The sequence below is a fragment of the Diospyros lotus genome, chromosome 10 (genome assembly GCF_014633365.1).
Source record: "Diospyros lotus cultivar Yz01 chromosome 10, ASM1463336v1, whole genome shotgun sequence".
In the NCBI taxonomy this organism is placed as follows: domain Eukaryota; kingdom Viridiplantae; phylum Streptophyta; class Magnoliopsida; order Ericales; family Ebenaceae; genus Diospyros; species Diospyros lotus.
The window spans coordinates 22,373,995-22,446,083 of record NC_068347.1 but is presented as its reverse complement, the minus strand read 5'-3'; the positions used below and the strand labels follow the sequence as shown (position 1 = coordinate 22,446,083).

The following is a 72,089-nucleotide window of genomic DNA, read 5'->3' as shown; positions in this document are numbered from 1 at the left end:
GCAAAACAAATACCTTGATATAATGTCGACCGAACGATCATTTTCCCTATATGTTGGTGCAATTTCCTAAGAGGAGATGATTACTAGCTTCAATGCTTGAGAGAAAACAATAATCAATGATCAATTCGAGTATGGATTGCCTTGGGGGAGAGTCGAGTAGGGTTAGGGTATTGAAAGAAGAATAGAAGAGAGAAAGGAGAAAAATAATAAAGAGGAGGAGGAATGGTTTTCACGGGTCTAATCCTACTAGGCCAAACGACATTGTTTTTCTTTAAAATAGAATAGTTGCAGTCACCAGTGGTTCTTTGTAAGCACCATTGGTAACACCATGGTTCTTAGTCAACTTTGTTCCCCCACACTTAAAGAGAGAAATTTCTTTAAGCCTAAAGCACAACTCTTGGTGCAACCAACAGTTTTATGCCAATCATAAAGTTGCAAGTGACAGCAGGGGCTTTGCCTTGGATCCTTGGCGATGCCACACAAGACCCTTCTACATAGCTAACTATATATGTGTTAAGAGAGAGTGCTAGGAGGGTAAAGTTTGTAGGTAAATGCTATTTGGAAACAAATGCTATTCAAGTAAAAAAATTCAAAAAATAGATGGTAAATATTAACTTTTGGTAGAAAAGTCAAGTGTACTAACCTAAAAATGTTGGAAAATGATTTAAGTTAATGAGTTGGAACTTCAATAGGCATAGCCACTGATGCAAATAGGGACAACAAAAATAGCACAAACACAAGAAGGATGTAGTGTTGAAACCATGAACATCAAATAACATACTTAAATAACTAAGATCACACCTCTTCAATTCTAGAATAGCCGAGTAGCAGCAACTTCTTGCTAATCTCTTGCATCTATGACAATGGCGAAGGGATTGGTAGGCGCTATAGGATCGACTCCTCAAAACCCAAGGCTCAAAATCTTCAAAACCCTAGTTGGTTTGGAGTTAAAACTCCCTGTAGAGGCATCTGTCTTCAAAATGCTGAAAAATCCCCAAAGTGGATATGAGACCCTTTTATTTATACTAGACCTCAAACTTCCAAGGGAAGCCAATTTCTATCTCTTCAAGTTTTCAAGAGAAGCCAACTCCCATTTTGCAAATAACTCTCCCTAAAAGTCATTAATATTTGGGAACTCCAACAAAACACTTGATCTTACAAAAAGACATTGCAAAATTAACTTACACCAAAATATGCCCCCCAAAAGTTGAAAATTACCAAAATACCCCTACCCAATTAGAGAAAACGTATGAAAATAAAAACTATGTACATGTTTGCATTAGCCACCCAAGAGACATACATTAAGACTTGCATTAACTAGAGAAGTTATACATTAATTAAGACATTTAGAAATTAAGAAGGCATTTCAAAGCTCATGAGTTAAGAAGCCCAAAGGATTTCCCTTCAATATTAAAACATTCATGGAAATTCATATACACAGTATTACATGTTGGGCATCTAGAGATGAGGTTGAGAAGTTTCCCATCGATTAGTGCAAAACCGTGCAGGAATGGGATCGAGTCCAAGCTAAGTTGAATCTCGGAGATAGAGTTATTAGATCACTTGCACAATGGATGGCTTTGACTATCTTCAAGAAACGTCATTGCTCCTCTTAGTAAGAGATTTGACACTCACTATAATTCTGGTATTTTCTCTACAATACTAGTTATTGTTTTGGTTTTCTAACACAATTAGTGAGCAAATGGACTCGCCCAAAAATTTGAGACTCTAGAAAGGCAATTTGATTTCACTTGAGAATCTCAGGGGCATTTGCCATGGGAATATTATAGTTGAATATAAATAGTAAGATAATATAAAACCTGACAAACAGAATAGCAATTATATGGTGAGGAGATAACATTTCAAAATCATACCTACTAGATAATAATGATGAGAAAACACACTAATAAACATAATTGGTATGACCATGTGTTCTACACTACATATCGAAACAACCAATAAAATGGAAATGCACGCTCAGTTAAAATTGTTAGTGCAGCTAAAACTAATGTGTATGTGTGTATGTTTATGTGTTAAGACAAAAATAAGTCAGATCATAAAATTTAGTCAGTCATTCATGGTAGTGATTCCTTGAGAGAGGAAATAAATAATGAAAGAACCAAAAAAAAAGACGAATTAAGCATGAAGAAAGAACACACAGTCATCTCTTCTCCACTAAAACAGCCAAAATATTTCCATTTCATTGAAAACCGACAAATCAGTGGAATACAAAAATTTTAAGTTTTCTTGCAAGAGATATGCCAAAGCTTTACGAAACAATAACTCGTTTCATTTCCCTAAGAATTTTCTATTAAGCTATATCTATTTGGCTTTTACCATTAAAGGAGTTGATTGAGAACAAAACCTAATCTTAAATTACAAGAAATATGAGAGGTGGAACCTTTGTTAATCTGACCCAAAAAGAGAATAAAAAATAACCTTCTTATTCAAAAGAATTCATACTCCTTATATATCCTTTGACCTAGTTCGTCTATTATCAATGTTGTATTATAGAACTTTTACATTTTTCTAAGCCTTAACATCATTTAGTTGGAAGCTCTTGACCAACTGATTTGGTTAAACTAAACAGAATGGTTTTTATGATCACATGGAAATTTGAAGTCAAATTATACACATTACCCTATTATGCAAAGAGATCTATACACATAGAAAGTGTTAGCTATTTAATTTCTATGGATAAATTATACCTGACACGTCTAAGGTGTGGCAAAAACACACTAACACCCTCAATATATGAGAAATGACAGAGACCTCCTTGACTTTATAGGTCTCAGTTCACTTCCCTTACTTTTACTTCACTGCCACTAAAGTTTTAAAATGACAAAAAATACTCTCTCTATTTTCTCCCTCTCTCTCTATTTATATATGTATGTATATATTTGTCCTCCAGCAAACCACTCCGTCTGTGTCCGGATTTTCTGCCAGTGGTCTCTCCCTTCCTCTCTCCCCCCTAGACTCTCTCAAGAAGGTTCAACGATGGCTGAAGGTTTAGCCATCACCAAACCATGATCAGAGAAACCCCATTGTGCAATCAGGAAGAAACCCAGAAATGGTTGGGTTCAATCGATGAACGCCAGCATTGCTTGAATAATATAAAGATATGGCAACAATAGAACAAGGATTATGCACGTGATTTAGTACTGTGCTGTATACTTTATTAAACTAAATATATCAAGTAACTGTGTCAAATACTTGTTATTCAGAGACGATATAACGTATGTGTTTGCCACGTTTAGTTGATTGTATGCTTATGCTCAACTAGTATGTATAACAGTTCTCTATAAAACCATCCTTAAGGCTCTGATTTGGGAAATACTACCTTAAAATATATTAAAGAAGTGTCTAATAAAAGTTAGAAACGGCCCCATATGCTTAGGCATGACAATTATATCAGTCCAATACTTAGTCCACAGCTTTGCTTGCCTTATTACCAGCACTCCATGTATCACTGATCCCCCTTGTCACTACTTGTAACTTAGTCTTCAATGTGTTTCAATGTTCATGGTAACGAATCTCATGTATTCATCGTGAGTTTGTAGTAGAATTTATTGATAGTGACTTTGCCAAGCTCTATGGGCCAAACTTATCTATTTTCAAAGTTGTTGCTTTCCCTCATTCATTCCAACCCACCCCCTCTCATTAACCTCGAATAATTGATATGCCTGAGAAAGAATCCACTCTTTCATTAAAGAAATGAGGAAAATGGCAACTGCTTGACAGAAGCCAAAAAAAAAAAAAAGATGAAGATTATTATTGAAGAATCCACAGAGAAAGCCATAGTTCTGGTAAGCAAATCACAACTACACATACAGGGGAATGTGCCAACAGAATGAATTGAATAAGAATAGTTAACGGTATATGAAGTAGATCTTGGGTTGTAAATTGACCATGAACAATTTTTTTTTATGTTACATCCAAAAGAGCACAATCAACTCTTGACACAATTCCTAAACTAATAATTGATAAAATTAGGTAGATTGAATGAATTCTACCACACTGATTTCCGATTATTCCTTAAGAATAAATACACAAGTCTCCTAGTTCATTACTAATTCAACTTCAACTCTAACTCCTAAAATATCTCCTAATATACAACTCTAGATTACAACATAAGCAAATTAAATAATCAAACTTAAACAGATAACTAACTATAAATTGAACCAAATTAAGAGGTAAGAGGATATGGATGAGATATCCTATATCTCTCGGATTTATTCTTTAGCGCCAGCCATAGCTTTATCTTCCTCCACCAACAATAATCATGAGGGATAATTGATCAAACAAGGGAAAAAAAAAACAATTATTTTTTTTTTGTTTTATAAAAGGTAAAAATTATTAGAAGAAAGCAAACACTCCAAAACAGGGAAGAACCTAGAGCAAATACTACAAAACAAAAACCAAGAAGACAGGCCCCTAACAGCACATTCCAAACAGAAAGACCAAAACGACAGCCCCTATAATCAGTACATTCCAAAACAGAACAGCAGCCTGAAAAGACCAGAAAAAACTAGCAAGCAATGCCTAACAGAGGAGCAACCCTCAAACAGATCAACATAAACCAATTATAAATGACCCCTTAAGGGAGACCAAACAACCTAGAATTAATATAACAGCAATGCCTAAAAGTATTTTTTGTTTTCTTAGAAGGTGAAGCATTATTTTTGATAAATAAATAAATAAATAATAGCTCAACAGATGGCTACTACACTAATGAATGGCAATCTAAAGCCATGCCCAAATATCATGATTTTTGGTAGGGAAAGACAAATCCTGAAATAACATCCAGGTCTGCATATGACACCTCCATAACATAAATCTGACTAATGCAATCCAGAACAGCCCAAAAGACAGGAAAAACATACAATCCTAAAGCAACAGCAACAGCAATAGCAAAGAGATTTCTGTAAATTACAGCATTAAATTTGGGTTTTATGTACACTGGAGACAGCAGCTCCTATTGAACCTTTCACAGTTTCACCATTAAAACCCTCAAAACGGCCAATTGAGATGCCCACAAAAATAGGGAAAAATGTATTGATTCTTTCACCATCATCCTTTACATACATGTTTCTTTTTTTGTTAAAAAAATTCTGACAATATTTACCTGCAGTAACTGCAGTTGATGTGATACGGTTGAATTACATTCTAATTTCAATTGTGTCATTATGGCGAGCGATTTTCCCTATTATTAAAAATCTACCTTGCCTTTGCTGAATGAAACTGAAAGTTGAAATCAGAAATGACAGATACACACATATAGAGAGATTAACAAATCGAGACTTGAGTGGTTTCCCATTGAAGTCGAAGTGTCCCAGATGGAGAAACCCAAATGATGTACTCCCTATCTCACTCTTAAAGTCAAAACGTATTTCTGTTTTTTCCTTGGAATCGCTCAAATCACAACGAAATCTGTCAAAAACAAATGAGGAATAAAGCAATATTTCCACTGTAAACATACTGGAAAGAAAGTGACCCTCAAAGTCAAATGTTGAGAACTCTGTTCATGCGGAAACCCTAAACACACCCGAATCAAACAGGGATTTGGGATGAGGTTTTCATTTCTTTCTTTCATTTTTTTGCTTAAGTCATTGCAAACACCCCATTAGATTTGTTCTGCTGGGGCATCTTTTAAGTAATGCCCCAGAGTAGTAATTTAAAGGGTTAAGCCATGAATTTTTTTTCTAGAAAACGCCTTAATAAGTATTGTTTGTTGTAGAGAGATGCTGAAAAGTAGGATATGAGTCTTTCCTTTTGAGATTCCCATATCATTGATCTATTACTGCTCCCAAGTGGATAGGAGGAGCTCTATATCAGCTAATTATTTAAGTTACACATTACCATCAGCAAGCTGACCCCAAATACGTTTGGTAAGAATGGAAGCACCACATATGACATTTTTGCACTCTCATACAAGTGATAAAAGCTTAGCATTTGGTTAATCATGGCCTTCAAAGGACATATAAAATAAGCCTCGACTCCTAGGCTCAAGAAACATGTCTAGAATTATTAGTTGGTCCCTAGAACCCAGTACAGAAAGAGTCGGAATAGTGGCCCTCCTACGAATAGCAAGTTTATTCCATGTCCTCTTTCCACCTCTAACAGAGAGTAAGAATAAAAGACATATTACTGAAATAAGGATTTTGGTCACTTGTCTGCTAGTGGACCAAACTAAACCAACCCTAATTATAGAGAGCAATAAATGAGTAAATAAAGAAAGGCACCTAAAAGAACAAAACATGAACATAAAATTGATGAGTTGGGTGATCTGAATGGTGATTATGTTCACAAGCTAGGGAATCAAAGAAAGAAAAAGAACTGCAGCTCATTAATCCAAAAGATTTGAGCATAATGTAGATGGGAGTCTATTGTAGCAGTTAAAGGAAGTTCCTATGGATACTCAAATGTCAAATGGTAGTGTGCTAGAACAAGTCTGTCAGGTACTTGAGTCTTGTATGATCTTCAGCATGCTATATACACTTTTGTCCCTTGAATGAACCTCCCTAATTTGCCTCATTATAGAATAAATCCCACTGTACCTGCTAAGCTAAATAAATCACTTGAAGCAGGTAACAAAATATATAAACTACAAGCTGATCCACATAACATCATGCTAATCTTCATAATGAGGATTATATCATGATTCAACTTAGACCATAGTGGGTTCCTCTAGGCATTGTTGCTACATTATAAGCTTGTTGGGCTCGTCATTTTTAAATTTAAAGCAAGTTGAACCAATTGTATAACAACAACATATCCAGCCTTTATTCCACTATGTGGGGTCGGTTACATGAATTCTAAATTTTCATGTATTTTTGTCTTTTGTCATATTTTTATTTAAGCCCATATATTTCATATCAAACTTTAATGTCTCTCTTAAAATCTTCTTGGGCTTGCTTCTACCTCTTTTTTTGACTAATTGTTCCATTTCATCAACTCTCCTCACAGGAGCATCTCTTGGTCTCTTTCTCGCATGACCAAACCATCTTAGTTTAGTCTCTCTCATCTTTTCCTCGATTGGCACTACTTCTACCTTATTATGAATAACCTCATTTCTAATTTTATCTTTTCTTGTATAGTCACACATCCATCTTAGCATCCTCATTTCCTCTACGCTCGTCTTTTGCTCATGCTAGTATTTAACTGCCCAACATTCTGAGCCATACAACAGAGCTGGTCTTATAGCTGTTCTATAGAATTTTTCTTTCAGTTTTAATGGGATTTTACTATCACATAACACCCCCGATGCATTTCTCCATTTTAGCCAACCTGCCTTAATTCTATGCGTGACATCCTCGTGAATTTCTCCATCTTTTTGAATCACTGATCCCAAATATTGAAAATGATCTTTTCTTTGTAAGATTTAGTCTTCCAATTTTATTATAACATCCTCCACTCTTGCATTCTTACTAAATTTACATTTCATATATTCTGTTTTCCTTCTACTTAATTTAAATCCCTTATATTCTAAATTGTTTCTCCATAACTCAAACTTAGTGTTCACTCCCTTCTTTGTTTCATCCACCAACACTATGTCATCTACAAATAGCATACACCATAGCACCTCTGTCTGAATGTGTTTAGTTAGTCCATCCATTACTAAAGCAAATAAGTATGGACTTAGTGCAGAACCTTAATGCAGTCCCATTGTAATTTGAAATGGTTCAATATCCCCTCCGCATGTTCTGACTTTTGTCTCTGCACTGTGATACATGTCCTTAAGGGCTTGTATATAGGTTATTCTGACTCTTTTCTTCTCTAAAACCCTCCATAATACTTCTCTAAGGACCCTATCATAGGCCTTTTATAGATCTATAAACAACATATGCAGGTCTTTCTGCTGATCCTGATACCTTTCCATTAGACGTCTCAGTAGGTATATAGCTTCCATTGTTGACTTACCAGGCATGAAACCAAACTGATTTTCAGAAATATTTGTTTATTTTTTGAGCCTTTGTTCTATTACTCTCTCCCAGAGTTTCATGGTATGGCTTATTAACTTAATTTCTCTATAATTTTCACAATTTTGAACATCTCCTTTGTTCTTGTATATAGGAACCAAAGTACTTTTCCTCCACTCATCTGACATCTTTTTTGATTTAAGGATCGTGTTAAATAATTTCGTTAGCCAGAAAATGCCCTCTTCTCCCATGCATTTCCATGCTTCTATTGGTATATTATCTGGTCCCACCGCCTTATGATTTTTCATCTTTTTTAATACTTGTCTTATTTCATTTGAACTTATGTGTCGATAAAATGTATAGCTCACGTCTTCGGAGTTACTAAGATGTCCCAACCTAACTCTTGCGTCCCTACCATCATTGAATAATTTTGTGAAATACTCCTTCCATCTCTCCTTAATCGCTCCCTCATTCACTAATACATTTTGATTTTCATCTTTTATGCATTTCACTTGATTTAGATCCCTTGTTTTTCTTTCTCTTGCTTTAGCTAATTTATATATATCCCTTTCTTCATCTTTTGTATCAAGTCGTTTATATAGATTCTCATATGCTTTTGACCTTGGTTCACTAACAACTCTTTTTGCTGCCTTTTTTGTTTCTTTATAAATTTTTAGGTTTTCTTCATTGTTGCACTGATATACAGCCTTATAGCAAGTTTTCTTATTTTTAATTTTCAATTGTACCTCTTCATTCCACCACCAAGACTCCTTAAGGTTTGGGGCTCTACCATTTGTTTCTCCAAGAACTACATTTGCTGTGCTTTTCAGGGCAGTAGTCATTTCCCTCCACATTTGGTTTGCCTATCCTTCTCCATTCCATTCTCTTCTACCCCTTAATTTTTCTTTGAAGATTAGTTGTTTCTCCCATTTTAAATTCCAAACCCGGATAAAGAATGAGAGTTGTGTTAGGTAGCCGACAGCCAACGTAAAACCTAGTCGGATCCAAAACATGAACTCTAGACAAGTTGAACCAATTGTATGCCATTGATAAATAGTAATGTTATTTGTACCCTCAAGAAATTAGTAATACATTTATAAGAAATTAGTGATATTTCTTTTAAGCTCTTTGCACTAAGATTCCTGTGGTTTAAGAAGGCTTTGAGAGTCCCTGTGACTTAAATTTTTTGCTCAAACACCCCCTCTATTACAAACGATTTTAATTAAACCCTAGTGAAATTAAATTATGTTACTTAAATCTTAAGTAAGTTAAATTAAATTGAATTTAAGTCTTCTTCTTCTATACCCATCGCCAACAGTCATGGGCACGCCTTTCAGTTCAGTGTCCACACAATTCTGCAAGTAAACGAGCTCTCTTTTGTACCCAAAAGCTTCAAATCTGCACCAGCCATGGTTTCTCCTTCATGATCAATGGAGAAGATGTCAATCATTAATGTAGATTTTATAGATAAGTTGTCCAGAAAAATGTCAAAAATCTGTGCAGGAAGTTGACTGAATGAGAGTAGATCAGGCGACCATAATATGTTTTAGGGATGATTAGCCACGCATATTGTGGGCTGATGCTTCCAAATCATATGGCCAGTGCAATTATTTAAGTTGTCTTCCAGGATCTTATAAAAAAATTCTACTAGTATAAGGGGATCAATTTTCTTTTTTACTAACTGATTTACATTAAACTTCAAATAATTTATAAATATTATTAATTTTCAATTTTTAATTTTATTTTGGTTAAATTTTATTTAACTTAACGTAATTAGGATTTAATTAACTTATTTTATTTAATTTAATGACTGTTTAATTAAAGTCATTTGTAATGGAGAGTGAGCCAAAAAAAAAATAAAATGGCATGGACTTTAGAGACATTTTAAAACCATAGAGAAGGCCTTTGTACAAATGGCCCAAACTATAGGGGTCTGGATATAACTTACCCTGTATGAAATTGACAAAAAATATAAGTTCATGTATGAAACTGATCAAAGCGTACAAGTTTATATACCAAAAGTATCCTTTTGCCTTCAGTGTCATGTTTAATGTTGAGAACCTTATTGCTTAAAAAGACTAATCTACTCCAAAGATCCTTTTGTTTAACTCTTCTATTGGCCTTGATTAAGCCCAATGTCTCATTATAGTTTTCCTTTTATAAGGCACACTAAGATAAAATCAACTATTTTAGATGAGTGGATTTTTTTATTAGGGATGTACAAGTTCTACTTTCCCTTGTTCAATGGGCACCCCCAAATTTAGACTGCACTTGGGTTACTAAACAGGAATTACAATAGTTTGAACCTGACCTATTTGAGCTGTAGAGGAGCCAACAAGATCTTCACACAACAGTAGTGAGGATTTCCAATTTTTGACATTACAGTCTTATATTTTGATTTGGTAATCTAGTTTTTCACCGATCAAGGGAGACTGATGAAAAATTTTGAGTAGTTAAATATCAATTTATGATATTAGAGTTAGATTTTGTTTGAATTTTATAATTTGGATATAACTGAATTTTGGTAGATTTTGTTTGAATATTGTAATTTGAATAAGGGTGAACTTCGGTAGCAATGGTAAAGTTGCTCCTTCGTGATTACCAAAGTTTATGATTCAAGTTGGGGAAACAACCTCTTTTACTAAAAAAAATTGAGAAAAAGTTGCTTTACTCCATGAAATAAGCTAAATTCTTGAAAGCTTACTTGAATTTTATTAAATTCGAGTAGAGGTATTTATACAAATAAAAAAATATCTATGCTATCTCCTAGAAAACAGGAATAAATTCAAATTTAGACTTTAAAAGATAAATAACAACAGATATTTGAAATGGTAGAATTATATTCTTCTTTCAAGCTGCATCATTCCTTTAAATTTAGTAGCTTATCTTATCTTCTAGGCTGCCTCATCTTTTTGAATCTTGAAGTCTTACCTTATCTCCAACAATCTTATCTCCCCTTTTTAAAACTTGAGCAACCAATCTCATTGTCCAACACTCTTTCTCCAACTGGTGAATAGATATTTGTCATTCCTAACTTGCCAATAAGTGATTCAAAACCTAGTCTTGCCATGAAACTTTTAGAAACTTTGATCTATTCTCACATGCTTCATTCGATCATGCTGAATTGAATTATTAACAATACTAATTGCTGATTTGCTATCACTATACACATTTGTTTGCTGTGACAAAAGAATATGCAAGTCTTCCATTAGCCTTTCTAACCAAATCACTTCACAAATTTCTTGAGCTATAACTCGGAATTCTACCCCAGCATTACTATGGGTAACAGATTGCTTTTTATTTTTCCGTGTAACCACATTTTCCCATAATTTAGTACAATAACTTGAAGTTAACCAGCAATCTTCAATAGATCATGCTCAATCTGCATCAACAAAGCCCCCAATTCCTCTTCCTGCTATTTTCTGAAATAACAATCCCTTTGTGGGTATCCCTTTTTGGTACCTTAGGACATGAATATAGCATTCATGTCTTTGGGTAGGGCAATGCATACATTCACTTATCACTCTCATTGCATAGGCTATATTCAGCTATGTAAGGGATAAGTAGATTAATTTTTTAACCAACCACTGATATCTTTCCTTTTCTACCGGTGCATCATAATTGATTTTTCCATATTTCCAGTTTTTTTCGGAAGTGTTCTAGTAGGTCAACACCCTAGCATACCTGTTTCTTTCAACAAATCTAGTTTATTTTCTTTGTGAGATGAAAATGCCTTCTTTACTCTAAGCCACCTCCATTCCTAGAAATATCTCCTAGGTCTTTGGCTTCAAATTTGACTCTCAACTGCTTCTTCAAGCTCTCCATCTCTTGCATGTCATCCCATGTTATTATAATATTATCCACATATATGATCAATATAGCCCTTTTTCCATTTGCTACGTGTTTTATAAACAACGTATGGTTAGTTTGCACTTGTTGATACCCTAACCAATTAAGAGTCATGCTTAACTTCTTGAACCAAGTTCTTGATGATTGTTTCAACCCGTATAGAGTCTTCTTAAGCTTACAAACTCTTACAGCTTCCACTTCTCGCTCAAAACCAGGGAGAACCCTCATATATCTTTCCTCATCCATATCTCATTGAGAAAAGCATTTTTAATATCTAATTGATGTAAAAGCCACTCTAAATTGACAGCAAGAGATAGTACTTTGATAGAATTTAATTTAGCCACATGAGCAAATGTCTCTTCATAGTCAATCTCATAGGTTTGGGTGAAACCTTTGGCCACTAATCTAACCTTATATCTATTAATACTTCCATCTACATGATATTTTATTGTGAATACTCATTTACATCTAACTACCCTCTTATTTGAGGGTAACTCTACTATATCACAGGTATTGTTACCAACTAGGGCTTTCATTTCTTCCAAAACAACAGGCTTCCACTTAGGATCCTTCATAGCACATTGGATGGTCTTGGGAATTTCAATCTTGTCTATACTTGCAACAAAACCCTAACCTATAGAGATAACTTTATATAAGTCAAATGATTAGAAATAGAGTACTTAAACACAGGACCTTACCCCTTTCGCAATGCTATAGGAATAGCCCAATCAATAAGAATAGCTTCCCCCCAATAGTGAACATCATGGTTCATGCCACCTCGAGAAGATATCTGTTTTTTCTTTCAGCCACCCCATTTTCTTGAGGGGTGTATGGACATAAACTCTAATGGAATATGCCATGTTCCGAGAGATATTGAGTGAAATCATGAGAGAAATATTCTTGATCATTATCAGTTTGAAGAACATGAATAGGAGATTGAAACACATTCAAAATAAGTTTGTGAATCCTTTGAAAATGCTACTAGCCTCTAACTTTTCTCTCATAAGATAAACCTAGCAAACTCTAATATGATCATCAATAAAGGTTATAAACCAATGAGTACCAAAGATATTGAGATGTTTAGCAAGGCCCCAAATATCACTATGAATCAAGTAAAAAGGTTTAGATGGTTTATAAGGCTGTATAGAATAATGAGAGCGATGTTGTTTAGCAAGAGTACACCATGCACACTTAAAAGATTGCTCTTTAAAGGATTTCAAATATAGGAAACTAGGGTGTCCTAGGCATTTATGCCACAACAAAACATTGGCATTAACTGTTAGAATAAGGATTGCTTTATTAGTTGGAGAACTTTGGAATTATGAAACTTCTTTTGAAATATAGTAAAGACCATCTCTTTCTTTAACACTGCCAATCATCATCCCCAAAGACTAGTCTTGAAATATACAATGAGATGGAAAGAAAGTTACACTACAATTCATGTCTCTTGTCAGTTTACTAACTAAGAGTAAATTACACTTCAACACAGGTACATGTAGAACAGATTTCAGATTTAGTTTTAATAAACAAACTATTCCAAACCCCAAGGCAAGAGAAGTTTTGCCATCAGCCATAAAAATATTAATAGTTGTGCTACAAGGTGTATAATCCATCATAGAATTAGTCAAACTTGGCATATGATCTGATGCACTAGTATCCACTATCCACACATGTTTAGGAAGTTTTTGTGATATCAGTGAGTACTGAGGAATACCTTGTTGAGCCATTGAAGCTGTTGGCTGAGGAGTAGGACAATGTTTTGTACCTATAGGTTGATTTAGAAACTTGTACAAGGCTTGAATCTGCTCTGCTGATAGATTGAGATTTGTGTTGTTTCCAAGTTCAGTAGAGACTTCTATAGCATAGGCTGTTTGAGTTGTGTCTCTTTTATTCTGGGGCTTCTAGTTTGCTGGTTTGCCATGAATATTCTAGCATGTTTCGCTTGTGTGGTAAGGTTTATTATAGTGGCCACACTGCTGCTTATCCTTCCCTTGATTCCTTGACAGAGTATCTTCCTTCTTGACAATTGCAAGAGCAGAATTTTAAGTGCCTAAGATTGAGTTTGTACGTTGTGTGAGCATTACCTTCCACCTATTTTCCTCTCTCCTTATCTCAGCAAACACTTCTTTGAGTGTAGGTAAGGGTTTAGTACCTAATAATCTTTCACGAACTTCATCCAAATCCAAGTTAAGACCATGAAGAAAATCAAAAACACGATCATTTTCTAACATTTTAGTATATTTTGTATTATCGGTTGGACATTCCCAACTAATATTGTAGAATAAATCCATCTCATGCCATAACTCAATCAAAATATTATAGTATTCTGTAACATTAAGATTACCTTGTCTAGTTGTACAAATAATTGACCTGATTTCAAAGCATTAAAAGGTATTCTCTAAATCTGAATACATTTCTTGGACTGCATCCCAAATTTCTTTTGTCATCTTGTAGAAAAGATAGGTTCTACCAATTCTCGGCTCCGTTGAGTTGATAATTCATGCCATAATAATTGAATTTTCTGCTTCTCAAATGCCATAATTTTCTTCTGTGTTGTGTTTGGTGGGGTAGGAATAGCTCATGTCAAGTATCCAACTTTTCCCTTCCCTTTGATCACGAGTAATACAAATTGAAACCTTTCTTTGAAATTACTCTCATTCAATTTATGTTGAATAATCTTATAGAAAATGATTGTCAATAGGGTTTGTAGAAAAATTGGACTGAGAATTGAGGGTTAGGAGAACTAGTGACTGAGGCTTCTGTTATCATTGGGTTTGATAGATTTACGGCCATGCTTCACAAACAGCCTAGACCTTAATATCTAGGTTATCAGGACTTGGCTCTAATACCATGAAATAAGCTAAATTCTTGAAAGCTTACTTGAATTTTATTAAATTCGAGTAGAGATATTTATACAAGTAAAAAATATCTACGCTATCTCCTAGAAAACATGAATAATTCTAGCATTTCAAATAACAGCAACTGATATTTGAAATGCTAGAATTATCTTCTTCTTTCAAGCTGCATCATTCCTTTAAATTTAGTAGCTTATCTTATCTTCTAGGCTGCCTCACCTCTTTCAATCTTGGAAGTCTTATCTTATCTCCAACAATCCTGTCTCCCCTGTTTAAAACTTGAGCAACCAGTCTCATCATCCAACACTCCACCCTTGCAAAATAGGGAATCTCATCATTGAGGAGGGCCTCTATAAAATTGGAAAATTGCTTCTACTGGGGCTCAATGTGAAACTGCAAAAGTAGGATAAAGCTCAAGCAATCTAGAGAGGAGAAAGCAGCAGCAGCGACAGCCCTCAGCTGAAGTAGTAGAGAAGATCTTATTCCTAGCAATGAAGTCCTCATACAGGACTCTTTCCCTAATATTAAATTAGACTGTGATAAATTCGGGGTTGCTAAGGCTCATTTTTGGATAGGGCAGTCTTTCCGTAAAACTCTAGTGCAGATACTAACATGAACAGAATCGCATCAAACTTGGCTGGTCCAGTTCCATAACTTTATCTTAGCTAAAAAAACAAAATCAGAACAAAAAACCTTGGCTCGTCCAATTCCATAAATTTACCTTTACATAGAGAACATGTGAGATACAAAGATACGAACAAATAACAAAATCACATTAAATCTTAACTGGTCCAACATGTAACCGAACTTCAGAGCAGCCTTCCTTTTAGTAAGATCAATATATGTGAACCCGTTGTGCCAGAGAAAATAATCAGACTCACTCTTCAGATAATGAGGCTCCACCTAAACAAACATCTTCGCCAGTACAGGTGGACAGTCTCAGCAGCAAAAGCAGGGTCAAGTAGAAATGGAACAAAACGCAATTTATCACTAACAAGCAACACAATAAATAAGGAGGGCAATAATTTGGCAATGGAAAGATTACAAGGATTAGATAGCAAAGTTAGTTTATTGTCTCAATAAAGGTAAATACCAGATCCATTGGCAATATGCTTCCTAGGATGCTAGAATTCAATTGGCCTTTCCACCTCTTTGTCCTTCCAACCCATCTTTATCCCTTAAAAGAATAGGGCCAAGTGAAGTGACCTTTCTCCATAACTCAAGCTCCAATTTGCATTCCCAGTAGTGCCCTATAAAAAATGGAAAACAAATATTTTGGTCAGTGGATAATGGATTTCAGGTCTAATAGAACGCTGGCCTGCCCTTAACTTTTTCAGAAATGAAATCAGAAGAACTTTCTTCATATTTTTTCATATAGTTATCAATAATCATTCGGAAGTTGGGTTAATCCTGGCCCCGTAACATCCTAATTGAACAATTCAAAAGCCAAAATTTTCAGAGACAAGTGAATACCCTGAATCAGAACCAAGAACTGGTACACTCCATCCCCTGAATCAGAACAACGTGACTGAAAATATACCCAAATGGAAGTTACAATCACTGCAGCAGGCAGGAAGATTTTCCTGTTATACGGCCCCAATAATAATAATGCAACCGAGCTACATTGAAAATTTTGAAAACAATAACTTTATCAATGAATTATTTAATTTTCAATATATTATTTGTTTATAAAAAACCAATAAAAGACAATAAGAAACACAGACGACAGTAAATCAAACACGAGTGTCAAAATGAGGCCTAAAATTATTGCGAAGTACCATTTTTATTGAAAGGGGATGCAGACACAGCACGATCTTAGAGCCATTGGCATCTAAAGATCGTAAACAGCTGACGCGGACAGACACAAACCACTGTTTCCCAAGGAGCCATATAAAAATGGCTCAGGAACACAAACACAAATCACGGAAACGACCAGGACCACAGCAACAAAACGCGACACGACCAACAAACGACCCACGCATTCAGAAACCACCACGGAGGCGAAGGACAAGATGAAGAGTGGACTCCTTCTGAATGTTATAGTCAGCAAGGGTCCTTCCGTCCTCCAGCTGCTTCCCAGCGAAAATGAGCCTCTGCTGATCAGGGGGAATACCCTCCTTGTCCTGAATTTTAGCTTTAACATTGTCAATTGTATCAGAACTCTCCACCTCCAAGGTGATGGTCTTCCCAGTCAAGGTCTTAACAAAAATCTGCATTCCTCCACGAAGACGGAGCACCAAGTGAAGGGTCGACTCTTTCTGAATGTTGTAATCCGCAAGGGTACGCCCATCTTCAAGCTGCTTTCCAGCAAAAATCAACCTTTGCTGGTCCGGTGGAATGCCCTCCTTGTCCTGGATCTTGGCCTTCACATTGTCAATGGTGTCCGAGCTCTCGACCTCAAGGGTGATGGTCTTGCCAGTCAAGGTCTTCACGAAGATCTGCATTCCTCCACGAAGACGGAGCACCAAGTGAAGGGTCGACTCTTTCTGAATGTTATAATCAGCAAGAGTTCGACCATCCTCAAGCTGCTTGCCGGCAAAGATCAGCCTCTGTTGATCGGGGGGAATGCCCTCCTTGTCTTGGATCTTGGCCTTGACGTTGTCGATGGTGTCGGAGCTCTCGACCTCAAGAGTAATAGTCTTTCCAGTGAGAGTCTTTACAAAGATCTGCATACCGCCCCTCAGACGAAGCACCAAGTGGAGCGTGGACTCCTTCTGTATGTTGTAATCTGCAAGGGTACGGCCGTCTTCAAGCTGCTTACCAGCGAAGATCAGCCTCTGTTGATCGGGAGGAATGCCCTCCTTGTCCTGGATCTTGGCCTTCACGTTGTCGATGGTGTCGGAGCTTTCGACCTCAAGAGTTATGGTCTTTCCGGTGAGAGTCTTCACAAAGATTTGCATGCCGCCTCTAAGACGGAGCACCAAATGGAGGGTCGACTCCTTCTGGATGTTGTAATCGGCAAGGGTACGGCCATCTTCGAGCTGCTTGCCAGCGAAGATCAGCCTCTGCTGGTCTGGGGGGATGCCCTCCTTGTCCTGGATCTTGGCCTTCACGTTGTCGATGGTGTCGGAGCTTTCGACCTCAAGAGTTATGGTCTTTCCGGTGAGAGTCTTCACAAAGATTTGCATGCCGCCTCTAAGACGGAGCACCAAATGGAGGGTCGACTCCTTCTGGATGTTGTAATCGGCAAGGGTACGGCCATCTTCGAGCTGCTTGCCAGCAAAGATCAGCCTCTGCTGGTCTGGGGGGATGCCCTCCTTGTCCTGGATCTTGGCCTTCACGTTGTCGATGGTGTCGGAGCTTTCGACCTCAAGAGTTATGGTCTTTCCGGTGAGAGTCTTCACAAAGATTTGCATGCCGCCTCTAAGACGGAGCACCAAATGGAGGGTCGACTCCTTCTGGATGTTGTAATCGGCAAGGGTACGGCCATCTTCGAGCTGCTTGCCAGCGAAGATCAGCCTCTGCTGGTCTGGGGGGATGCCCTCCTTGTCCTGGATCTTGGCCTTCACGTTGTCGATGGTGTCAGAGCTTTCCACCTCGAGGGTGATGGTCTTGCCGGTGAGAGTCTTAACGAAGATCTGCATCTGCAGAAGCCCACCAAAATTAGTGCCAAAAACTAAAAATAATGCAGAGATCTCACAAGAACTTGCATGTAGAAAACAATAAAATCCATCTCAGCAAAAATTCCTCATATGCCTCCGTCGGAATGAAAACAAGAAGACGGGCCTCGAAATGAGAGGCATATCAATATATCAATCAAAAATCAAACAAAGATATCCTGCTGCTTATTAAATTACCTTTGAACTAACTTCATAAAAACGTCAAAATCAACTAAAAATCAAAGCGATCTACAATAAGTTACCAGGCAATTTCGAACACAGACGAGAAATCAGGATCAATCAAGGAGCCTACGACACGAGGAAACTCGAAAATGAACCTGCTAAGGAACAATCGGTAACAAAGTAACAATCGGTCGGTAACAGGCCGCGAACGCAACCCAGAGTTCATCAACCAATTTCAAACGGCGAAACAATATATATATATATATATATATATCCAAACCTTTAATCGCCATAACATATCAAAAGAACGCGCATGAAACCCGAGAGGGATCAAACAAAACAGATCTACAATCTACAAAACAAAAGAACCAATGAAAGACAAAAGAAACTCTACCCTTACCTTGAGAGGATTCGAAGAAATGAATACACAGAGAAGAGGAGAACGATTGAATGAAGAGAAGGGGCTGAGAGGGGTTGAATTTAAAGACCGAGAAGGGGCTGCATATGGACGAAACTACCCTATCGATTATTCCAAATTTCCAATCGTTGCAGTGGAAGACCCTTCCACGCAAAGCAAAACCGAGTCTTCCTGCCTAAACCGAGTCTTCCTGCCTAAATTTCCAAATATTAAATGGTTGAGATAGATATTTATTAGGAGGAGAAAATCTACTACAACGCGCCTTACACGGTGTAGAAAGCACGCGACGATGATAATAATAAAAATTATTTTTGAAATTTAATAAAAATATATTAATTATTTTTTATATTTTTAAAAAGCATACTAATTTTTTATTGTTAAAATTAAATAAAATAATTTTTTTTAATTTTTTTTCTCTATCATTTCTTAGGACAAACACAATAATTATGTAACATAAAATAAAATACATCACACTCAAACACCAAATGGCATGAATGTTATGCCATTATATTCTTCTGTGCACATGGAAAGGATTAAGGAAGACTTGACATGGTCTCCATCCATTAAGATCTTCTTTTTCCATCATCTCTTGCCTTTGAAGAAGGGCCATCCCCAACCTCCCAAAACCTTTTCGTACTCTTCTTTTCTTCCTCACAATTTTCTATTAACATGCATATTATAAAAATTTTATGAAAAAATATATATTTTAACTATTGTACTTGCATGTTTTTTTTTATTTAAAGATTTAAACTTTTTATTCTTTTTAATTATACTGTTAAACTATATAATTTCAAGTCATTTAAACATATCAACAAATTTATTAAAAATAATAAATTTAATAATATAATTAAAATAATAAAAAATTTAAAAATATAATTAATTCAAAATTATATAATTTAATAGTATAATTGAAATAATAAAAAAATTAAATATATAAATGAAAAAAACAAGATGGATTTTGCCAAAATCATATTCTTCGAGCCTTATAGCCATTTACCCAAAACCCATACTTGATGCCTTATTTGTCCCTTTCGTAGGGGTATTTTAGTCCACAAAAATTTGGAGAGACAATCCATTGATTTCTTTCTTACTTTTCTAGTTTTCTCCCCTTCTTTTCCCAACCTTTTTCTAGTTTCATTAGTTCGTCAATTATGGCAAACATTAGCTATAATCTTAATAGGATATGTGAACTGAGTTAATATATGTTATTATTATAATATATTATCACATATATACGCATACAGTTTTGCTCAGCCACCCCCATTTCACAATTTGTCTCCCACTTCCCTGCTTTTATTATTATTATTATTATTATTTTTAATATATCACAAACTAATACTACACCTTAACTATTATATTAATATTTCCCTTTATCAACTAGAAAATCTAGTTTTCATTCAAAAATTCAATAAATTTAACATTCCTCCCTAAATTCTTCATATCCACAAAATTTTCATAAATCATAAATCACTTCAAATTATTAATAATAATAATTTTTTTATTTCTAAAATACCGAGATGTTACAGGGTTATTGTTGGTCATTGCACCTGTGAGAGAGTGCGCGTGTGAAGACATCATTGTTGGTGAAATATAGATAAAAAAAAAAGAAAAAATAAGGTAAAAATGAGAGAAAATGATAGATAGCGTGTGAAGACATCAATATTGTTGGTGAAATATAGATAAAAAAAAAAAGAAAAAATAAGATAAAAATGAGAGAAAATGATAGATAAGGAGATATAAACATTAGGATACTCTGGAATATTTACAAAAATATTAACGATAACTTCTGAACGTATGAAAAAATTGATGCAAGGTCATGAAAGCGATGAGAGGTCGGTGATGTTTCTATAAATATAGGGCCAATTAGAATATTTTGGGATAATCGTCTTTACGTAGCTCTTGGTACTTGTGCTCTTGATTACATCAAGGGAGGTAAATTACAGGTTGGACCTTTGGCTCTTACGCAAGGTGATGATCAAACTCGTAACCCACCGAATTAATACCGACATATTACTCATCCGATCACTCAACTTATGTCTTAAGATCCAATTAAACCATCTTTATCAATACTCAAAGTAGTGTTTGAAATTTATCCTATATAAAATCATAACGTTTTACCATTAAAAATGTTATAACGTAAATAACATGTTAAAAAAATGCTAAAAATACAATTTCAACAAATATTGTTTTCACAACTTCTAACTAATATAAAATAAAAAATAATAATATCACAAAAATAGAGAAAGACAAGGAAAATGAGAAGATAAGAAAACTTTGTAAATATTATAAATAAAATGAAAAGACTATTTGTAAAAAAATAAAATAAATAATTGGGGCCCATTAATAATTTTGATCAAAATTCTAATGTTAAAGTTTAAAGGTAAATGAAATTTCAATTCATTTATTTTGTTTATTCCAAATATGAGAATTTATTAAAACTCTTAAATTGGAGACTTCCAACCTGGAATAAAATCATATTATGTCAACAGCCTTTGAAATTAAAAATCACAAAACACAAAAAATGTAACAAATTATAAAATAAGCCAAGAGAGAATTAATTGGGTTTTTTGAAAACTCTTTGTTTTTCTAAAAAATAATTGGATTATGTGATTCAAGTTTTAATGTGCTTGCATATATAATGAAATTTAAACAGGAAACAAACATAGTCAACACACAATATTTACAGACGAATGCTTAAAGAGCTTATATCCTCTTTCCTCACGAGTGTGGTTGAGGGTTCATCATTGAGTGAATAAAAATTTTAGATGGTGTTATTTTCGTACTTTAGTTTTTAATTTTGAGTTTTAAATTTATTTTTATTTTTATATTTTAAGTGTCTATTTTGAGATATTTGAAAACGCATTTTCTTTTTATCATTTTTAAAAACTGTTTCACAAAACAAAAAAACTAGAAAATAAATTTACTTTAGAATTTTGAAAAAAAAAATATTTTATAATATTTTATTCAATAAACAATCTAAACCAGCCACAACTTCCTTCACTAGCAGTTGCTAGCATTCTTTGCCAACTAGGGATTTTCATGATCAGAGCCTACTATTAAAAATATCAAGCCTGGGGTTAACATACATAAAAATGGACTAGATTTAATATCTGAATTTTTATAAATCTAAATTTTAATTTTCAACTAAAATTGAAAAACACATTGTCAGTCGCCACCACCCATGATGGCCGATGGTTTCCGATGATCAAAGACAACCACCCGACACACTTATCCCCATATACCAATATACCAAAAAATCAGCAACATCCAACGGTCGAATCTTCATAAATCTAAACTTAAATTTTCGGTCAAACCTAACACCTGAATAAATGAATTGGCAGTCACCATCGGCCACGATGGCTGGTGGTTTCTGGCAATCAAAGGAAACTACCCAACACCCTTATTCCCATCGACCAACATACCTAAAAAGTGACAAGATCCAACGATCGAATTTCTATAAATTTAAGATTAAACTTCCGACTAGACACAAAATTAATGATTTACAGAAGTTGCTGGTCGTAATGCAAGGGGAGTGAACAACGTCTATGATGGATGGCATGGGCGGTCAAATGATTAGGGGCAGTCGACGGCAGCTTGTGACGATGATAGTAGTGGTAGGCGCGATTGACGATCGAGCCTTGAAAAGAAAAAGAAAGACGAAAGGTTGTTGATGTGCGAGATTGGGACTCTTGATCTGTCAAAATGATGTTTTCTACGTTTTTAGATTTTATATTTATTTTGACTGAAAATACTCAAAATAACTTTTTGTTGTAACGATCCATTAACAAGGTTTGGGTCACTTTATTAATATTTTCGCATGTGCTACACATTTTTATTGATCAATAAATTTGAGCCATTATATTTAATGTTTGAAGATAGAATATGCATGATTATGATCAACTAGGATTATGTGTAAAATTTTTTGAAAATTGATTTTCGAGCACATTTTATAATTTTGTGAAAGTTTAGACTAGAGTGTTAATAATGAAAAATTTAAAAATTTATGTTCTTGAACCCTAATGACATATTTTCAATACATAATTAGAATTGTCGATCTTTTATAATGTTTTGATTACTATTTTATTATTTTTAGACAAAATGACTGTATTTCTTTCATTAAGAATTAGCAAAAGTAAAAGTGGTGATAATATATATATATATTATTAAAAAGTTAAATATTAGTTATGAGAATTATTTTGTGATTAATTTTTATATAATATTATATGTGTAATAGTTATATATATATTAAAAAAATTAATAACGTAAAGAATTATTTAATTTAAAAAAAAAAATGAAAACAATGGAAGGCGCATACAATTATAAGTGTCAGCGCATGGGAGAATGATTGGGGGAGAGGGGGAAGGTTCACGTGAGCAATTTTATGTGTGTATATATATATAATATATTTTATTATATAATAATAGTTTAATATATAAAATTAAAATAATGAAAGATTGGGGAATAGCAACTTGTTGCCCAATCTATATATATATAAATATATATATAATATTATAATAAATTATTAAAAAAAAAAAAAAGAGAAGTTGAGATGGGAAGACGGCTGGGAAGCAAATTGATTGAGGGGGAGGGGCCCAATATATATATATGATTATATCATATATAATATATTATATTATATATTATTAAAAAAAAGAGACAAGAGGAGTCACGGGTGTTGTGTGCGTGTGTCGTGTGTGTATATATATATATATTATATATAATAGTATATTATATAATATATATTAAAAAAAAGAAAGAAAGAGAAGTTGGCAATCCTTCTCTCCTACACCTATATAAGGCGTGGCTCTCTCTTTCTTTTTTTTTTTTTTTTATAATTCAAATTCACTTCTAATACTTTATCAATTCCATTCAAGCAATAATAAAAAAAAATATTTAAGATAAATTCTCTTTTCTCCTTATTTTCCTTTCAAAACAAGTTTTATATTTATCTTTTCTTTCAAATGTAAGTTCTTATATCATTGTTCTTTCATATCTAAGTTTCTAAACTTCTTTTTATTTTAAAAAATTAATTTTTATTTCTAAATTTTTGTTATTCCTTAAATATTTGATGATCTCATCTAAAAACTTAAATAAGGTTTAATTCACCCTATATTTTCAAAGAAATGATATATTTCTCATATTGTCCTCACATTTAAAGTAGGTGTGGTTACATATTGTATGGGCACCAGTCAATCATACATGTATTTACTGATTTAATACTATAGTTGACCATCATTGAGATTACATGTGTATTGTTAATGTACAATTATAGGCACGGTGGTGTATATATCATTTGGTCATATAAGGTCATGTGCGTTAAATATTTGGAAACATGTGATCATGCACGAATTTATACATATTTACGAGTTGATACATGTGCATGATCATTATTTTGTCCATCTATTATTTTACGCGATGGACTATGTTTGCGGGGTACCCTTAAGCTCGGTAGGTGAAACCGTGATGCGATGGAGCTTGGGCTCACAATTAATGGTTTTTATGCCATAAGCTCGGTAGGTGTAAGCTTGATCCGAGAAAGGACTTCGGTCCACAGTATAATGATTTGTTTACAGATATGTATTTTTACTTATATTTTAGGGCATTGGGTGCTGGAATGTCTTATCCAGGCCTCAATAACCGTATGTGTGCATTTGTATGCATAAGGTTATATGATTGGGAAAAATATGGCATGAGTGCACATAATGTGTAAAAGTTATTCTGTAATGCTTTGATTTTTACTGTTTCACGTTTTTTTTTAAATTATATTTGCTGAGTTTTGTGGCTCGTACTTGCTTTAACATCATTCTAGAAAAGGGGAAAGCAAAGGTTGAGGGTGAACTCAGTGGAGTTTGATTCTTGTGAGGTAGTCTTGTGTATAGAGCAATCCTGACTGAAAAGGTCTTTGGAAGTATTTCAAGTATAGGGCTAAGATTGTCACAATTTGTTATGTTGTAATTGAACATTTTAAGAGTTATAAATAAATAAACCCTTAATGTTTGTATTAAATAAACTTATGGTTTTAATACTTATTTCGCTTTTGTTGTAAAAAAAAAAGTAATTTATTTACTCGAGTGTTTATTTGTACCAATCTTTTTGGCATTTTCTCTCAAAATCCTTTGATAGAGGGATCTCTAAGAGAGGGTCTTGACATAGCGGTGGCAGGCACGGTTGACAAATGAGCCTTGAAAAGGAAGAGAAAGACGAAAGGTTGTTGCTGTGCGAGATTAGGATGCTCGATCGGTCAAAAGGCTATTTTCTGCTTTTTCAGATTTTGCACTTGTTTTGACTGAAAACACTCAAAATAACTTTTTGTTGTTTTGAGTTTTCTTTACAAATTTTTTTCTTGTTTTCAAAAATATGTTTTTAAAAACATAAAAGTAAACATATTTTCAATGTTTTGAGAAACTAAAAATTGAAAACGAACTGAAAACAACAAAGAGAGCATATTTTTTTTTTAGAAGAGTTAGAACCTTTATAACTTTTTGTGCACGTAAGAATATTAGCATAAGTTAGTAAAATAAACTCTCATACAAGGAGATAAATGAGCATGAGCATGCAACTAGCTCCATTAACTTGAAAGCACTACTTCCTAGCTATTGAACGCTTGAAAGCTCCAATAACTCGAAGGTTGTATTTGCACAACTTGGAGAACAATAAATGCAAAGGAGATGATAAGTGTGAGCATACAACTAGCTTCAATAACTTGAAAGCACTTTTTCCTTGCTATTGAACACTTCAAGGCTATAAGTAAGTCTTTAACGAAACCAATTACCCTCTTTATAAATATATCAGATATGACTGTTGGAGTTTTTTTATCTGATATTTGAATTTAGTAAATGAATCAATCTTTTCTAAGAAGTGATGTTCAGCTTTGTAGATAGGATCAACTTTTATAGGGTCTTTTAGATGCAAGATCAGCTCACTCATTTAATGAAAATAAAAAAATGATAAAGAAAAAAAATATTATGCAAAAGTAGTGCCCAAAATATGACAAAATCTAAACATTTATTTATGAGAAAACTAAGTTTTTAAAAATAGAGAAAGTGTGGCATGTGATCTCATTTCAATTCTATGTATAAAATCACCAAAAAATTAAACTTTCAAGGATATGAAAATAATATGATCATCTGTTGGGGAGACAATGGATGCAAAGATAATTAAGACAACTAGGAAAATGGACAATTTCTCTACATCTTCAAAGACAATAACCTCAAAATTAGAGTTAAGTTACTTTATTAGTGTTGTACCATGAGAATCGGGAGGGAGAAAAATGAGAATTTTTAAAGTAAAATAATGTTAAAGTGGTAGTGTGCTCAAAGCCTCACTAAAAGAAAGGCTTGTGGCATGTAGAATCGAGGTCGAAGTCTTGTAGCAAGGAGGCTTGCGGCAAGAGGAGTTGTGACCATTGACCTTGCGACAAAGGGAGCTCGCGTCAAGCGTCCTTGCGTCAAGAGGCCTCACAACAAGGGGTCTCGCGGCAAGGGCTTGCGGCCATGGGAGTCTCACGGCAAGGGCTTGTGGCCAAGGAAGCCTCGCAGCAAGGGCTTGCGGCCAAGGAAGCCTCGTAGTAAGGGCCTTGCGGCAAGGTCCTTGCAAAAAAAGATAGGGTTCAAGGCATATGGCCTCATGGCAGGGAGGTTTGCGACAGTAAGGCATATGCCCCTGTGACAAGGAGGCTTGTGGCAAGAGTTTCTTCATGTCCAGACCAAGACTCCCACTCAACAAGCGACACGTTTCAACACCCAGCACCCTAGAGAATCGTGAGGCGAAGATCCTTAAGGCAAAATCCTTAAGGCGAAGTCCTTGCGCTGAGATCCTTAAGGAGAATAGCCTTAAGACGAAGGTCCTTGCAGCAAAATCCTTGAGGCGAGATTCTTGAGGCAAGATGCTTGCGGCGAGATCCCGAGGCGAAGATCCTTAAGGTGAAGATCCTTAAGGCGAAGATCCTTGCGGTAAAATCCTTGAGGTGAGATCCTTGCAGTGAGATCTTTATGGAAAACCTCATTGTGGCGAGCTCCCTCGCGAAAACCTTATTTCACTAGATACCGAGCTCAAGTAGGTCTCACATCATAAAATTTAATTGTTGTATTTTTGGTAACAACAATTTAACGTCTTTTGTGAGAAACCAACTAAAAGCCAATCTTAACACAAGCTGCCGAGAGGAAAAAAGTCAGTCAATTTAGTGAACCCGCTTAATTCCACTCGAAGAAGTGCTCGTACCAGGACATGAGCCACAAGAGACCACAACCAGGTGCACCCTACAGTACCTGGAGTTTTAGAAAATCACTAAGACAATGAGGTGTGCTCAGGGAACATTTCTATGCTTGAAGGCAACTAGACTACCAGACTAGGGGGTATGGAATATTTAGAACAGGGAGAGGTACACGTAGTTGGATTAAGGAGACATGCGACAGGGCAAGGAAGGAAAGTCTCGCTTGCAGCACCCACAAGTCAGGAACAACACTTTTTTGAACAATCTTCAATTCCCAAGAGAAACCTCATGGTGACTTCAGTACCTCTGGGACCCTTTGGGATAGCTCCACCCACAATCCCATTCTCGGATTATAACCAGTTGCAGAAGAATTTTGAGGAGCTGAAATGCCAGAATGATGAGCTTAAGATGAATAATGAGGAAAGTATAAGAAGATTACATGAAATCACTGCTTTGCTACACAAACTAATGCCTGACATTCACATTCTCCACATGGGACAAACAGACATAAGAGGAGAACATTGGAGATCACAAGATAACTCTCCAAGGACCACATGGCAGGGGATAAGGATCGGGACTCCAAGGCTAAATAATTAAGTCCCATAAATGGTAGACCTAAAAAGGGAATATAACAGGAGGGCAGGGAAAGCTCCCGTGTATAAATAGATAATATAAAGCACCCACTTAACAGCTCCTTACGTCCCACCTCTTTGCAAAAACAAAGCAAAAAAGGAAACACTCAAGGCGTCTGACATTAAACACCTTATAAAAGAGGTGTTAAAGCATAAGCAAGTGATGATGGTGCCAAAGGAAACACCCACAAAAGGGTTCCCCCTGTCTGAAGAACTCCAAAAGCAGCCAGTGTAACTAGGGTTCAAGCTACCATAATTATTAGTGTATTCTGGAAAAGATGACCCAGTGAAGCATTTACAAAATTTCATCGTCGTGATCGTGTTACATGGGTGGAAAGAGGTTACTAAGTGCAGAGCTTTTCCTTTCTCCCTGGTAAGGTTGGCTTAATAATGGTTCACATAATTTCCAATAGGGCATATACAGTCATTTGAGTAATTAAAGAAGGAATACTTGGAGGCGTTCTCCACCTACATCCCGAAGAATAAGAGTGTTATCTATTTAATGAGCCAGCAACATAAGCCTAATGAATCCCTGAAGCAATATGTTGATCGATTTAGAGTCACGAGGCAAGAAGTAAGGGATCTCCCGGTTGGATTGGCGGCGTTAGCCCTGCTTAACGGAACTACTTACGCCTCGCTCAGAAGATCCCTAACCTCCTTTGAGTTAGATTCTATGACCGAATTATTTGCCCGGGCAGAATAATTTATCGTCCAAATGGAAATTTAGGATGCATGGGAAGGTAAAAGAACAGAAAGGGAAACTCAGGCCGAATTGGGAAGGACCCTATAGAGTCCAGAAGATGTTGGGGCCAAATACTTGCATACTACAGACACTACAAGGCAAGATAATGGGCAAAACTTGGAACACCATGCACCTCAAGAGGTATTTCCCGATCTTACCAATCATGGATTCCAGTGGAAGGGACAAAGCACGAGATGCAAGGTCGAACCTGTCACCAGAAGTATCACCTTATCGGGCCAGGGGCCGAGATTTTTTTAATTTTCCCTCGTAATAATATCTCATGATGAATAAAAGAATGCATCCATTGTATTCCCGTGGAATAGGCAAAACTATAAGTCGAACCATGTAAAACATTCATGTGCCCCAACTATTTGTATGTGTTGTAGAATGTGATATAGGTACGATGGCTTGAGTACAACCCGCTCCTAAAAGTCAAGTTGCTTAGTGGAAATCTGGTGCCGATGACCACGAGATGGCCCGGGATCATGAGAATATCCAACACCTATGCCTGTAGGCTTACCCGAATTCCCCATTTGAGTCCGGTACTATGCCTTTTGGCTAGACTCGACTCCTTGGTTGATCTGTGGTCTAGGCCTCCCGGCAAACTCAGATGTTTGACATGAATCTCATGTCAAACCACTGGTCAAACCTAGATTCCCTGAGGTAGACCGACCCTAGAAAGGAGTGGAAAGAGGTGGAGCGACCATATGATAGTTCTGACATGATTTCCCTAAATGGAGTTAAGTCGCTTAGTCGTGATCTAGCGTCGATGACCACAAGCTGACCCGAGATCACCAGAAGATTTGATACCTATGGTCGCAGGCTCACCCGGATACCTCGTTTGAGTTTGGTGATATACCTTTTGGCTAAACCCGACTCCTTGGTTGATTTGGTGCCTAGGCCTCTTGGCAAACTCGAATGTCTGGTAGGAATCTCGCGCTAGACCACTGGCCAAACCCAGATTCCCTGAGGTAGACTAACCCCGAAAGACCAACATGATGAACGCAATAGCCAATACGCCACGACCCGTCCTGGGATTACCAGATGCTCCTATGCCTATGCCCACAGGCTCACATAGATCCCTTGATTGAGTCTAGTGTTATGCCCCCAAACTAGACTCGAATCCTTGACTAATCTGGCGCCTAGGCATCCCAACAAACTCGGACACCCTACAAGAATCCCACGCCAGACCCTTAGCCCCCCCCCCCCCCAAAAAAAAAAGGCAATTAAACGATGAATGGTGGTAACTCTATCCTTGAGGGTCCGGTTACCTAGAGATAATCTAGTGCCTATGACCCCTAACTGACGTAGGATCTTCGGGTATTCTGAAGGCCTATGCCCACAGGCTTAACTTGATATCTCGATTGAGTCTGGTGCTATGCCCCCAAGTTAGAACCGACTGCTCAGTTGATCCAGCGCCTAGGCCTCCTAGTAAACTCATATGTCTGACAAGAATCTCGTGTTAGACTTCGGGCCAAACCTAGATTACCTATGGTAGATGAGCCCGTAAGAGGAAGGCGGGCACCTAAAACAAGTATCTCACTCAGAAATTACATGTTTACCCTCGAGACGCCTCATGAAGGTTTGACGATGAGGCGCCTCCTCCAAATCGGAGCAACTAGAGAACCCAATGTCGTAGTATGGGTTTCATGGTCAGATCAAGGACACAACGCTCATCCTAAATTCCTCGTGACCAGTGGCTCTTGAATATGGATCGTGAGAGAAAGAAGAAGATGTCTGATAATAGAAATGGTTAAAGAAAAACCTAAATTTAAAGCAGCCTAACCCCACAACGTGTAGTTCGAATGATCATGAGAGAAGGATAACAAGAACATTTAACTCAGACGAACAAAAAAGTATGTGAGATATTGAAAATGAGGGGGTCAATCACAACATATACGTAAGCATAATGCATAAGAAAATCTTAACTTTCATACATAGAGATAATGGCTCAAAAGTCCAACATCCATACTAACATTAAGAAGGTTGTCATCTACTAAGATGGAAAAATCCACATAAGCAAAAACACATGACTATAGTTCAAAAGAATTAAAAGTTTGAAAAAAAGAAATGTAATACACTTCCTAATCATCCCTACGAGAAGGAAGGTGTTCCAACTCTGGGGAAAGTAAACTCAAGAGGGCACCTTCAGGCTCGTCCAACCCTCGTCTAATCTCCTGAAGAGCCTCGATCGTCCCTGAGGAATCCTCCAAATTAGGCACATAAGGACTCCATGGTCTAGACAAATTGGCTAGGTCATATGCTAAAGCATCCTTTATATATATTCATCTGGGTCACATGAATCAGGATCGTACTTCCGCCAGTCAAGAGGATCAACAAGTGAGGATATCTTAGAGAACACCATCTCAGGAAACGACTCTCCAGGACGCTGGGATTCTAGAAGACTATAGTTGAGGTAAAAACCAAACTTGGAGAAGCAATTAACGTAGGCCTCTTTTCGTCGAAAGCAATCATTGGAGAGTTGATACCTTATAGCTTCTCTCACAGCCTCATCAATTTCTTGACACCTACTTTCACTGAGCCTGCACCTCTTAACGAGCCTGTGCCACCTGATCCTCAGAGTCAGCAAGGGACCTCCAGAATTAAACATTCTCCTCACGAGCAACGGAGAAGGAAGATGCCATCTCTTCGTATGCTTTGCTTTGCCCCTCGAACTTTTCTTTCTATTTTTGGACATCAAATTTTGCTGATTGGCATCTAGTGGTAAGGCCCTGGAGCTGGGTTTGGAGGCCCTCGACCTGCGTATGAAGATTTGAACTCTCAGATTCCAAGTGCCGGAAGGTCAATGGGCAATGAAGAAATTACCCTGGGGGTAATAACTAACCTAGCGATACTGTGCCTATACGTCACCCCTATTCGACTAAAATTTTCCTACTCTTCCATTTTGCCTAAAGAAAAAAAAGAAGAGTGAAGGGGGGGGGGAATTGTTGTACCATGAGAATCAAGAGGGAGAAAAATAAGGATTTTTAAAGTAAAATAATGTTAAAGCTCGCGGTAGTGTGCTCGAAGCCTCACTAAAAGAAAGGTTCGTGGCATGTAGAATTGAGGCTAAAGTCTTGCGGCAAGAGAAGTTACGGCCATTAGCCTTGCGATAAGAGTGCTTGTAGCAAAGGGAGCTCGTGGCACGGGCTTGTGGCTAAGGGAGCCTCACGGTAAGGGCTTGCGGCCATGGAAGCCTCACGGCAAGGGCTTGTGGCTAAGGGAGCCTTGCGGTAAGTGTCTTGTGGCAAGAGAGGGTTCAAGGCATATGGCCTCGTGGCAGGAGGCTTATGATAAGAGTTTCTTCCTGTCCAGACCAAGACTCCCACTCAACAAGCGACACGTGTCAACACCCAACACCTTAGAGAATTGTGCCTTATAAATACCCAACTACAAGACAATGAAATGGACTTCCGAATTTGATAAAAGTTTAACACATTGACTATGTTTTTACTATTTTTGTGAACAATTATCTGGATTCGGTACTAATTTCGGCATTGGAGGGTCATCGCGGGTGAGGATTCCCATGAGCCTTTTAACCTATTTCAGTATTAATAGGGCAATATCCTTGCAGCGACTTCTCTTACAGCGAATGTCCTTGCGACAAGATCCTTAAGGCGAAGGTCCTTACGGAAAAATCCTTGAGGCGGGATTCTTAAGGTGAAGACCCTTAAGGAGAAGGTCCTTGCAGTAAGATCCTTAAGGCGGAGACCCATAAGGCGAAATCCTTGAGGCGAAGATTCTCCAGGTGAAATCTTTAAGGCAAAATCTTTGAGGCGAGATCCTTAAGATGAAGACCCTTAAGGCTAAATCCATAAGGAAAAGGTCTTTGCTGTAAAATCCTTTAGGCAAGGTCATTGAGGAGAGATCCTTGTGGCTAGATCCTTTTGGTGAGATTCTTGAAGCGAGATCCTTGCGGTGAGATCTTGAGGTGAAGATCCTTATGGCAAAGACCCTTAAGGCGAAGATCCTCGAGGTGAGATCCCTAAGGCGAATACCTTTAAGGCTTCCTTAAGGCGAAGGTCCTTGCGGCGAGATTCTTACGGCGAGATCCTGAGGCTAAGATCCTTAAGGCAAAATCCTTAAGGCGAAGATCTTTGCAGCAAAATCCTTGAGACGAGATCCTTGTGGTGAGATCCTTAAGGCAAACCTCCTTACGTCAAGCATCCTTGTGGTGAGCTCCCTAGCTCACGACAACTTTTCTTACAACAATCTCATTTCGCTAGGCACCGAGATTAAGTAGGTCCTACATCATAAAATTTAATTGTTGTATTTTTGGCAACAACAATTAGATAATATCTCATTTTGCACATCACTAAAAAGAGAAAAGATACCTTTGACTTATTTTGATCAAGATCGAGTGTATATAAGGAATGTTCCATAAGTATTTGAAACAAGAATCACAAGATAAAAATCTAAATGGGATGAGACAAAGTGGTTCGACATACTTTAGTCAACTCAACTTTTGACTTAGCTCAATTAAAGTTAGTCTTCTATTGAGTTTTGTGTTATGAATGTTTTGATGATGATTGTTTCATGCCAAAACTTTAATGTTCTCATATGTTATGTTTTCATAGGTTTGTTAATATGTTTTATATATGTGGAAATTATTTTTTCCTTTAGAATATATTAAATTCTTATATTTCTTAAGGAGATGTTAAGGTTGTGTTGATAACCTCAATATATTAATATGTTTTAAGATTGTTTTTATGCCTTATCTGTTAATGTGCTTTGTATTGATATGTTTATATATTTATACGTCTACATATGCTCTCATATCTATTATTCTAGAATTTCAAGAGATATTATAAATATGCATAATGCATAAGTGTCATGCATGAATGTCATGTGGACCTTATGATACTTAGAGTAAACTTAAGGTTGAAAAATATCTTAAGTACTTAAAATATGAGGAATCATTACTCAAATCTAAGAGCAATGCTTTATTTGATGATTAAGTATCAAACATCAAAACTCTTTGAGTAAATGTGTATATACTTAAGCAGTGATCCTAAGTTCTAATTCATAGAGCCTAAATTGTCTATTTGATATTTAATATCGAATTTGTAAGGATCTCAAGTCTTGAAATTTAAGAAGGAACTCTTGAAGAACTGATAAAGTTGAATGTTTGTTTCCTAATAAGCAAAATCATTCAAGTATTTTAAGGAATGAGCTAAGTAGATTTTTTTTTATATATATTTTGAATCTAAAAAATGAAATCTTCTAATTGAGTAACATATATTGTGCTCAACGTATTTGCAACCTTCTATATGTTTTGTCTCAGTCAAGTAGCTAGTAAGTTACTTGATTTATATATGTTTCATATGTGTACTTGATAATGTATATGTGAATGAATAGTTATTTGGATAATTGTATTTCTATAAAATATGTCATGTTGTGTTCTTAGTAGAATAATTTTTCTTTGATCAAGGAATATTTTTCAATTGAGTAGCAATTAGTATACTAAATTTATTATTCTTTGAAAATTTAGTAAAATTCCATTAAAACTTTCTATGTAACCAAATGAATGTGATTGGAAAGTTAGTTTTAACCAATTTTCACAAACAACACTTGTGCATTAAATATCTTAAATTTTTGGGCTTGATTTGTTATGTTAAGTCATATATTAGGTTTTGATGTTATGATGATGATATTTAAAACAATTTATTAAAGATGAAAGAATTTTAATCGAGTAAGGCACATAATAAATCAAGTATACCAAAATAATAATTGAGTAAAAATTCTATGATACTTGAGTAAAATGTTGATTTAGGCTGTTGAGTTTGTGTGCTCATTGTTTTAATTGAATATAAGATCAATTGTAATGAAGTACATCTGATGATCAAATTTCGCATCAACATCTCTGTGTTTTTCCATATAATCGAGTAAAATATTTCTTTACTCTAATATCACTCTCATTTGAAGTAAGCATGTGAGCTAAATTGATTTTAGTTAATTATGTTTATCTTTCAATCGAGTAAATTTTTTTTGAACATGATGATGTCTACCAAAGCCTATTTGTCCAGAGTATTTTTCATGAAGGATTTGGGAGATGCTACCTATATTTTGGGGATTCGACTTTTTAGAGAAAGAGTCAGAAAATTGATAAATCTTTCCCAAAACTTGTATATAGAGAAAATGTTAAAGTAGTTTAGCATGTTGAATTCCAAGAAAGGTTTTTTGCTAGTTAGATTTGGGATTATCTCTCTAAAGGTATATCCCTAAATACTCCTGAAGAAAGAGACCGTATGAGTAAAGTGTCTTATGCATTGGTAGTTGGGAGCTTTATGTATACAATAATATATATGTACGAGACTTGATATTACTTTTGCATTTAGCGTCGTTAACCGATATTAGTCAGATCTCGATGAAAGTCACTGGATCACAGTGAAACATATACTGAAGTACTTGAGAAGAACTAAAGATATGCTTTTAGTTTATGCAGATGATGATATCCATATTGATGGATACACAAATTTGAATTTTTAGTCAGATGATGGTGATCGTAAATCAATGTTTGGTTTTATTTTTCTCTTAAATGGTGGTGTTGTAAAATGTAAAAGTTCCAAGTAGAAAATCACAGCGGATTCAACCATTAAAACCAAATATGTGGCGGCATGCAATGCTGCTAAGGAAGTTGTTTGGATTTGGAAATTTGTTTATGAAATTGGTGTGGTTCCATCCATTCTATCACCAGTACTTCTGTATTGTGACAATAATGGGGCTATTGCATTGGCAAAGGAACCTAGGTCTCATAAGAAGTCTAAACACATTGAACATCAGTTTCATCAAATTCGAGAGGCTATTGCACGTGGGGACGTGCAATTGCAGAAAGTAGATACAATGAATAATGTAACTGACTTATTGACCAAGGCTATAACTCAATCACAATTGAATCGGCACCTTGAGAAGATGTGTATTCGATACATATTGATTGTTATGAACTAGTTATATAGTTTTATGTAAATTAGCATTAGTGCAAGTAGAAGATTGTTAGTGATGTGAGCTAATGTTAGATTTAGATGATGTCTAGCATATGTAATTAATACATGTGATGTATCTTTGTATACGAATTAATGAAATGCAAGTTTTTTGATGAGTGTATAATTTCATATATTCATTTCCCTTATATATGGTCTTTTGGGTGAGCTTTATTCCTTATTGTGCTGATTTATGCTTATTTTTATGGTTAAGGCAATTTCGGATAGGTTAGAATAAATTGGACTTTTACTTAGAAAATTTCAGCTTTTTATTATTTTGACCTTTTGGGTTTCTTACAGATTTTTTACCATGTTAGAGTTTAAGAACATGAATGAGGTATTTAGAGCTTTTGTAGAGGACTTCTTGGGCTTTATAGAATGGTATTATTTGTCCAAATTTGAGTTCGTTTGGGCCTCCAAACATTGTTTCAACATTAGGGCCGAAAAGTTGGGTCAAATCCTAATCGGATTAGAATTCTACACGAACACTAAATCTTTAAAAGAACATAACTTGAGCTTCTCATGTCCAAATTGAGTGATTCAAAAGCCTAAATTCATCTAAACATTCTGAAATACAATTATTAAGAGGGGCCAAAGCCCAAAAAGCTTTTTATCTGACCCAAAATGGGCTCATAAATTATGGGAGTCTAGGAAGCCCTAATTCTTTGGCTGATTTGGATTCTTTGTTGGGGGCTATTTAAGGTCTTGATCCAAGCTCGAGAAAGAGAGAATGTCTAGGAAGAAAAAGAGGTAGAGAAGCACATACAAGGGGAGGAAGAAGCATCATTTTATATTTTCTCTTCCTTTTGTGTTATTTCTTTCATTATGTGTGGCTAAACTTTGGTTTTTTGGTAGAAGGATATTTTGAAGCCATGGTGAAGAACACTGTGAGATCTTTTTGAGTTTATTTGCAATCTGATTTTCTCTTGAATATTAATGTATCTTCTGATTTCAATGATTATAATTGTGTGTTTTGATTGCGTAGATGACCACTATTCAATTCTTGGCGCATGATCAATTGCTAGCTTGAATACCAAATCCGTAATTGTTTGATCTTTCTTGCATAAGTAGCAACTAGGGTTGATGATTATAGATAAGTTTTCGTTCAATTCCTAGGGAGTACATGTGTTGAATTAAATAAACCGAGCTTGTGTGTTTATTGTTCAGATTTGGTCTTGTTTCCACAAAGTTTAATGCTATATTTGAATTAAATTCTAGAGAGCTTGTTCTAGGGTTGTTTGAAGGTATGGGTTAATTGAAGAGCTTGTTTTAATTAACTAAAAAGTAAGGGAAATATTGAATGAATAGAGCTTGTTGTTCTTTCTAAGGCCAAGTATTCAAGGAAAATTGGTGACTTTGGAATTACTGATAAGTGTCATAACTATTGGTGGATAAATCCCTTCTACCGGAAGCATTTCTATTGATTACTTTAATCTTTTTACATTCTAATTTTCCTTATTAATTTAGAATAATATTATATTTTTAATTATTTAAATTTTTAATTCAAAACCTCCCAATCGTTTCTTCTATTTATTCTAATTTTTCAAAGGAATAGATTTATCCAATCCATGTGGATACGATCTTGCTCATTATTATCACAATTTATATTTTTAAAAGCAAGACTTATTATTTGTTGGATTCGACACCCATCATTTATCATCATTCATTAAACTCTTCAATTTGTTATATGAATGAGTCCCTAGATTTTTTGTTTGAGAGTCTTATTCTTAAGGTGTTAAGAATATGTTATGAGATTCTCTAGTAACGAGATCTCTTAAATATTGTTGGTCATTAGATTAGTCGGATGTGACTTTGATTAGTCGATTATGGATTGTCAAGATATTTACTACCTTGATTACTATGAAATATTAATGGTTAGGGGTGGTAAGTCACATACCATATGACATGGGGATTTCTTTAGTAAAATCATGAGTGATTGTTGAAGAACAACATACTAAATGTGACATTGATGACTGATCACATGGCATTGTGGATAATGATATTGTCATTAAGTTGCGATTATATATTGGTTCTTAAACTTGAACTGACACGATTGTCTTGTGTATTGGTATGCGGGATTTGCTAATGCATCGAATCATCCAATTGCGAGGGGAGGACGTTTATCTATGTGGTTCTGTATTACCAGTATATGGAGACATGTGTTTAAGGATAAGATCTGTCACCCTCATCGTTTCTGATGAGATGAACGTCCTATATGGTCTACTGTTAGTGTGACGAGAAAATTCTTGGCCAAAGTAATATGATTAATTAGGAAAGTGTTTCCTGAGGTGTCATCTAGTCACGCCTGTTAGAATAGAAGTGCTATGGCACACACCAAGAGGAGGGGTGAATTAGATAATTTAAAAGCTTAATTGAACTTGAAAAACTTTTTGATACAAATTAAGGTTTTAGTGATTTAAAACCGTAAAGCATATAAAATGACAAATATAAGTTTGCAAAAATAAATAAGTGAACTAAGTGAGGAATAATAAAATGCTTGGAAAGATAAATAAAAAAATAGCGCAAACAAGAGATGGACATAAGAATTTATAGTGGTTCGGCTTAACCCAAACCTAATCCACTACCTTAGCTCATCACTAAGGATTTTGCAAACAATCCACTAAAACCTCCATCACTACGAATAGGCCCTCTAGCACAAAGCTATAAAATACAACCTCTTGCTTTCAAGCAAGCCCTCTAGCAATACAAGCTAGGAAAAACAAGAAAGATACAAAAGAGAGTTTCTAAGAGTATATCCTCTTAGTTACAATGACTCTCAATAAATATACAAGGCTTGAATCAAATGAAACAAATTTAAAACAAAGCCTTTTGAGAGAAAAGTTGAAGCACAAATGTAAATCGAGAAGTATGAAATAATCCTTAAGCTCACTTCACTTCATTTCCATCCATTAGCCTCTTCTTGGACATCAATGAGTTGTATATATAGGCATCCAAAAAGATTGAAGAGGAAACTAGTCGTTTGTGACCGTTGGGATTTGAAAAACTAGCCGTTGTGCTTTCTGCGAAAGAAACTTAGTTGACAGATGAAAATGGTTAGTCGACAGAATCAAGCAAAATAACAAACTTAGTCGACAGACAAAAATAGGTTGGTCGACTAAGTCATAAAAACAACAAGGCACTTAGTCGACCAAGACAAAAATACGCATGGCAGTTAGTCGACCAAGGGTACCCATATGTCGACAAACTCAAGGAGTTAATCGACCAAGTCATAAAATATATACTATTAGTTGACCAATGCTTATAGTTAGTCGACCAAGGTACAAACAAACACACTGTTAGTCAACAGATCCCATGGCTTTAGTCGATCAAGCTAGAGCAAATTCAATCCAATACATTACAACATATTTACAACATATCCCATGTCCTCATTTTCCTTAATTTATATTTTACCTTCCATTTACTTTAATATATAAATGTAAATAGCAAAGCACCCCCCATTTGGATTCAATAAAAATATCTAAAAAATCAAAATCCATAAGAATAAGAAAGTAGAATTTGGGTTTTAGTACAAACTTAGGATTTTGCTATTTTACCACCTCCAAGATATATACTTTCTATTTCTTGAAAAATTTGTTAAAAATCATTTTATCACTAATGGATGTTAACTATTGAAATACCGGGAGTTAGTTTTCTAAAAAGAAAACATTTTCATATAGGTCTCCTTATAAGGTGCTAACTTTTCAGACTTAGAAAAAATATGACATTGAAATCTCGATACTTGAAATTCATTTGGTTTTCATTCTCACAAAGTAATACTTGATATTGAAATTGATTTATGTTGAAAACCACAACCTTGACTCATGACTTAGGGATTAAAAAAAATATATTTTTCATCATCAAAACTAATATACAAAAAGTACAACGCCGATAAAATCTGACACATAGTTACTGAGTTTGTGATTTTATCACACCATGACTCTCGCTTAATCGGGACATTGAGTGACAAAAAGATTATAGTACATGATAATCATCAACTGTAATAGGCATACTTAAAGTTAGACTTCATTGCCTTCTATATTATCCTAGATCGTTGTTAGGTGCTTCCCAGGGTCTTTCAGATCGTCATTGGAACATGGACAGAATCTTGTGATAGGTCGAGGTGTTTCTGTTGGTGCAAAACGGGTTTTGGTGCTATCTATTTGCTAGCGGACAGTGAACATAGAAAGTCACACACAATATAGTATAGCATCTAGTATCGGCATTGTACACTTGTTGCATCTCAGACATCATTAATTGTTAATGGTGATTTTGGATGTGTCATTAAATGTAAATGACGGTGGTTCGTCAAATGTTAATGGGTTGGTTCTGATATGCTAATTGTTAGTAAATCGGGCTACAATTTCTTTTAAAAATAGCAGCAAAGTCAACTGCCCTATTTGGAGAATCGACTACCATAACAGTTGACTCCCTGAGGCTGCCAGTCAACTTTCTCATTGTCCCAACAAAAAATTAGTGGATTACACGTGGCATGAAATTGAAGGGGTGGTAGGGGAGGCCATGTAGGGGAAATTGGATGGGAGGGTGGGAGGGATAATGTGTTTGGCTTCTGCTTCTTCTTTACTCTCTGTTCAGTTTTGCTTTTGTTTCTGTTAATTTCAGACGCATGAGTGTAATACACAGAAAATCCAAAGACACAAGGGTGTTGATGAATTAAGGTCATTAAACTAGCATGGGACGGGGATTGCGACATGGTACTGAGTAGATGGTTAAGTGTGGACAAACTAGACACACCACAGGTTGAGGTGGATTTGGTCTCAGTACAAAAACAATTTATGTACTCATTTTGATATCAGATTATAGGTATGTCATTTATTATATTTCATATGATGAAATATCGTGTTGCTTAAATATTCGATCTGTGTATGGTATGTGTATTTATGTAAAAAATTTAAATTTACCTACACTGCCATATGTGTATTCCAACAATTTGTTGAGTGATGATGAAAATGAGGTCAATGGGCATATGATTAATTAAGCACCAAAAGTTCACATTATCAAAATGTGAAGCATGATCAATTGAATCACTCTTGGAGATAATACAATGAGCAATAATTAGATTATTAGACTAAGAATGGTTTTCTCCTATTTCAAGTTCATTTTGGTGATAGATGGGTTGAATTCCAAAGATTTTGATTAAACTCATATGGACCAAAAATCAATGTTCACACCATTTGCATGAGAATATAATTGAAATGAATTGTCTGAGATAGTAACATTTTCATAGAAAATTCGAAGAAGACAAGGGTAAATTAGTTCATCAAGAGTAAAGATGGTTCGCACACTTATTATTGAGATATTTGAGTAGAGAAAAATATCATCCTTATGTTTATTAAAAGCCAAACATTGCTAGTTGAGCATATATAGCTTAGCATTCTAGATTTTAGTATTTGTTCTCAACAAACCATGAGGCATCATAATCTCTTTGCATTTTGGTTCTCCATTCTTGAAATTTTAGAGATTTTCAGCTCCTCACAATATTGTTATGGAGGAGCATGTCAGGGTGCCATTGAGTTTAGAGGATTAGATGAATGTATGTAAAGAGTGTTCATGCGGTTTGAATTGAATCAGATTAAGACCACGATTCTAACGAAACCTAGATCGATTTTATTTTCAATTTTTTGAATATAAAAATAAAAAAATAAATACAAATTTATATATATCATCCAAACAAAAATGTTTTTAAATGAAGAACATCTAAACAATAATCAACTATCAATAATTTAACATAGTGAAACATTTTAAATTAACATAATAACATCTAACCCCCTAAAATAAATTAAACAATTACCATTTAATTTAATATCAAATTTCACAAAACAAAACAAAATAATATTAAAATATAACATCTAACTAAATTTTTGACAAAATATAACATTTAATTTTTTAGGGACCAGCTGGTTTTCGATCTTGAACACTTCTAAATACATGAAGATTTAGAAATTTTTAGAATATTTGGAAAGCTAGAGAATTGAAATTGTGAAGTTTGAGTTATTATGACTTGAAATTTTATTTTTCATTTTCATATGTATGGTTGACCTTACACAATTACCTAGTCCACCAAAGTTTCCTTCCAACTTTTACTTTTCTTCAAATTTTCATTTTTTAATTCTATTATTTCTTAAATGTTATATTTTTTACGTAAAGCAACATAATGTTTGCCCTACACAAACAAAATGAGAAGGGGGCGTGCCCTTCTTTTACATGCTTACATGAAGGGGCAAACTCGATGCGAGCAAACGAATAAATATGTTTAATATTTTCTATTTTTATCATTATCAATCTTTGTTGACACACTCATACTGCTTACTTTGTCAATGTCAAGTTCAAATTTATTAGTGAGATCCTTAATATAGTTAGTGATGTGGCATCAACTGAAATTACTAGAATACCCCTACGCGCTGATAGTTTCACCTGCCACGCGGATCACCTGAGAGACCGACACGTGGCAAGTCAACACTCCGGAGCGGAGCCCGGGAAATCCGGGCCGAACCGCAAGACTCGTTCCAACTTGACCGGGATTCTCGGGGGTCGTGCCCGCTCATCTCGGGTACCCCAAAACGGTTTCGCCTATAAAAGACAAGGACTCTCGCCAGGTATATACAAGCTCCACAGCTCTCTCATTTACTACTACTTGCTTTACTCTACTGATTTGAGCGTCGGAGTCCACCCCGGGGGATCCAAGCCCCGGCCCTCCATTGTCTCGCAGGTCCTACACCCGAGGTCCGACATCCCCAAGTCCGAGGTTCCGTTCCCGAGGTCCAGTCGCAGAGGTGGCACGTGGTGGTCGATCCCAAAAACCATCATCATTTGGCGCCCACCGTGGGGCCGACGTCCATTCTCGCTAGCCTCTTCATTCCCTACCTCGCGCTTCGGACTTCAACTCCTCACCTCGGACCTCGGTCTTTTCGCGAGTGTCAAACGACTTTCACTCCTCGCCACAACTAACCACATGGCTCCCCGAAAAGACGTGACTCGCAGCCAGGTCAGAGCCAATCTAGAAGCCCCGCAACAAGGAGAGAATCCACCACCTCCAGCCAATCCCATGCCGGAGGACCGACTCACCAGGTTGGAAAACCAGGTCTAACAGCTAACTGAGTTGTTGACTGGTTATCTACACCAGACCGAACAGCATCGTTCGCATGTGCCTTCTCAGCGGGCGGAGCATCAGTCACCTCCTCCTGCTCGGGAGCCTCGTCAATCCCGCCAGACGGGTCAGGAAATCCACTCCTCTGAGGCGGTAGGATCCACTTTTGCCCTCTCGCGAGAAAGAGGGACTTCGCAGGAGAGACGATTGCGTTTCTTAGAGAAGCAAGTCCAGGAACTCAAGAAGGGAAAGGAAGAGTTGCTCCACCTCGGCTCTAACCAACCCTTGAGTAAGGGCATCATGGCGGAGGTTCCACCGGAAAGGTTTCGTATCCCCTCCATCAAGCTCTATGATGGAAGCACAGATCCCTATGATCACGTCGAGCTTTTCTCCTCTCACATGCTGGTGCAATCAGGGTCGGACGCGATGTGGTGCCGGGCATTTTCGGCCACTTTGGGAGGACATGCCCGGACCTGGTACTCCTGCCTTCCCCATCGTTCCATCAACCGCTAGGAAGAGTTGAAGACCTGTTTCTTAGCCCACTACACTCCCTTGAAGCACCACCGGAAGTCTTCCATGGCTCTGGTGAACATCAAGCAGAACCAGGGTGAATCCCTAAGAGATTTCGTAGCTAGGTTCAACGAAGAGGCATTAAGTATCGATGAGTTTGACCAGCGAATCGCAATGGTGGCTCTTCAGAATGGCTTGAGAGCCGGGCCATTTGCTCAGTCCTTAGCCAAGACTCCACCTCGTACTTTCACAGAGGCCTTAGCCCGGGCTAATAAGTACATCAACGCCGAAGAGGTGATGAAGGTGAAGCGGGCGGAACAACCTGACAGGAAAGAAAGAGAAAAAGAGAAGAAAAAACCGACCCCAGAGCAGAAGACGGACTATCGTCCCTCCCGAGCTCTCGATCGCCCGAGTTTTGGGGGTGCACGTGGAAGCCCGGTGAATTACACTCCCCTCAATACAAGTCGAGCAGAGATTCTCCTAGCATTGGAGGATAAGAATTATTTACGACGTCCTCCCCCGCTGAAATCTCCACCCAACACTCGAAGCAAAAAGAAGTATTGTCGTTTTCACCGCGACCACGGCCATGATACTGAGGATTGCATCCAACTGAAAGAAGAAATACAAGAGCTTATCAACCGAGGATACCTTTGGGATTTCGTGGGTCGAGGAGGTACGAGCTCGGGCAAGGTAGAACCCAAGTCGGAGCATCGAGGGAGGTCTCCTACTCGAGATCGCTTTCGAGAGCGAAGTCGAACACCCCCCCGGAGAGAAGGAAAGCAGCCCGCCGAGGAGGGAGGACAGAAGTTTATCTTGTACACGCTGGCGGCAGGGACAGTTCCAGGGTCCCACTCAACTGCTCCCAAGAGCACGGTAAAGGAAGGGGTGGTCATCACATTCTCTGAGGAGGATCTTCCAAGTTATCCCAGCTATTCGGATCCTCTGGTGATCACTGCTCAAGTGGGAGAGTGGGAGATGAGGCGAATCCTCGTGGACCCAGGTAGCTCTTCAGAGATTCTCTACAAGAGGGCATTCCTAGGGATGGGGTTCACGCTCGATCAGTTGAGGCCAGTCCGTGTCCCATTGGTGGGTTTTGATGGAATGGTGATCCATTCTGAAGGTTTGATCCGGTTGCCCCTGACGGTCGGTAGTGGTCCTCATAAATCCCGAGTGACGTTGGATTTTTTGGTGGCAGATGTGCCCTTGGCGTACAATATGATCCTTGGTAGGTCTGGGCTTAGTGCTCTGAGGGCAGTATCGAGTACGTATCACATGGTGTTGAAATTCCCTACTTCGGGAGGGATTGGCAAGGTAAGAGGAGACCAGCGGCAGGCTAGGGAATGCTACGTGGCCTCTTTGAGTGCCACTATGGCCAAGGGGTCAGAGTTAGACTCAGGACCGAATCAGGAGGCGGTCCCTCAAGCTGGTCAGGGTCAGATGGAGACGAAACAGGTGAGAGACCCAAGTATAGGAGCAGGTCAGAGGTCAGTAAGGGAGGAGGGACAGAATTCTGCTGCCCCTCCCACTGTTGTTACTAGTTTCATCTTGGAAGGTCCGGAAGAGCCTAAGACTTCAGAGCCAGTGGATGAGCTCGAGGAAGTCCCACTGGGGGAAAAGCTCGATCGGACGGTGCGAATCAGTGCCAAGTTACAGGAGCCCTTGAGGTCCGAGATCCTTTCACTCCTACGCCGATATCAAGATGTGTTTGCATGGTCTACCCTAGATATGCCGGGGATAGACCCAGCGATCATGACACATCGCTTGGGGCTCTACCCGGATTGTGTGCCGGTAAGACAAAGGAAGAGGAAGTTTGCCTCGGAGCGGGTTAAAGCTATAGAGGCGGAGGTGGAAAAGCTTATGGAGGCTAATCATATTCGGGAAGTCAACTACCCAGAGTGGTTAGCCAACGTGGTTCTTGTCTCCAAGGGATTGGGAAAATGGAGGCTTTGTATTGATTTTAAAGATCTTAACAAGGCTTGCCCGAAAGACAGTTACCCCCTGCCCAGGATTGATGCGTTGATTGACGGAACAGCGGGGTGTCAGCTAATGAGCTTCCTGGATGCATTCCAGGGGTACCACCAAATCCCGTTACACCCTAAAGATCAGGAAAAGACCGCCTTCATCACGGATAAGGCTACCTATTGTTACCGAGTTATGCCCTTTGGGCTGAAGAACGCTGGAGCTACATATCAGAGGTTAGTCAACAAACTGTTCAAAGCTCAACTCGGTCGAAACATGGAGGCTTACGTGGATGACATGTTAGTCAAGAGTCTATTGGCTGAACAACATCCGGACGACTTGGAGGAGTGCCTCAGAACCTTACGCCAGTATCAGATGAAGCTCAACCCGGCCAAGTGTGCCTTCGGGGTTACAGCTGGTAAATTCTTGGGATTCATGGTGCATTACCAGGGAATTGAGGCTAACCCTTCGAAGATAAAGGCCATACTCGAGATGCCTCCCCCTCGAAGTATCAAGGAAGTGCAGAGGCTAACCGGGAGGATAGCAGCTTTAGGGAGGTTCTTGTCAAGATCTGCGGAAAGACAGTTGCCATTCTTTAAGGCCTTGACTCGAGTCCAGAATTTTACATGGACAGAGGAATGCCAGGAGGCATTCGAGCAGCTGAAACAATGTCTAGTCTCCCCCCCAGTCCTGGCAAAACCACAGCCAGGAAAGTCACTATATATTTATCTAGCTGCCTCGGATGAAGCTGTCAGTTCGGTTTTGGTACGGGAGGAGGACAAAATCCAAAAGCCGGTCTATTATGTGAGCAAAAGGTTGGCTGGCGCTGAGATTCGTTACACTCCAACAGAAAAGTTGGCCTATGCTCTAGTCATCTCCGCTCGAAAGTTGAGGCCCTACTTTGAGGCACACCACATTATCGTCCTATCAAGTCAGCCGCTGAGGCATGTGCTGGGAAAGCCGGACTTGTCGGGGAGGATGCTCAAATGGGCAGTAGAGTTGAGTGCTTTCGACATCGACTATCGACCTCGGCCGGCCATCAAGGCGCAGGCTCTTGCCGACTTCATCGTGGAAGGCACCCTACCAGAGGAAGCAGACGAAGGGATTTTCCAGACTTGGACTCTCTTTGTAGATGGCAGCTCCAGTGTCGGAGGCAGTGGCGCTAGATTACTACTGTAGGGCCCCGATGGTCAGGCTTGGCCGTATGCCCTCCACTTCGAGTTCAATGCCTCTAACAATAAGGCCGAGTATGAGGCGCTCATTGCCGGGCTCAGACTAGCGGAACAGATGGGAGTCAGGGATCTGGAGGTATATTCTGACTCGAATTTGATTGTGCAGCAGGTCACAGGAGAGTTCGAGGCCCGAGAGGACGTCATGGCCCAATACTTGGCGATAGCCAAGGATCTTATGGCGCGATTTCGGATAGTGAAAATCAATCATGTCCCACGAGCGCAGAATGCAGTGGCGGATGCTCTCTCAAGGATAGCTGCTTCTTCCTTCCCTAGGAATTCCCGAGCTGTTTACATGGAGTCATTGCCCCAGAAGAGCATAGAGACTGAGGCAGAGCAGCTTTGCGTAGAAGGGGTTGAAAGTTGGATGGATCCCATCGTAGCACATCTGACCAAGGGATGGCTACCCGAGGAGGAACTGGAAAGTCGAAAAGTCAAGCGCCAGGCTGCCAAGTTTCTACTGGTGGGATCAGACCTTTATAAGAAATCCTTCACTCAGTCGCTACTGAAGTGTGTGGGGCCGATCGAGGCCGACTACATCCTAAGGGAAATCCACGAAGGGATTTGCGACAGTCACATCGGAGCTCGGTCTCTCTCCCAGAAGGCACTTCGGCAGGGGTATTACTGGCCGACAATGATGAGCGACGCTGGGCATTTGGTCCAGACTTGTGAGAGATGCCAAAAAACCTCCAACCTGGTTCACACCTCGGCAGCCGAACTCACCCACCTGGCTTCACCTTGTCCGTTTGCCAGGTGGGGAGTCGATATCCTCGGGCCTTTTCCACTAGCGGCTGGACAGAACAAATACTTGATAGCAGCCATCGACTACTTCACTAAGTGGGTGGAGGCCGAGCCTGTGGCGACTATTACAGGTCGGAGGGTAAAACAATTCCTTTGGAAATCCATCGTCTGCCGGTTTGGTATTCCAAGGGTGCTAATAACTGACAACGGCACCCAATTCGAAGACCGATCAGTGCAAGAATGGTGCCGAGAGTTGGGGATTAAGCAACATTTTACCTCGATCGCCCATCCTCAAGCTAATGGGCAAGTAGAGCTTACGAACAGGACCATTCTACAAGGACTCCGAGCTCGGGTTGAGAAGGCAGACGGTCAATGGGTAGATGAGCTCCCCAGTATACTATGGTCTTATCAAACCACACCGCGAACGGCTACAGGAGAATGCCCTTTCACATTGTGTTATGGCTCGGAGGCTCTCATCCCTGTCGAGATTGGGGTGAGGAGCTACCGAGTGGAGCATTTCGATCCCGAGATTAACGAGCAAGGGCTAAGGTGCAACTTGGATTTGATGGATGAGCTCCGAGACCTGGCACGAATTCGACAAGCCGCATATAACCGGCGCATTGCTAGGTACTACAATCGACGAGTCCACGCTAGGAGCTTCATGCCAGGAGATCTTGTTCTACGACGGTTCGACGTGAGCCATTCTCGGGACATGAATAAACTAACTCCGAATTGGGAAGGGCCGTACCGGGTGGTGGAATCCCTAAGTCCGGGGGCATATCGACTAGAAGACATGGAAGGCAAGCCCCTGAAGCATACTTGGAATGTGCAGAACTTAAGGAAGTTTTATCAATGAGTAGGGGAATTCCCTGAATCTCTTTGTACTCTTTTGCTTTACGACTAATGGCAAGGCTTCTCTTCATCTAATAGCAATTGTCCAAAGGATCATACTTCGTCGAAGAAAAATCTAAGGGTCACGAGCCCTAGGCCGTTCTCAAAAGAGGACTAAGGGCCATGGAAAAAACTCTAGCTAACACCCTCTTTCGCGTGGGAGTGGCTAAAAACCAAGGGTCACGAGCCCTAGGCTGTTCTCAAAAGAGGACTAAGGGCCATGAAAAAAAACTCTAGCTAACACCCTCCTTCGCGTGGGAGTGGCTAAAAACCAAGGGTCACGAGCCCTAGGCCGTTCTCAAAAGAGGACTAAGGGCCATGGAAAAAACTCTAGCTAACACCCTCCTTCGCGTGGGAGTGGCTAAAAACCAAGGGTCACGAGCCCTAGGCCGTTCTCAAAAGAGGACTAAGGGCCATGGAAAAAACTCTAGCTAACACTCTCCTTCGCGTGGGAGTGGCTAAAACCCAAGGGTCACGAGCCCTAGGCCGTCCTCAAAAGTGGACTAAGGGCCATGGAAAAACTCTGGCTAACACCCTCCTTCGCGTGGGAGTCGCTAGAATCCAAGGGTCACGAGCCCTAGGCTGTCCCCAACGGTGGACTAATGGCCAAGGAAAAATTACAACACAGCACCCCCCTAATTGTTGACCTAGGGAGAACCAAGAGTCAAATTCACCCTCGTCAACTATGGAAGGGATCGAGGCTCAACTAGTCTCAAGTCCATATGTTCGCAAGCAAAAGATGAACAGTCAAAGTGAAGCACTGTATAAAAACGGGAGGATCCAACACATGATAATAGGGGAAGTACAAAAAGGCCCTAGCTAGAAAAAAAAAAAAAAAAAAAGAAGAAGAAGAGCTCAAGCATCAGGAGGCGCATCACCATCGTCAGCCATCTCCGAGTCCTCCATCCCGGCCACAATCTCCGCAACAGACCGAACAGTGGACATGTCCAAGTCTGGATGAGCTCGTAATACCTCTGTCTCATGAGCTTGGAATCCCTTTGTCCAAGCGTCCTGCAGGTTCTTCTGGAGGAACTCCTCTACCTCAGGAAGCTTGATGGGCTCAGCATACTTACGCTCGTATTGGCGAATGACTGAGTTCGCCCGAGATAGCTTGGAGCTCGTCCGAGATAGCTCTGCCTCTAGCCCCTGAATACGTAGGTCTGAAGCCTGCCGCTGGGAGGACAACTCATCCAAGTTCTTCCTGTGGCTCTCCAGTAACTCGTCTCTCTCCTGCAGCTGGGTGTCTAGTTCCAAGGTCTTCTTGGAAGCTTGAGAGAAACGTCCGGAAAAGTCCAAAACGAGTGTGACCACCTGCAATAGGCAAGGCAAGTAAGGACAACATAGATGAGACTGGAGGATGTTGATAAAGTATAGATGATTACCTGAGCCAGATACTTGCACAATGTGGCTTCTATGGCCTCCGAGGACTGCTCGGCCAACACCTGACGATCGGCGGGAGTGGCAAAGTGGTGAATCATACGTCTGGCCACCTGAGTGTTCCGGCTGAGATCGCTTGCCTTCACTCCCCAATCGGGAACATGGTCTGGACTATGGGGAGGAGACTCCGGGGCTGGCATGAGCTCTCTCGGAGGATGGGAAGTCCTCTTCCTTTTAGCACGACTAGGCTCTCTTTCCTCAGCAGGAGGAGCATTCAAGGTAGCCTTTCCCCCCGTAAGAGCTGGGGCGCCCTCGTCCTCCACGGGTCTCCGTTTGTTCTTCCCCCAGATGAAAGCTGTGCTCACCATTTCAGCTGCAAATGTGCAAACAAGATATTAAGGGCAAGAAAAGTGAGTTAGAAAAGTATGAAAATAGTGGGAAAATGACTACCCAAAGTGACATCAGGCTCGAAGCAAGTGTGAGTGGATAAACCCCCCAGGTACAAGGTGCGATCACATATCAGGATCCGAGCGCTGATAGGGTTCAGCTCTCTCAAAATCTGAATATTGTGAAGCTCGTCCTGCGTGATCTTGCAACTACGGACCTTTGAGGGCTGGAAAGCCCACTCAACTGGAACCCCGAAGCTGACCCCCCGGTCTTTCAAGCCAGCAAAGAAAAATCTACTCTTCCATCGTTTTACCGATGTGGGGTTATCGACTACGAACTGACGCTGGTTGAGGGGGGAAAAGGCAAATCGAGGTTCAGTTTTGCTAATGGAAATTACTTTGAACATCCTAAAGAAAAGTTGAGCAGTGGGCTCAATGTCCCGAGCTCGACAGCAGAGAATGAAGGTAGATAGGCACCTCCAGCCATTGGGAGTCAACTGAGAGGGGCATAACCCCACGATAGCGAACACCTCAACTACAGGAGTCGCGAGAGGAAATCTAAGGCCGGCAGCCAAGGCCTGCTCGTAGACGGTGATACAGCCATAGGGGGCCTGGTGAGCTTTCAGACCTCGGGGTTCACTATACCAATACTCATCATGAATGAGACGGTATTTTCGGAGGAGGGGAAACAACTCCCTCTCAGTTATGGTAGAATGGTCCGTGGTTAGATCCTCGGGTAAGCTTCCTAAGTTGGGATCACTACTAACATGAGACTCTAAAGTGGGATGGTGTGAAACTCTTTCAGGCCTCCTAAGTTTCCCAGGCCTACGAAGGGGGCCGTGAGGGGGGCTGGATAACTCGGTGTGTGATTCCTCACTACTTGAGCTGGTACTAGAGTTCTCAGAATCGGAGGAAGAAGAAGAAGAAGACATGCTAAAAGACGAGCAGAAGTAGTTAAGAGAAGGTCACTGACCAGGAGAGTAAAGGCCGAGGTCAAGAAAAAACAACCACGACTGGGCTAGAGCCTCGGAGAGCTCAGTAGGCGCGATTTAGCTTGGGAAAACCTCGAGTCACGCCTGCAAAAAAAAGAAGAGCCAAGGAAACAGGTTAGTAAAGTTACCTTGTTTTAAAGATCGTTTTGTTATTATTAACAAAGGAAAAGATCCAAGGACACCCCTAACATATATATATTATATATGTATATATATATTAAAAAAAAAAAAAAAAGGGGAAAAGTCTCAAGGGTCGGCCATGGCCGACCCAAGGACACCCCTAACATATATATATATTATATATGTATATATATATATATATTAAAAAAAAGAAGGAAATTTGCAGAAGAAGAGCAGGAGGGGGGCGGCCATGGCCGACCTCGGCCATGGCCGATTCGGCCAGGGCCGAACCCCCCGGCCCTGGCCGACCTCGGCCAGGCCGAGCCAAGCACTCGGCAGTGGCCGAGGGGCTCGGCCTCGCCGAGATTTGGCGAGGCCGAGCGCGGCCGACCTCGGCCTCGGCCGAGGTCGGGCCAGGCCAGGCCGACCTCGGCCATGGCCGAGGCGGCCTAGCCAGGTCGACCTCGGCCAGGCAGAGGCGCCTGGCCGAGGGAAAATCCAATCCCTAAAAAAAAAAAAAAAAAAAAAAAAAAAGCAAAAAAATCAAAGGGAAGAAATAACAAATAAATAAATAACAAATAAGAAAAAATAAAAGCAAAGGAGGATGGGAAAGACTAACCTCAAGGAGATGAATGCTTGTCTTGAAATAATAAGTGTGGGGTAGGGCCTTAGGGCTTATATAGAGGGGACCCAAAGGAAGAAAAATTCAAAATGACAATGTTTCCCTCCAAGCGAATTCTTCCCTCCAACCAAAACTTATTCCTATAATTTCAGGGTAGTAAATGAGGTTTTTAAGCACTAATCTCAACTTTAAAAACACTCTCTTGCGCCTTGGTAAAAATCAACAGTCAGGCAACCTACTCCTCGACCCAGCATGGTTTTCAGCTCGGCCCAAGGAGTGGGGGGCAAGTGATGTGGCATCAACTGAAATTACTAGAATACCCCTACGCGCTGATAGTCTCACCTGCCACGCAGATCACCTAAGAGACCGACACGTGGCAAGTCAACACTCCGGAGCGGAGCCTAGAAAATCCGGGCCGAACCGCAAGACCCGTTCCAACTTGACCGGGATTCTCGGGGGTCGTGCCCGCTCATCTCGGGTACCCCAAAACAGTTTCGCCTATAAAAGACAAGGACTCTCGCCAGGTATATACAAGCTCCACAGCTCTATCATTTACTACTACTTACTTTACTCTACTGATTTGAGCGTCGGAGTCCACCCCGGGGGATCCAAGCCCCGGCCCTCCATTGTCTCGTAGGTCCTACACCCGAGGTCCGACATCCTCAAGTCCGAGGTTCCGTTCCCGAGGTCCAGTCGCAGAGGTGGCACGTGGTGGTCGATCTCAAAAACCATCATCAATTAGGTTAATTAATAAAAACTTCATTGTTTAGTTGTTTTATTTATAATCCCATAAAAGTTTAAGTCACCCATCACATGCACAATTCAAGTCCATTTTTCACGCACCAAGCACAATTCAAGTCCATTTGTTCATTCATTGCACCGAAAGTGATGTGGCCAACATATTTTGACAATGGTCATGTTTGCTTGGTTATATTTAATATATAGGAGAGAAAAGCCTATTTGGACAAATATTGGCATCGAAGTCTTATGTCACCTTTAAGTGTTTACATTTAAAAATTTTGTAATTTAGCAGTACCCCATCAATAATCCACTATTAGCCGTTGGTCAGATCAATGATTGACAATGACAAGTAGGGAATGAATCCTCTTAATGCTAAATAATTCAATTCTTACGTAAGACTCTCAGCCATTCAAGACGCAAAATTTGACCCTTAGAATGTCTTTTGGAATAAGATGGGTTTTTGTTTGTGCAATTCTTTGTTATTGGTTGCTTTGGTTGTTGCGCCCTTTGAAAGAAAGGAAATCGAACCTACGTGGTTTTTGATAAATTTTATTGCATGTTTATCTGTGGAGAATATTTTTTGTTTTTTATTTTTAAATTTTATTTATATTTTATGTTTTTAATTTTATAAAAAATAAAAAAAAATAAAAAACGTGTTTATCTCTATTTAATATAAAATTAATTTTACATTTCAAAAAATAAAAAAATATATTTAAAATCATTCAAAAGAATAAATATAAAATCAAAGATAAAGGGAGAGATAAATGATTAGAAAAGACTGATGAATAGAGGAGATGTCGGCAATAGCAAAAGGAGACTTGATGGTGCTGGTCTAGGGATGAGGACGATAAGAAAAAATGAAGAGTCGACAATGGAGAAAATGACACTAATGGTGCTTGCCATTGTAGTGACAAGAATAAGAACAAGAAGAGAAGATGTCAATTGTGCTCGTTGTAGTGGCAGAAGGTGATGAAGAAGAGGAGAGGAAGATGCGGTAAGTGAGTGGGTGGATAGGAGTGAAACACTAGGAAAAAGGAAAATAAAAGAGAAAAAAATTATTGTTGATAGGATTTAAAGTGAACTCACATTAGAAAAATCGTATTTTTCCTTCAGAATATTTTAAAGATATTTTTTAAAGTTTAATATAATTTTAAAAAACAGAAAATTTGTTTTATATCCTCCAATTTAGAGAAAAAAACGTTTTAAATAAAAGTTCTAATTTTCTATTTTTATAAAAATAATTTCTAAAAAACTAATCCTATTTTCCTGAAGTAAACATGCGCTTAATCTTTGTTCCTTTCTTCTTCTCAATTTGTGACCGCTCTTCCTAAGAAAGGAATTCATAGCTATTTGGGTCTCTAGAAACCTAATTTTTGTTCCTTCCTTCATTTCAATTTGTGACCCATACTTTATTGGTACTTTGCTTAGGCTATCAGTTAGTAGCTTCAAATTATTAAACTATAGGTTGAGAAATATTGTTGGAAAAAGTTATCAATTTAGTAATCTTAATATCTAATATTTAAAATATTAAATATTAATAGGTTGCTCCCTTGGGGCTTGGGGCTTGGCATGGAAGCTCAATGCCCTCCAGATCAAAAAGGAAAGGAAGCCTGCCTCATTTATTTTAACAGCCTTCAACAACAAACCCAACTTCTCTTCTGTTGGCAGATATCAAAGAAGCCTCAAAGCATTTGGTATAATTTCTAAAATTTATTTTTTAGACTTCTGATAGCATTTATTGAGTTTTTGACTTTTAAATGTTTTAAAAATACAATTTTTTACATTAATCAACCAAATACTTCAAGAATTTTTCATAAGATGGCCTTTTAAAAATATTTATAAGTTTAAACTTAAGTTCCAACATCGACCATACTAAACAAAGCCTCGAGTTCATTTAGTTGAGTCAATGTTTACATTTGCACATGTTAGCATGAAAAATAAAAAAAATCACTTCAAAACCATGCTAGATATTAATTCAACTAGGTAGTTATATTAGTGAGCTCAAATATTGTGGTGGAGCTTGCTAGTCTCAAAGTCACCCCTTTTTAAGTCTTTTATGTAAGCGAAGTACAAAGACACCAACAAGAACAAAATCACATCATCTTAGTTGCCCCAACTTTTAATTGAACTCCTATACAGTAAGATCAACTTATGTTAAATTTACTCACTATCAAGATCTAACTATGGTCAACATTTGTTCAAGAACAACGAAAATTCAACTATCAGTTGTGTTGGTGAAAATAATGGAACTTGATCTTTAGTTGACAAGGCTCCACCCTTACAAATCTTTTTTAGCCAGTACAAATGAACAGAGTCTCTGCAGTAAAACAGAGAATTGAGTACAAACGGAATGAGACACATTTTACCATTAACCACTAATAATCATCACAATTAATTATTAACTAAAGAGGCCAATAATTTGGCAATGGGAAGACTACAATAATCAATCATGGAAAAGAGCAAAATTAGTTCAATGTTTCCAGAGAGAAGATGCGAAGAGTAATTCCTTCAATAATAACCTAACCATTCGGAAGTTGGGTTAATCCTGACCCCAAAAAATCCTGATTTGAACAATTCAAAGGCCAAAATTTCCGCATGGTAGTAAATACGAAGTGCAACAATATGGAAACAACCAAACACTACATCACCTGATCAGAACCATGTGAAAGAAAATACACCAAAATGGAAGATACAATCACTGGAGGCGGAAGTTTTACTGGCATCATGCTGCCCCCATTGTTAATGCAACCAAGGCATACAAAGATGCAGCTGAGACCTGTATCTTGTAGGCAATGGTAGCTTGAGGTAGCTTTCAGAAATCCCATTGCCAAACCATGTTAATGACAAAGCAAAGCTATATGCCCCGCACCAAGCAGCAAAATCAATAAGAAGACTACCACTTCTATGAAGAATCATTTCCAAGAGCAAGAACAAGATCCCTGCTAGCTAACAAACAGTAATCAACCAGAGATCGTGGTACTTGATTGCCATAAAATTATGTGAAGGAGTAGGAATTGAACAAAAGCCTCAATCAGTCAAGCAAACATGGGATCAAACACAGATCATGCCAAGGTGCATCGTTTGTACCTTAAAGGTAAGAAATGGTAAGAGAGAACCTTCTACACTATCCTGAAGGAGATGCTGAAAAGTAGGGATGGAACCATCTTTCCTGTAAGATTCCTATTATTGATTCATTGATGCACGCAATTGGAAGAGCTGCTCTATCCCAATAATTCAAGTTGCACATTACCCACCTGCAAGCCAACCCCACCAAATATGGTTCAGTAGAACATAAGTTACTGGATTAGTTGTTTTACCATATATAACATTTTTGCAGTGCCATAAAAGTGATAAAAGGCTTAGCAATTGGTTTATCATGGCGTTGCGAAGAGTTACAGAGCATGAAGGATCTGCAGCTGCATGCTTTGACCTGTCATTGGGAGAGAGGAACAAATATGCAATGCCTCCAAATGACATACAAGCAGCCTTGACTCCTAGGGCTGAGACCATTGAACCAGATCTCTCTCTTATACCATATAAGTGACAATAAGAACAAAGGACAAATCAGTAAAATCTCAATTACGGACTCAGTATTATAATACTTCATATAAGGATTTTGTTCACTTATCTGCTATTTCCCCAACACGGACCGTAACTATGGAGAACAATAAAGGAGTAAATGAAAGAAGGCACCTAAACGAATAAAAACTATGAACATTATATCAATGAGTTGGGTGATCTAAATGATGATTGTGACCACAAAATTAGGGAAATAACAGAAGAAAAAGAATTACAGATCATTAATCCAAAAGCATTGGAGCATGAGGTAGCTGGATAGTCTGTTGTAGCGATTGAAAGTTCCCATGGCCACTCAAATACCCGAGCTAGAAGAAGTTTGTCAAGTACCTGAAGAATTTCACCATATCCCCTTTGCATGATCTTCAGCATGCTATAGTGTTTTGCCCCTTCAAAATGCTAAGTAAATAAATCATCGAAGCAAGCAACATAACATAGTAAGTATGAGTTGGCCCTCGAAAACATTATGCTAAACTTCATATTGGGGATTATGCCATGATTCAACTTACATCAGAGTGGATTCCTCCAGGCACTGTTTTTACATTACAAGCTTGTTAAAACAAATTGGACAAATTGTATGTCAGTAGTGCACCATCTAACTTTGGGTTTAGCTTTGCATATAAAGGTCATTATATTAATAATACCCACAAGTATGAAATTCATATTATTTTAGATGAAAGGATTTCTTTTATCAGGGCTGTACAGATGATTCTTCCTTGTTAAATGGGTGGGATCCCCCAAATTTAGACCGCACTTGGATTACCAAAGAAGAATTGCAACAGTTAACGGTAGCAAGTCCTCCCCCACTTTGATAGAGTTGGTGCTGGCACATAAAGGGGATCCTACCATTTTCTTATTGCAATTGTAAAGTGATTTGAGCTGGGAAAGTTTACAAAACTTCCCGTCAAGTTTTTCTCTAGACAATGAGAAGTTTAATTTGAATCATTAAATTTTGAAAGGAAGTTAATGGTAAAATTGCCTTTTTTATAACTAAAAGGTCACGGGGCTGTAATTTGGATTTTGTAGCTTTAGTGATAAAATTTAGTCTTTTTAAGTAGGCATTCATGATGTAAAGAATGGAGATAAAATAGTTTAAATCCAAAATGAATTGCTCTCTCTCTCTCAAGCTCTTCTTCCCCTAGCTTCTTTTCTCTCTTCCCTCCCTCTGCTGGTCCTCTCTCTTCCTGGAAGTCTCAAAAGACGTCTGGCGAATCCTAGAGACTCAGACAATGACCAGAGTCAGAGTTGGCGGCAAGTCACGGAGAGGGCAGAGGGGGAGGGGGTGCGTGGTGGTTTTACTAATTTGATTTAGGGTTTTGTTTTTTCACCAGACTTTCCCAATTCTCTCTTATATTATGTGTGTGTATATATATATAATATTGTTACAAAATGGTGCCATGGACCATAGTGTGTCCAACACGCCTATTTGGACTATGGGATGCACATGTCTATAATTTTTTTAATCCTTTTAATAAAGTAGTGTTCCAGATACGCCAAAAATTGTGTCAATCGTCGTACAACTTTATTAATTGAAAAATACAAATTTCTATGAAATCACTACAAAATTAGAAAATTATTTTTCTGGGTCTCCATGCGAAGTACTGATAGATATTAATAAATCAATAAACTGAAGGAAAAGGTTAGACGTCAAGCAATCTATAAACGGAGAGAAAGCAGCGGTGGACAGTAAAAACCGCATCATTAAATAGAGGTGTTCATTTTTTTGAAATTGAATCATTAATGATTTAAAGTACATTGATTGAATAATAAATAATTTATTTTATTTTTTATGAGATAAATAAAAAAAACTAATGTAAGAGAAGATTTAAGTCCTTCCAACCCTACATCATCATGCTCATGCTCCAATTTTGCTCAAAAAATAGCGTCACAATTTTTTGGGTCAGTTTATAAAGGATTCCAAGTCCAATAATGCAGGTTTCATGCAAGTTTTGATAATTTTGAGGTCAACAGTTCTTCAGCGGATAGAATAGTTGCAGGAAACTTAGCCTACCCTTCAACTTCTTTAGAGATAGCATCAAATACCTTTCTTGGAATACAAAAATAAGTGAACCTGTACAACGAAAACAATTCCGAAGTTGGGTTTGTTCCTAAGTCCATAATATACTAATTTCAACAATTCAAAGGCAGAAAATTTCAGAGAAGTGTAAATATAAAGGAGAAACAACCGGAATCAGGTATGCTCTAATGATAATGCAACCATGTGAAGGGAAATACAACTCAATAGTAGTTTCCGGCACCGGAGCCGGTAGATCTTTGTGGTGCTAACAATGCCCTGATGATAATGCACCCCAAGGCGCACAGACAGATACTACACTATCACAGCAGACAAATAAAGATTTGCACAAGAATCACGATTTATTAATTGTACTCAAAACACAACACGATTTCGAGGCCATTGGCCTCGAAAGACACTTAACTGAAACACACAGGAAAAAGAAACAAATTACTGTTTAAAAAGGGGAGCAACCATATTAGAATGGCTCCCAACAGCATATACCAAAACACACAAGATAATAAGAGACTAGACCCATGGAGAAGGGTCACGGAACAACAAATGACCAGGACGTCTAGAGACCACCACGGAGGCGAAGGACGAGATGCAGAGTGGACTCCTTCTGAATGTTATAGTCAGCCAAGGTCCTTCCATCCTCCAGCTGCTTCCCAGCAAAAATAAGCCTCTGCTGGTCAGGAGGAATACCTTCCTTGTCCTGAATTTTAGCCTTGACGTTATCAATTGTATCAGAACTTTCCACCTCCAAGGTGATTGTCTTTCCAGTCAAGGTCTTCACGAATATCTGCATCCCCCCACGAAGACGGAGCACCAAGTGAAGGGTCGACTCTTTCTGAATGTTGTAATCTGCCAGTGTACGGCCATCCTCCAACTGTTTCCCAGCAAAAATCAACCTCTGCTGGTCCGGTGGAATGCCCTCCTTGTCCTGAATCTTAGCCTTCACGTTATCGATGGTGTCCGAGCTCTCAACCTCAAGGGTGATGGTCTTTCCCGTCAAGGTCTTGACAAAGATTTGCATACCACCCCTAAGCCGGAGCACCAAGTGAAGGGTCGACTCCTTTTGAATGTTGTAATCGGCCAAGGTACGGCCATCCTCGAGCTGCTTGCCGGCGAAGATCAGCCTTTGCTGGTCAGGTGGGATACCCTCCTTGTCCTGGATCTTGGCCTTGACGTTGTCGATGGTGTCGGAGCTCTCAACCTCAAGGGTGATTGTCTTTCCGGTCAAGGTCTTCACAAAAATCTGCATGCCGCCCCTCAGACGAAGCACCAAGTGGAGCGTGGACTCTTTCTGGATGTTATAATCGGCAAGGGTACGCCCGTCTTCGAGCTGCTTGCCCGCGAAGATCAGCCTCTGCTGGTCTGGGGGAATGCCCTCCTTGTCCTGAATCTTGGCCTTAACGTTATCGATTGTGTCGGAGCTTTCAACCTCAAGCGTAATGGTCTTTCCGGTGAGAGTCTTCACAAAGATTTGCATACCGCCCCTCAGACGAAGCACCAGGTGGAGCGTGGATTCCTTCTGGATGTTATAATCTGCAAGGGTACGGCCATCTTCGAGCTGCTTCCCAGCGAAGATCAGCCTCTGCTGGTCTGGGGGGATGCCCTCCTTGTCCTGGATCTTGGCCTTCACGTTGTCGATGGTGTCGGAGCTTTCGACCTCAAGAGTTATGGTCTTCCCGGTGAGAGTCTTCACAAAGATTTGCATGCCGCCTCTAAGACGGAGCACCAAATGGAGGGTCGACTCCTTCTGGATGTTGTAATCGGCAAGGGTACGGCCATCTTCGAGCTGCTTGCCAGCGAAGATCAGCCTCTGCTGGTCTGGGGGGATGCCCTCCTTGTCCTGGATCTTGGCCTTGACGTTGTCAATGGTGTCGGAGCTTTCAACCTCGAGGGTGATGGTCTTGCCGGTGAGGGTCTTGACGAAGATTTGCATGCCACCTCTGAGACGGAGCACCAAATGGAGGGTCGACTCCTTCTGGATGTTGTAATCGGCAAGAGTGCGGCCATCTTCTAGTTGCTTCCCCGCAAATATCAGTCTCTGCTGGTCTGGGGGTATGCCCTCCTTGTCCTGGATCTTGGCCTTGACGTTGTCAATGGTGTCGGAGCTCTCCACCTCGAGGGTGATGGTCTTGCCGGTGAGGGTTTTCACAAAGATCTGCATCTGCAAAAGCCCCCGTAGGAAGACAAAATAAGGGCCCAAAACCAGGGTAGAAAATCACACGAATAATTCAAAGAACACAAGCGATATGAGGTTTTCATCTAAAAACAATCATTTTGATGAGGAATCCGGGCGAATCGAAGGTAATCAAATCAGTTCCATCTCAACATGAAGAGTCAGTCCATCGAAAACAAGGAGGCAGATCTCGAGTTGAGAGGCGCATCAATCAAACATAGGACCAAAAAAATCCTAATATGCATCAACTAAACTTTGAAAGTAATTTACAAAACTAAAGTTCCGGAAAACAAGAACCAATCGAAATCTGTACAAACGTTCGAAACAAATCTCTAAAGACCAATCCCAAACACATTGAAGCTTGGGTTGAAAACAGATCGCAACCGACAGAACCTCCAAAAGACAGATCAACTCATCATCGAACATCAAAAAACATAAGAATTTCTAGATTTCAATTACCATCACACACTAAAAGAAAAGAAAACAGATCAATAACCCTAGAAAATGAAATCAAAGACAAACGGATCAATGGAAAAGAGAAAACAAGGAAACGCTAACTTACCTTGAGAGAAAGAGAGAGAGAGAGAGAGAGAGAGACTTGGTATTGAAACGATCTGATCAGACGATAGAGGAAGAGAACGATTGAATGAAAGAAATGGCTGAGAATCGCTTCAATTTAAAGACCAAGAAGGGGCTGTATTTGGACGAAACTACCCTCTACAAATTGCCATTGGTTAAGAGGTAGGTGTACTGGATGACGCGGAATCCACCAACCATTCACGCAAGGCGGAGTCCTTTATTAGGCCACGAAACCTACTACGACGCGCCTTACACGGCGTGCAGTACATGCAATCACAAGGTAGGTCGGTTTAAACGTCTCCTAATTTTATAGCTTAATAAATTTAAAAATTTTAATTTTCAAAAATATACAATTAACTCTTGACTTTTTTTTTAAATTTTATAACACATTTTTTTATATTTTTCAATATGCCTAATTTTATAATTACATTTCAAATATATAATAATAATAATAATAAATTATTCAAAAAAATTATAATTTAAATCATTTTCAGGAAAAACCCATTCTAATTTAATATTTATTCTAAAGTTTAAGTGTTTTATTCTTTTTACTCAAATATCTATCCTCAAGTTAAATTTTTGGTAACTTAAATAATTAATAGTTTAATTAAAAGTATACCTGCTAAAAATATATTTATTTTATATATAAATAGATTCTAGTCAAATTATATATAGATATCTATATACGTATAACATATTTATATGCATATATATATACACACACACATAAAGATATTTCCATATATATATATTAGCTTCTTATATTTCTCTGTTTAATTTAAATCTTTTTATAATAAGACTAGGTGTTATTTCACACGATGCACGTGTGTTTTTATAAATAAATAATAGTGATATTTTTTTGTAAATATTGCTAGTATTATTTTAATTTTTTAAAATTTAAAATAAATTTTTGCTTGGAATATATTATAGATTTTGTTAGCTTTGTAGATTAGTGTGAAATATTTTCTTGTTTTATTCTTGTTGTTTGATTTTTTTATATAATATATATATTTTTTAAATTTTAATATCGTAATTGGATCATCTATTTATTATTATTATTTTTTTTTTTGTAAGATTTGAATTGGCTTTGTGAAAGTAAATAATATACTTTTAATTGAAAAAAGACCTTAATAGATATAAAATGAACCTAGTACATTTATAGTTATGTGTGTGTGTGTTTTTTTTTTTACAAATAGTTTTTAGTATAGTACTATTCTTGTTTTATTTATGCATCATTCAATGTTTTCATAGTAAGATGTGCATAATTAATGTGTGACTATTGACATACATTTTTTTTTTATAAAGGTTGAAGTTTAAAGATTTATTATGTTTGGATGGTGAAAAATTAAAAATATAATAAATTATGTTTGAATGGTAAAAAATTAAAAATATTATAAATAATAAGAAATGTCATGTATTTTTTGCTTCTCACTATGAACACTTAGAATATGTTTGATTGCACATATTTACCATAGAAAATATGTAATTATTATGTATTTTCTATGAAAAGCAATTAAACACTCTTAACTTTTTTATGAAAAAATATGTATGGTACAAGTATTTAAAGTTTATTTCTATGGAATTCATTTTCTAAGCGGGTGGGGTGGTTTTTGTTTTTTAGGTAATACAATCGAGCACACCCTTAGTGTGTTTTATTACATATTTTTTATGGAAGCAATCAAACATTTTTAACTTTTTTATGAAAAAATATGTATGGTACAATCATTTAAAGTTTCTTTAAATTAAATTTGTAGGTGAAAAAATTTGTAGGGTGGGATGGTTTTTGTTTTCTAGACAATATTACCTATAATTAAATTTTAGATAATGCAATCAAACGCAATGGTGAAATTTGGGTGGAAAGAAAATGAATTCCAGGGAATTAAATTACCTAAAATTAAATTATAAAAAAATATTAATTAAATACGTTTGATTGGCTTAATTTTCTACCTAGAAATTACCTAAAAATAAATCAAATATACTATACAAAATATTCAAAAAACCAAATATACATACACACACCTAGCAAGTTGCAGCGCCTATCGCCGGTTGTAGCGCCCATCGCCCCCGCCAACATCGGTTGCAGCTCCCATCGCCATCGCTGCCATCTTCGCTAGCCATCTTTCTCTCTCTCTCTCTATCTCCCAAACCCATTTCTTCTCCTTGCCTCCCCCATCACCTCCACCGTCGCTCTCTCTCACTCGCTTGCTCGCTCTCTCTCGCTGCATCACTCCCACTGTCCCTCTCTTGCTGCATCACTCATTTGCTGCCTCTGTCTCTCTCTCGCTGCATCACTCCCTCGCTACCTCTGTCCCTCTCTCATTGCAGATCTGCTTCATGGGGAAGGGGAAACCTTACCCTCGCTTGCTTACTCCATTATTAGCCATAGTTTGCTTGCCCTTTCTCTCTCGCTCATCCTCATTCTCAGCCATTTCTATCTGAGATCAATGGTTTCCCATTGAGCTCTCGTCGCTACCTCTCCCCATCTCTCACTGCAGATCGATGGTTCCCTACCTAGAAAATAATTTCTCTTTCCCCTCCCCTCCTAAGAATTCATTTTCCAGCAAAAGTGAGAAAAGAGGGTCATGTAACCCTCACGTGAGAATTTAATCTACTTGAAAAATTAGGCAATCAAACACTAAAAAAGTTAGAATTTAGGTAAAAAAATAGCCATTTTCTATGAAAAATATGGCCAATCAAACAGGCCCTTAGCCAGTTACAAAAAATATAAATAAGATAAAAGCCTAACATTATAGGTAATCTGCTAACTAAATTGAAAATTTTAATTTTAGGTAAGAATTCTAAAAGAGATGTGGATTGTATGAATATTTAACTTGTGGGTGTAACCGTCTCATGGTTATACATTAAACTCGCACAAATAATACAACTGTTATAATGTCTGGCCTATTTGTAAATTGTCACTATTAAGGCATCACTACTACTATTATATCCAGTATCCCAACCACATATAAGTTTTTCGTCATAAAAGTTTTAAATAATAATAGATTAATAAAAATTTTAGATAATAATTTGTAATAGAAGAGTATGTAGTTCAGCATATTTATTAAAAATATTGAATAAAACTTGCAATTAAATTGAATTTGTTTTCACATGTTATTAAATTACAAAACATTTATCATAAAAGTATAATACTCTATCTTATATGATATATCTAATTCGAGTAGATTAATTTTCTCTTTTTGTTTTTGTTTTGTTGTTCATCTTCATCTTCATTATCCTGGTCTAAGTCTACTTTGTCTTTCATTTTTTGTTCTGAAATATTTGAAATTTCCAAGTGATGTTGGAAATCTTGTAATTTTTTAATTGAAAATTTTGTAAGTAACTTTTTTGAGTAAGAAAATTGAGTTTAATAAATAAAAAAATTACCTCAAACCCTTCAAGTTCTTGAAGCTCTGATCCTTTCCTTTCTTTGACATGCAACTGAAGATTAGTAATGTATATTTTTAAAATAAAGTATTTCTATCATAAGTTTTTTTTATAAAATCTCTAGGAAAGTATATTGATACCTTTTTTGCTTGTTGAAACCTGTAATTTGATTCTAGTTTTTCATGTGATTCGTAAATTTTTAAGATGGTGTAGTTTCCCAATCCTTCATTTAAATTATAAGGATTGACTTTTATTTTGAACACAAAGGTTTTTCCTGATAAATTTTGTATTTACACGAGTAAAGTTGAATTTTGTGGACTTAATCTGTTTAGAAATTTATTAGCAGAAGTGTCGAATAATCTTTCTATTTCTTTATTGAAGAGCACAAATATTATATCTTCAATATTGTCAGCCACTCTAAGATATATATTATACTTGAAATGTCACGATTAGTTTATTTTATTATTAATTTTATTTTAAAAAATAGTTTAATGAAAAATTGACTTAATTTTCTTTTTCTTTTTATGTGATCAATGGATATTTGCATTCTTTATTGCACCCATTATATATGTATACACCATTATTGGGCATCAACTTCTTGTTACAAATATTACATGAAATATAACATTAGCAAAAAAATGTTTCAACATCCGTTACTTTTGCTTGAACTGTGAAGGTATGTTCCTGATAATAAAGATAATAATAAAATTAGATTTATTTTAAATGATGTTTTGAATCCTAGCAATTAACTTGTTTGTTTCATTTAAAGTATTATATTTAATAATTTTTTTACTTGTTCTTCAATAGTCCATTCTATCATCAAAACTTATAAAATTATTTTTCTGTTAATAAACATTTACTCCTTTAATGGAACAAGGAGGTTTTCCTTGTTTTCAATAACTCGAATTTCAGTTCTAGTTGTAGAAAACATGTGATTTAAATGTGATGTAACTTCTTGAGCTATTTAAGTAGATTCATAAGGGAATGGAACTATAATATAATAAAAGGTTAACCTATAATATAATTATCATACGTAAAAGATATGAAATAGACCTTTCACTCATTGATTTGACTTGCGACACTTTTAAATTGATATAAATTTTTGTTGCATTTATCGAGGAGAATATAATGTCTGTGGTTAATAAGAAAAAGTTAATAATGTTCTTTGTATAGTAAATTTTAAAAGTATTTAAATGTAAGGCATCAATTTTGAAAAAAAATTAATAGGAAAGTATAATATTTTTTATTTATAATATTATTTATCTTGAAATTTTTTAATTGTTGTAAAAGTGACAATCATGATGAAAGGACCATGTTTATCATCATAGAAACTAGAATCAAATGTTTCTACTAATTTTTTCTACAATGTCACTTTCATTCTTTCATTGTAGTTACACCAATGCCATAAAATTTACATGATACTAAATTAGTTATAGGAAAAGAAATATAATATAGTAGCCTATTTGTAATATTTTAAAACTTGATTTTCGAAAAGTTTGGAAAATGAAAATTTTACTCATATGCAAGTATGTGGAGTTCTTTTTTTGCAAAGTTTCTTGCTATGCCAACGCTCTCAATGTTATCGACTCCCACTAAGCAACCAATGATATCTATAATTTGCGTATGAAATTAGAATTAGTAGTTTTTTTTCAAAATATTGGTAATTATAAAATATTTTTTAATTTTTAATTAATTTTTCATACTTGCTAGCGTTGTGTTGCATTGACCCTTGCATACATGCTTTCTTGAGTCATGAATTGGAATGCATGTCTTGGAATTTGAATTCTTGAGTCATGAATTGGAATGCATGTCTTGGAATTTGAATAGTTTCATCATGTAATTTTCTCACATATGTTATAACCATGAAATAAATTCCACATTCATTACGAAGTGGTTGATATTGTCTTGTTGTTGCAACAATTTTGAAATTTTTTATTGCAAATATAGAGATTTCAATTAGTAGATGTTTGTATTTGTTGATTTGATTTTTACAGATTATTTAGTGCATTCTATTCTCTGGCAATTGAAAAAAAAATGATTTAGTTTCTGTTTGTAAAGAATTTACAATTCTTACAACATATCCTGTAACGACCCTAAAGTGGGTCTAGGTGTTTTAATACTTAACGTCAATTTAATGGCATTTAAAATATGGGTCTAAGTATTTTTAATATTAAATGATAAATTGCTTGATGGCACATAAATAATTTTAGATTGCATAATTTTATTTTATGGTTCATGAAATCAGGAATTTAAGTGAAAGGGGTCTCAATTGATTAATTAATGAGGTCACGGGTCTAACCCAAATGAAAAAATTAAGCCTGGTAGGCTTAGAATATATATATATATTTATTTATATAAATATATATATATTTATATATAATTTTAGATTGCATAATTTTATTTTCAAGTTATTTCTCACCATGGGCTTAGGCCCATGGTGAGAAATAACTTGAAAATAATTAACTTGGTGGTGTAATAAGAAAATGGAAAAAGAAATAAATTAAGTTAACATTTGTCAATAGAGCCCCTAGAGATTTTTGTTTATTATATGAAGAGAAGGCCATTTTGGTAATTTCTAGAGTTGTCGTGCATATCTGTATGCACTCTCTCCTTCCGATTGTCATTGGGTTCAAATCTCCTATTTCAGTGCAGTGTGTATCCTCTTCTTCGAATTGCACTATTCTATTGCTCCTTCATTTCCTCTCCGTGTTCTTCTTCCACTTCACATTCTCCATTTTATTCTCTCATTTTTGCTCATTGCTATTGCTGCATTGCTTCCTGTACGCGGGTGGGACTTATCTCGGATTTGTGCATCCTCAACAAGCAAGTTTTTCTTGTACTTCCACTTTATTTTCAGTGCAAGCTCGTTTATACATTCTGTATTTTACTTCCTTGATTTTCTGTTTTCTCCTTTAACGTCCTGCAAGATTTTAAGCATCCTCTTTAACATCCTTCAAGTTCCTATTATTATTTAACAATCTTAATGAGGTTACAGTGGGGATTCGCATCACCCCTATTTCCTTCCAGTGAATGGCACCTTGGTAGGTAGAGATGCGAACTTTTGCTCATTTGTATTTGTAACAGCTAAGTTATATAGAGATTTATATATTTATTAATATACACCCCACCCTTGTTCAACCAGCCCTTATAAGAAGCAGATAGCTCGCATGTATACTTCCTGGTTTATTCTAGTGGCCTCCATATATATATATATATATATACACACACACACACACACACACAAATATACCCCTGATTTGGATAGTCCCTCACACACACACACACACACATATATATATATATATACGAGACGAGTAGCTTAGTGTAGATACCCTTTGTTTTAAAAAGCCTATGTATTTCTATTCAAATCAATCCCGCTTAGCTTGGTCTCAAACTCTTTGCCGTGAGCTCATACCTATATGCCCTCTTGTTACAAGCCTTAGCCATGAGCTCTTTCCCGCAAGCTCATTCCTCAAGCTCCTAGCCGCGAGCTCTTGCTCAACCCCCTTGACCGCGAGTTCTTTTCGCGAGCTCTTGCTGAAGCCCTTGGCCGTGAGCTCTTTCCACGAGCTCTTGCTTAACCACTTGGTCGTGACCTCTTGCCTCGAACTCTTGCTGCGAACCCTTGGTTGCAAGCTCCAACCTTGTCACAGGCCTCCACCCTTTAGGCTATTACGAAGTCTTATTTGAGGAATTGTTTGTTTCGAAAACAAAATCCTCTCTTCTTATAGGTGGTACTCATATATATATAAAGCTGAATATATCCCATCTAGCTATTATTATCCCATGAATAACATAAATCATACATCTAAAATACGTATTAATAGTTGGGACTCGTTTAAATAAATTGTAAAGAATTCATGAGCCTCTTGGGAATTGATTTAATAGATTCTGGATAATTACCGTGTCTCGTGTACATAGTTGATGTAAGAGGAAAACTATCAAATATTGTGATATGGACATATATATATATATATATAAGTATGGCAATAGTTGTGAGACAAAGTTTCACTATGTTTATGTGGAAATGAATGCATGATACGTTTTGTACACAGTTAGTATATTCATGTTATGATGCATTGTATTATTTATCTTCGCGCATTTATTATTTTGCGCAAAGAGAAAGGGTACCCTAGAGCACCCGGTGTGGGACGAGGTGGCCATAGCCTGACAGGTTGACTCCATATTTATTGTGAGGTTTTGTTTATGTGATACACTTTGGCATGTGTTGATTAATGGCTTGCGAGCCTACGAGATTTGATACTAATATTAAATTTATATGCACATTTGCATAGTGATATATGGTGACATGATGCATTTAAATTGAAATTGATAAAGTTATAAATTACAAATCTTGTATATAACTGTTGAGTTCTTGATTACTCTTTTTGGTGTCACCATATTCTTGATTCATGTTCATTGTTCATTGTTTCTAGAATTTGCTGAGTTTTGTGGCTCATTTGATCTTATTTGCCATTCTAAGAAAAGGGAAAACTATTATTGGGGGCGAGTCCAGTAGGACTAAGGCCTAAAGATAGTGGTGTACGGGATGCGTCCTAACTTGAAGATCCTCTTTAGTATTTTGGTTGTAATACCCTAAGACACTGTAAATAATAATCGTAATTTTGGTATTTTAAGACCCTAGAGAATTAGTAGAATTTTAGTGTTTATCGGTAAATTTAATAGGGTAAGGTATATTTATTTATATTGTAATTAAATTTATTTATATTGCATAGAGTATATAGTTTAATCATAGTTAAATTCATTACATAAAGTATATAGTTAATCATAGTTAAAATACCAAAAATTATATTATGTATTAAAATTAGGAATTTTTATATTGTGGTGTGTATATATGTATATTATATATGATAAAATCGTACATACTTATATATGTATACTATATATAAAAAAAAAATCAACAAAAAATCGGAGCAAGCGCGCGGCCATGCTCTGGCCACGCCTACAATTGGCTATCAGAGGAGAGGGGGGCCATTAATGCTAAAATGGCCGAGGAATGGTCTTTTAGGACACGTGGGTGCCGTGATGGGACAAGACACGTCGGGTTTTGGCTATAAATAGCCGAGTTCGAACGAGGCCCATTATCAAATTTTTTTACTTCAAAGATCAGGTGTTTGGGGTAGTGTTTGAGAGTTTGGTGAGCAGAGTTTTAATCCCTGCGTTATAGGCAAGATTTCTGGAGCATTTGGTGGCCAACGGAGCAGCGGAAGTAAGGAATCAAAGCCTTGTCAGAAAATCGCGCCACCACCAGAGCCGCGCCTTCGAATGCCTAAAAGAGGTATTTTTTGTTTTTTTTTTGTTTTTTTTTTTTAATTTTGAAGCCATTTTCGAGATCGGGGGGTCGGGTTTAGGGGGGGTAGAAGCTTATTTTGAAGCTTCGAGGTGCGGCAGGCTCGCTTGTGGCGAAATGGCTACCGGAGAAGATGAGCCAGGCTCAGCGTGTGGTCGCACGCGCCAGAGCGTGAGGAGGCGGCGCGTGGCCTGCACGCGCGCGCCAGGTGGAAAAAGAAAGAAAAAAAAAAAGAAAATAGGAAAAGTTTTGCACAAATTTTGAAAAAATTCCATAAAATCTAGAATTTTGTTTATGCCTTATTTTGGGAAAACATTTTCCAGAAAATGCTAAATTAACTATTTATTTAAGTGATTTTGTTATTATGGAAATAAGGAAAAAATAGGAATTTAATCTAAAAATTACAAGAAAAATCCAGAAGCCTAGAAATGCTATTTTAAGAATATTAGTGAAGGAAAATTGGGATAAATGAAGGTTTAGATATTTATTATGAATTTTTGAGGAAATAAGACTTAGAAAATAAGGAGAAATTATGAAAATTATGAGAAAATAGGAAATTGATATTCTAGAATAAATTTAATGTTTTAGGAACCCTTGGGGCCCGAGAATTGGGAAATAGCTCGTTGACACATTTATAGAGGTCGTCACGCTTATCGAGACAACTTAATTGAGAAAAGTAAGTGTATTGTTACAAGTTTAATACAATTATAAATGTTTATGTTTAAACTCGATCTTCGGGAATGCTTTCATCATATTGACATGTTCTGATATGTATCCATCACGTAGACTGTACACATGACAAGCTATGAAATACATATGTACACGTTGATATCATTGATCACATGTATCGTGGCCGTAGGGAGTACGAACTAACACTGCTACTATACCAAGGGTGCCCCCATATACCCTGGCTTCGAAAGAGGTGGCCGTAAAAATGATAGGTAGCATGAGAGGTGCAGTTGACACCTACGATGAGTAAGACATTGCATACACACATGTTAAAACATTTTGTACCCTTACTTAGATGGTTCATCATCTAATCTGAGTTTTGCCCCTGAAATATTCAACGTTCTAGTCGAGACTTGCAGTGATGGTACAGAAGTCGAAGATGTGTAACGACACGAGTCGTCGAGGAATGAACAAGTGTACTATATTATGTTGTAGCATGAATATTTCAAGTATTATGTACATTTTAAATTATCTTTAGAAGATAATGTATCGTAAGAACTTTGTAACAAGTACTATGTTCGATTGTTTATGTAATGCTATGATCAGGTTCGATTTTAGCTTCTGCTTTATAAGATTTTATTTATATCTAGTGTATAAATTATTTCACTGAGCACTAGATAGGTCTAAGGGAATTTCGAGAATGATGTATAAATTATTTATATCTAGTGTATAAATTATTTCGCTGAGCACTAGATAGGTCTAAGGGAATTTTAGGAATGATGTAATTCAGAAAAATATATATATATATATAATAAGTTTCAAAATTTTCTAAGACATAAAACGCCCTAAGTAGGTTGGGGTGTTACATTGGTGAGACTTGAGATGAAATGATTTTTATTTTGTTAGTTATCATTAGAGCTTCTTAATTATTTTGTATGGCTTTCGAGCTCAAACTCATGAGATTTTGAAAGTGTAACTGAATCTTAATTTAGTTTTTGCTACTAGTAATGAAATGAGTTATCCATTTATTTATGATTTGTTCTATATCATTTCTATGATGACCTCCTTTCGAATATCCTATGCTAGCGAGAATATTCGAAAGAGGGCCCTTACATATCCAAAATTATATGATTGTTAATTGCTAACTTGCCTTTTTATTGATGAAAATCATGTTCAATCTAAGTAAATTATTGTTATTTTTTAGATTGATTGATTCCTACATTCTTGATGTTCTAATCCTTATTATCCAATCATCTCTTATTGGTTTCAGATTTTGTATACAACATATTCACCTGTACAAAATTTATGTTAGTACAATTGGCAATGTATAATTATGAAGATGGTAATTGCTTTACATAGATAAGTATGTATATTAATTGTTAAGGGTGTGTTGGATGGATATATAGAATTGTGAGTTAGAATTTATAAAGATAAAGCTTAAAATGAAGTCATTTATCCAAATTTTGTTCTATAATAAATAAGCATAGATTTAGTTAATTATGTTTGAGTTATGAGCATTTGAACAAATAATGAAATAGAAAATTACTAGATGATGGAGCGTGTGGCTTTAATAGTAATAAATATTTATAAATACAAAATATTACTTGGATGTATAAAGTTCAAGTGGAATAAAAAATTATTAGGCTTAATAATATTGTTAGATTAGATTAGATAAATTCAATGTATACACCTACCTACATTCAAAGAATGTACATATAGTTAATTAACAAAATAAATAATTTTAAAATTTTAAAACCTATAAATCATCACAAAATTAGAAAAATGAAATACTCATCAAAAAAGATATTAGATTCAGCGAACAAAAAATGAAATAGGAAATTACCAAATGATTGAGTGCGCGTATTAAAATTTATTTGCACCACTGCAAATGATAGAGTAAACATTATCATAAAATCTGATATGTTGGACCAAAAATATATAGCACATATGTTTGATAAAAGTTAAATAAAATTCAAAAAGAAAAAGAAGAGAATTTTAGAACCCTTACCTATTTCAATCTTTCAAATAATTGGCAACACCTAACTAATCTTCATATATATATATAGGTGCATCTAACTTTAGTTGCAATAAATATAAATATGAAGTGTTACTTGAATGTGTAAAGTTTAAAGTACATCATTCCTATTTTGTTGTTAGGTTCATTGCAATAGACTAATAGACAATTAAATGTATGATGATAAAATAAGTACAATGAATTTTTAAATGAATGATAAAACTTAAATCTAATCTATTTTATTAGTTATATGGGTGCAACTTACTTTAATAGTAATAAATATTTATGAATA

The 72,089-nt window shown here is 37.2% G+C and overlaps 1 protein-coding gene across 12 annotated transcripts; it reads right to left on the bottom strand.

Moving 5' to 3' along the window:
* Positions 1-16,387: 16,387 nt before the first annotated feature.
* LOC127811042 (polyubiquitin) lies at positions 16,388-60,565 on the bottom strand. Of its 12 annotated transcripts, none has more exons than XM_052350732.1 (4): positions 60,403-60,565; positions 59,325-59,828; positions 17,704-17,931; positions 16,388-17,247 (listed from the first exon to the last, which is right to left on the bottom strand). In XM_052350732.1, exons 2-4 carry the CDS (start codon positions 59,826-59,828, stop codon positions 16,606-16,608), a joined length of 1,374 nt encoding a protein of 457 aa, XP_052206692.1. In that variant the 5' UTR covers positions 60,403-60,565; the 3' UTR covers positions 16,388-16,605. The 12 variants fall into 12 exon arrangements, with proteins under 12 accessions (XP_052206692.1, XP_052206688.1, XP_052206685.1 ...); XM_052350728.1 differs by having other exon boundaries at positions 17,476-17,931; positions 60,403-60,564; XM_052350725.1 differs by having other exon boundaries at positions 16,388-17,931; positions 60,403-60,564.
* Between the last annotated feature and the right edge of the window lie 11,524 nt (positions 60,566-72,089).

Bases quoted from the DNA above. Each gene is read 5' to 3' on its own strand.
- LOC127811042 (XM_052350725.1), bottom strand. From the start codon at position 59,828: ATGCAGATCTTTGTGAAAACCCTCACCGGCAAGACCATCACCCTCGAG. The intron at 17,932-59,324 runs GTCGAAAGCTCC...ATAACTCTTGAG, and splicing joins GGAAGACCATAACTCTTGAG to GTCGAAAGCTCCGACACCAT.